Here is a 72089-nt window from a genome sequence, read left to right as displayed (position 1 = left end):
CCATCCACTGATACACATACAATAGTAATGCTAATCTACTCGGTCTCCTCCATTTGGCCACAGGTTCTCATCCACATCACATCTCATGTCATCTTGGGCAACACACCTAGGAAAGAATCTTCTGGCTGCCAGAATTGAAGGAGTTGAAAAATTGAAGGAGTAACACCTGTGTAGATGTTCATCTACAATGAGAATCAGCTGTGGCTGGTTAAACTGCATTTTTAGATTTAAAATATGTTTCAATAAAATATTGCTGTTGGATTTTGCTGTCTTTTTACAGTTTTTTCTGATTGCTTAAGCACATTTTTTGTAACTATTTGCTAATTTTGCAAAACTCTTCACACAAATAAGAAAACCTGTCACCCAATCATCAAAACATTGTAGTTCTCTTGCAAAAGCAAACACAGCTAGATTAACTCTTCACACCTTCGTAAAAATGGTGTTTCCGTATCAAACAGTACACACAAGCCATCATCTACTAAGCACACAATGCGCCAACTGCACACCGATGGTATGAATACAAAACACATCTGGCTTTTGCTTCCTCTGTGCACAAGGTAGGCTATGTCAGTTTGAGCTCATACTTCTGTCATAGATCCATAAGCATAGAGGGATCCAAACTTCAAGTACTGGTGTTTATTCAAACACATCAAAACAAACACAAGTGTTTATTTCCAAGTATAGGATTATTTGCAATCGCCATAATGACTATATGGGTTACTTGGTCTGCAGTGAACATGCTTCCTCTGCCCCCAGCATCTGGTCATCTAGCAATTCTGTAAAGTAACAATTTCAGTATTTCTACATCAATGGTATTGGTGTGTTTCTCATTGGCATATGGCAGTGCTACAAATCTTTGTGCGAAGTGACTGTACTAACCGATTCTCATTTCAAGATGTCCTTATGGTACTTGCTACAGTGTAGCGGCTCGAGTTAGGCTGGACCCGTTGGCCAGCTACCCTCAGGGTCATTCCACGGTTGATTACATGGTCCACTATTGTAGCTCTGATGTCATCAGCAATTCTATTTCTTACTCTTCCTACCCTTCCTCTCCCCCCTCCTCATCTTCCTCTCCCCCCTCCTCGTCTTCCTCTTGCTCCTCCTTGTCCTTGTCGTCCTCTTCATCCTACTTCTTCACCTCCACGTCCTCTTCCTCGGCCTCCTCTACTTCTCACACTTTCTGCTCCCTCCATTGTACTCCGCACACACAGCTTACCTGTATTATAGTGCTTAGGCAGATTGCAAAGTGAACTAATTATCTAAAGAAGTTTTCACATGTGAAAGTGTGCCAGACAGTTGGCAAATTAGTGTTAATGATAGCCATACATGTGTATACTTTTGCTAGGAGTGTGTTGGAAATTTGGTAATTGAGTGTTGTGCAGTGAATTGTGCCTACAGTTTTGCAAAGTGTGTGTTACAAAATTGCAAACTGAGTGCAAAGCAGTTTTTGTGCTTTTAGTTTTGCAAACTCAGTGAGTGGTTTTGCTATAAGTCTGAATAGTTTTAGAGATTGTGCTACAGGAATCACAGTTAGGGTTTAAGCATTCAGAAAAAACTGTAAGTTTTGCATTGTGTTATTGTTTTGGCCATAAGTTTAACAGTTTTGAAAACAGTATGTAAGCACATGCAAAATGTCCTGTATGTACAAAGGTTTTTGGCAGTTGTTGTGTCTGAGTGAGAAGATGATTCATGAAATTGGAGAGATGTAGTCATTGAATGCATTTTGTGCCAAAACAATGATAACTGGTCCTCAGTTTAGCCCACATAGACTTCTGTTGTGCTCACTGTGTGAGGAGTTTTGCAAACGTGACCTAAGTATTGAGAAATGTGTCCTAGCGTCTGTAAAAAACTGTAAAGGTGATTAAAGATCCTACTAAACCACTATAAGACACTCTCTCCTATCTGATCCAGACTGAAATGTAGGAATGAAAGAGCTTCAGCCACAAGAATTAAAGGCAGGAGGAACATGCACACACTTAGACACACACAAACAAACATGCACACACATCCCCTGTTACAGTTTTTTCTGAATGCTTAAACCCTAACTGTGATTCTTGTAGCACAATCTCTAAAACTATTCAGACTTATAGCAAAACCACTCACTGAGTTTGCAAAACTAAAAGCACAAAAACTGCTTTGCACTCAGTTTGCAATTTTGTAACACACACTTTGCAAAACTGTAGGCACAATTCACTGCACAACACTCAATTACCAAATTTCCAACACACTCCTAGCAAAAGCATACACATGTATGGCTATCATTAACACTAATTTGCCAACTGTCTGGCACACTTTCACATGTGAAAACTTTTTTAGATAATTCGTTCACTTTGCAATCAGCCTAAGCACTATAATACAGGTAAGCTGTGTGTGCGGAGTACAATGGAGGGAGCAGAAAGTGTGAGAAGAAGAGGAGGCCAAGGAAGAGGACGTGGAGGTGAAGAAGTAGGATGAAGAGGACGACAAGGACAAGGAGGAGCAAGAGGAAGATGAGGAGGGGGGAGAGGAAAATGAGGAGGGGGGAGAGGAAAATGAGGAGGGGGGAGAGGAAGGGTAGGAAGAGTAAGAAATAGAATTGCTGATGACATCAGAGCTACAATAGTGGACCATGTAATCAACCGTGGAATGACCCTGAGGGTAGCTGGCCAACGGGTCCAGCCTAACTCGAGCCGCTACACTGTAGCAAGCACCATAGGGACATCTTGAAATGAGAATCGGTTAGTACAGTCACTTCGCACAAAGACTTGTAGCACTGCCATATGCCAATGAGAAACACACCAATACCATTGATGTAAAAATACTGAAATTGTTACTTTACAGAATTGCTAGATGACCAGATGCTGGGGCAGAGGAAGCATGTTCACTGCAGACCACGTAACCCATATAGTCATTATGGCGATTGCAAATAATCCTATACTTGGAAATAAACACTTGTGTTTGTTTTGATGTGTTTGAATAAACACCAGTACTTGAAGTTTGGATCCCTCTATGCTTATGGATCTATGACAGAAGTATGAGCTCAAACTGACATAGCCTACCTTGTGCACAGAGAAAGCAAAAGCCAGATGTGTTTTGTATTCATACCATCAGTGTGCAGTTGGCGCATTGTGTGCTTAGTAGATGATGGCTTGTGTGTACTGTTTGATACGGAAACACCATTTTTACGAAGGTGTGAAGAGTTAATCTAGCTGTGTTTGCTTTTGCAAGAGAACTACAATGTTTTGATGATTGGGTGACAGGTTTTCTTATTTGTGTGAAGAGTTTTGCAAAATTAGCCAATAGTTACAAAAAATGTGCTTAAGCAATCAGAAAAAACTGTAAAATAACATTGCAGCAGCTGCTAAGGAGACTGGTCTCATTTAGCAAATAACAACACCTCTTAGACTCAAACCAACACCGTGTGTGTGTGTGTGTGTGTGTGTGTGTGTGTGTGTGTGTGTGTGTGTGTGTGTGTGTGTGTGTGTGTGTGTGTGTGTGTGTGTGTGTGTGTGTTTCTTCACACTGCAACAGAAGACTGGGGCTGTCTGGAGCAAACAAGGTCCAGTCTGTCTCACACGCCTTCCTTAGCTGCCAGCCACCAGTTGTGGCAGTTGACAGTTTGGCATTGGAGGTGTGTGTGTGTGTGTGTGTGTGTGTGTGTGTGTGTGTGTGTGTGTGTGTGTGTGTGTGTGTGTGTGTGTGTGTGTGTGTGTGTCATGGACGCAGGCATTTGTCCTGAAAGACATTTGTGTTGAACATTTGAGTGTCTGCACATCATCCTGATGTTCATGCATTTGTAAATGTACTTTAAGCTGCAGCACCTTTCAGTCTGGGTTGTTTTGTCCTTTAAAGAGACATTTGTCAGAGCTTCAAGGAGCTACCATTTGTATGACCACAGTTTACACAATAGCACAAGGGATGAAATGTCACCACTTCCTCCTGTGTGACAGAATTAACACCAAAATATCAGAGAATATTAGAGGGCAGACACAGTATCTGGCCCCGCCTACTGCCCGTCCCACTATAAGAGCCGAAATCAGATAAACTAACATGTATGTCATCCCATGTATATCTGCTAGCTGTCATGCTAGTTAGCAATATAACTACTTTTTCCACATGCTGGTTAGGCTTGCAGCTGCCTGAACTCTGGCTGAGACAGTTCTAGCTGAACCTTCAGCCAGCTGCAAAGAAGTGAGCTGAAGTCAAAACCAATGCATGGTGTGTTGTTGTAGCTTTCTTTCCTGCTTCTCTCATTACTGGTGAACTCTGCTGTGTGCATCATATTTATTTGATATTGATCCAGGTAAAAGCTTGTGGGGATAGGTTAATTGGATAATTCAAATTGCCACTAGGTGTGAATGTGCGAGTGAATCTGAGTATGAATGGTTGTCTGTCCCTATGTGTTAGCCCTGCGACAGACTGGCGACCTGTCCAGGGTGTACCCCGCCTCTCGCCCTATGACAGCTGGGATAGGCTCCAGCGCCCCCCGCGACCCTGAAAAGGATAAGCGGTAGCGAATGGATGGATGGATGATCCAGGTAAAAGTCTTATTGAGGTTAAAATCACCTTTTTAAAAAGAGAGGGCAGTAGAAATGACAAGGATAAGTATGAAAAAAAAAATAATTTCCCCCAGGGATCAATAAAGTATTCTGATTCTGATTCTGATGAGAACACATGTGGTCTACAGTCTCTCCAATTAGCAACATTCAGTTGCAGATTTTGTATTATTTAGACCTTTTTGTTTTACACAAATATTGCTATAAATTGATATAAAAATGCCACAGTCACATAATGCTTCTGGTACAATAACAATGTCAAGACCAAACTGTTTTTAATGCTTTACTTTACAATCAAAAACAGGCAACACTGCTAATCTAGATGAAGCACACTGTGGTCACGTTTGAGCCGCTCAGGGAGGACCAAGCGGCCTCTGAGGCTGAAGAATGAAACCAAGAAGTGTCACGAACTTGCAGTTCCTCTAACAGCCACTTGAGGCTGGCTCTAACAAAGACAACTATGTTTGTGTTGTTCGTGCCTTTTGAAGCATTTCGAATGAAATCATCTGACACATAAAAAGTTCCTATCTGCGCCAATCTTACAGTACGTACTTTCAAGAACCACCTTGAAAACCTCAAACTCCATCAGTTTTATCCTGGAGTTACATTAGGCTCTGTACTTTTTTATCAGGTTACCCTGAGGATAATATTACTGGCTAGTGCCCGTTTGTGCCTTTTATTTTTGGTATTGTTATGATGCAGCTGATGGAGCACTTTTAATTACTTTAAAAATACATTGCATCATCCTCACAGAACTAAACTTAAAGTAAAAAGGCATTATGTAGACCACAGCAGAAAGATAATGAATCGTATCAGTGCATCTCAAACATGGAAGATTACTGAATGTTTTAGAGACCATGTATAAATTCTGAATGTTTGTATTTAAAGTTTTATAAGATGACTTTTTAAAATAATAGCTTTGCTAAATAAATTACAAATAATTCAGAGCAGTAGAGATTTAAATGTGTTTTGAACAGGTCTTTGTCCAAAATGCTGACAACCTTTAAACCATGTGCTGAACACTGAGAGTCAGCATCAGTGTCGACATTAATCTTTTTATTATTGTCACAGGATAAATAGGATTCTGCAGATTCCCTGTCCGCATGTTTTTTAAAGCGATTTCAAAGCAATGCGATAAAATAATGTATGGATTATGTTCCCAGGGAGTCAATGAAAAGAAGTCTTTATTACCCAGCTGCCCCGAGGGCTTGCTGGTCACTCTGTTGTTGCATCATAGTGGGCAGCTGGCACCAAATGGGTCATCTGTGTGTGTGTGTGTGTGTGTGTGTGTGTGTGTGTGTGTGTGTGTGTGTGTGTGTGTGAGGGAGAGAGAGATGTTGCCAGATTCCAGGAAACAGGAAACTGACTGGCGGGAAAATTACAACAGCAGGGGGTCCACTCTTTTGTCACAGTATAATCCAGTGGACGCTCTTAACCCCCCCCCCTCCCCCACTCACTCTTTCTTTCTTTGGACATGACATTCTTCCAGGAAGCAGGACCAGCTGCTGCTTCACTCCTCAAGACTGAGCTGAAGAGGGGAAGTCGGGGATTCCTTGTTGGGGGAGAAAAGGAGAGTGAGATGAAAGCGGTGCTGTGATGCATTGGCTGTGTGTTTGTGTGTATGTGTGTGTGCAAGCATAGTGGGGATCAAGTGCAGTTAGTCAATTCAAAGGATTTAAGGAGCCATGTGGTCCAGTGGAGGATCAGAAGGAGGGAAAACGGCTGTGGCTGTGGACCTGATGACAATGACAGCCTGCAGAAAGAGAACATGAAGAGCCTTCAAGAGGAGAAACAGTGAACTGTACTCGATCAAAGAACCTATCAAACTGAGTTCTTGAAGTTATTTACATCAGTCACAATTGAACTGAACGATGACTCGGTTTTACTTCCTTCTAAAACACAAAAAATCCTACAGCCCTTAGCAGCAGTAAGATGAATTAATCATTTTCTGTATGACATTATCAGACTCTCACATCATTGTGGAATTTTTTGTCTCTAGTTCATTGAGGTTTGTGGGAATTCATTTATGCACAGCTACAGCATTTTGAATAGGCCACTAAACCACCTTGATTTTTATTTGCTTTTTGCTGCTGTGCTCGTCCTGTTTCCTGACCCATTTTCAGTCAAGCTCTTGATAACTGGACACATGTCTTGATGCATTCTCAATCATCCAGGTAAGTATGTGGCCAAAGGTTGATTCTGTTAATCTGGACGTAGCGTTTTCAGAGAGAGAAACATTCGCCATTCATCCAAGTGACTTCTTCAGTGTCAGCTGACTGCAGGCATTCAACCTTAAAACAGTACATTTACACAAAGACTTAAACCAGTCCACTGAATGAACAATGGGCTGTGAGGTCAGTTCCTTGATCATGTAGTCTGTTGCCCAATCCTTATACATCAGGAAAACCAAACAACCTCTGGCAAAGCAGATGGCACAACACAGAAGAGCTACCTCGTCAGGCCAAGACTCTGCAGTCTATTCACACAGGCCAGTGGACACTCTTTCAGTGATGAGGATGTACACATCCTGGACACCCTGGACATCCTGGACACACCCGCGCTTCACTCGGACTTTCTGACCACGTCATGATCCACCTGATCCCCGCGTACAGACAGAGGCTGAAGCTCTCCAAACCTGTCGTGAGGACTAAAAAACTGTGGAGCAACGAGGCTGTGGAGGAGCTTCGCACGTGTTTGGAGACCACAGACTGGGACACATTGAAGGCTGCTTCTAACAGCTTGGACGAGTTTACGGACACTGTCACCTCCTATATCCACTTCTGTGAGGACAGCATTGTGCCATCACGCACCAGGGTGAGTTATAACAATGACAAACCCTGGTTTACTCCTAAACTCAAAAAGCTGTGGCTGGAAAAGAGAAAGGCGTTCAGAAGCGGAGACAGGGACTGCTACAGAGAGGCCAAGTACAGGTTCACTAAAGAAGTGGACGTTGCTAAACATCAGCACTCTGAGAAGATGCAGCAGCAGATCTCAGAGAATGACTCGGCCTCTGTGTGGAAAGGTTTTAGGAATATCACCAACTACAAGCCTAAAACCCCCCACTCCACTGATGACTTGCTCTTGGCCAACACCCGACTTCTACTGCCGTTTTGACGAGCCATCAGGCAGCCTTCACACCTCCAACGGCCCCAACAATAGAGACACTTTGGACACTCATTCCCCCACCTCTCCCCCCTCCATGGAGCCATCACCACCTTCAAACCGTTCACCTACAACACCCCCCTCCTCACCCCACACAAAAGAGGATTTCACACCACCTCCTCCCACCACAACTCTTCATATTCATGAAACAGATGTGAGGAAACAGTTTAAGAACCTGAATGCTCGGAAAGCTCCCGGCCCAGACGGTGTGTCTCCTGCCACCCTCAGACACTGTGCAAACGAGCTGGCCCCAGTGTTTTCTGGCATTTTCAACTCCTCACTGCAGGCATGCCATGTGCCTGCCTGCTTCAAGTCCTCTACCATAATCCCTGTCCCCAAGAAACCTAGGATCACTGGACTAAATGACTACAGACCCGTGGCTCTGACATCTGTGGTCATGAAGTCTTTTGAGCACCTAGTTCTCTCCCATCTCAGGACCCTCACGGCTCCCCTCCTGGAACCCCTGCAGTTTGCATATAGAGCCAACAGGTCTGTAGACGACGCCATCAACATGGCCCTACACTTCATCCTGCAGCATCTGGACTCCCCAGGAACCTACGCCAGGATCCTGTTTGTGGACTTCAGCTTTGCCTTCAACACCATCCTTCCAGACCATCTCCGAGACAAGCTTTCCCAGATCCCATCTGCCGGTGGATCACTGACTTCCTGACGGAAAGGAAGCAGCATGTGAGGCTGGGAAAGAATGTCTCAGACTCCCGGACCATCAGCACCGGCTCCCCTCAGGGCTGTGTTCTTTCTCCTCTGCTCTTCTCCCTGTACACCAACTGCTGCACCTCCACCCACCAGTCTGTCAAGCTAATCAAGTTTGCAGATGACACCACCGTTATTGGACTCATCTCTGACGGGGATGAGTCTGCCTACAGGAGGGAGGTTGAACGTCTGGTGTCCTGGTGCAGCCACAACAACCTGGTGCTGAATGCCCAGAAGACAGTGGAGATTATTGTGGACTTCAGGAAGCACACAGCTCCACTCCCCCCCATCATCCTGACTGACACCCCCATCACCTCTGTGGACTCATTCCGCTTCCTGGGTACCACCATCACCCAGGACCTGAAGTGGGAGCCCACCATCACCTCCGTCATTAAGAAAGCCCAGCAGAGGATGTACTTCCTGAGGCAGCTGAAGAAATTCAACCTGCCAACACGGACGATGATGCAGTTCTACACTGCAATCATCGAGTCCATCCTCACCTCCTCCATCACCGTGTGGTACGCTGGAGCCACTATCAGGGACAAACAGAGACTGCAGCGTGCTGTGCGCTCTGCTGAGAAGGTGATTGGCTGCAGACTCCCATCTTTGCAGGACCTGTACACCTCCAGGACATTGCGGCGTGCAGCTCGGATCTCAGCTGACCCTTCTCACCCTGGACACAGTCTGTTTGACCTGCTCCCCTCAGGCAGGAGGCTCCGGTCCATTCGCACCAGAACCTCTCGCCATAAGAACAGTTTCTTCCCCTCTGCTGTTGGACACATGAACAATAACCATATGACTGTTCCCGCCACTAACACATGACCCTACGCTGTGTTCACTGCATCATTCCATGTTTGGCACTGATCACCACCTGCACTCATGTATATATCTTTCAACGTAGCACTCTTAATTCTTATTCTCATGTATATATCTCATGTATATCTCATGCACATATCTTTCCACGTAGCACTTTTAATTCTTATCCCTACTTTTATTTTTTTTCATGTCTATTTAAGTGCTATTTATGACACTATGTTTGCACTGAAGCACCGCAGCAATTTCCTAATGTTGTAAACCTGCTCAACATTTGGCAATAAACCCCATTCTGATTCTGATTCTGATTCTGATTCTGACAGGGAGGAACGCTGGTTTGAGGGCGGAGTCAAGGAGGCCATTTACGTGAAAAGGGAAAGACCATCTCTGAATCGAGGAGGGGGCCTAAGGGTACATCTGTCACCATCTTACAATGCTGTGATTGCAGCCATTCCCCAACTGACCTCACAGCCCATTGTTTATTCAGTGGGCTGGTTTCAGTTATTGTACAAATGTCCTGTTTATAAGGTTGGAAAGCTGCAGTCAGCTGAGACTCAAGAAGTCACCTGGATGATGATGAAACGTTTCTCCCACTGAAAACGCTACGTCCAGATGATGCCAGCTTCTGCAAAACAAGCCCAGTTTGTCACGTTTGAACAGTGTTTGTGCTGATATGTTTTCACCAAATGTGGCGCACTATATTATTGTCAAACATCTCTACTTTGTCTCTCTGTTCAGAGGAGATTGTTCAAGAAATCTTGTGGTTTATTTATACATAGCTTTTGCGAACACATCTCATGCTGCTATGATTTTCTTTAAAAGGCTTTTTGAATTTGTTAACGGGATGCTCCGCACTCTAAAAATTGAATAGCTAGATTAGCCTTTTTAGGGCTACAGAAAGTTTTTGGGGAAAGTCAACAGAAAACTGGGTCAAGACTTCATTTTCATACTTTAAGAATAAAGATACATTTTTTAAAAAGCAAATTTTAACAAAATAATAGCGTACAGCTGATTATTTCAACAACTGAAACAATTTCAATTATTTCAACTAGCATGTGACCTCATTTGTCTGCATCAGATTCGTTTACCTACAACCAAGGGTAGTTTGAATTTGATTTGGTCAGTAAGAGACTAAAAGCAGACAAGAGCTGGAAACACAGTCCTGGTTTACAGAGCGTCCACCTTTGCAGGTATGGGTAAGAAATGAAACAGAATGTGCATTCATAGATTCACAGGTACAGGTACCTGAAATGAAACAAAGACTGGGTTGGGATTCCCAACCTTGAAATGAATTGAATCTAAAGATGAATCTTCAGTTTTAATCAGTAGATTTAATGAAAATAAATGACCCTTTCAGTATCCCTTTGTCGTTTTTGTCTCTTAGTCCTTTTAAAATATAAACTTGTGCACCGGTTAGAGGTGAGTGACCACTATTATTTTAAATCCCAGAAGCAGTATTTACAGGACGGCAACCATCAATCTCCCTTTTACAGCCATTTTCCAAAGGCTGGGAGCACAATTAGAAGAGAGGAAACTTGCTGCGTAGATGGAACAAGGCCAAGACAAAGTGAAATATCCTCCTTTAGCAGCTTGTCCTAACACAGTTGTTGGTGTGACCTCACAAGAGTCAGGTCCCTGTATAGGGATTTATCCACCTCTGTATAAAAGCCACCAACATCCTTGGGTCACCATTTGTTTCTCAGCATCAACGACATGTTCATTTCTCAACTGTAGTCACCATTAATCTCAACAACTTTTCACTTTAATCGGCCGTTTAAAACTGTTTCACTCCTATCAGGGCTGGAAATATTTCCTGGCACCTTCGAAAAGGTCCCATAAATCACCAGCTTAAAAGCAGATAGAGTTGCTGTGTGCTTTATTATTGCTGACAGAGTCGTGTTTGTGTCGAGTTTATTCCCTGGGTACAAAAAGAACTCAATGGCTCCACCACAGAACGAATGATAAGGATATTATTAATACTAATTTTTCCACAGTTTCAGTTTTGAAAATGTCTCTTTAGTGCAGTCAGCTACTTTGTTATCTGTTGGTTCATGTGCAATTAAATAAAAAATGTTTTCTTTTTCAATTAATGAATTAATAGTTGTTTTTTAACATCTTGAGTACCTTTGAGCACTAATCCAAAATATTAAATCTACAGAAAATATTACTCCAAAAACAGACGATTCCCAAGTTCTCAAGTTTCAGCCAAAAAACAAAAACATTCATGGATAATTTTTGTCTTCATAACAAAGTCCAAAATCTGTGTCTGTTCTCCAGTTCATCTGATGTGTTGTTTCCATCAGCCTTGAAGCTAAGTGTATGTGCTACTTTTCCTTTGCTTCTCAATGCTTGATTTCTCATTTTTGCATAAAAAATAATGTTCTGAAAAAAGACAAAGGTGTCTAATCTCCTCCATCATATATGCACAACAAATGAATGAAATCCTGTACACCTTTTTATATCTATTACTATTGATACTGTAACAATTTAAGTTCATGTCCAAAAATGGTACTTTCATTAATAAAAGGATAAAGAGAAACTATGCTCATATTGGATCACATTAGACACGCCCATCAACATGTCGATGAGTTTATAAAGTAGTAATTACTACTCATAGGTGTGACCACACCCACCTTTAATGCTCTTTTTTTTTACCCTGCTTTTTATTTTAAATGCAAATATGAGTTCAAGACTGATCTATGAACATTTTTGACACTATCATGTTCAAATCTGTTCTTATCGTTGTCAAAGCATTACGTGTTACTTTGAGCTCGGTCGCTATGACACAAAAACACACACAGAGCGCACAAAATCTACGCTATCATGACCAGTGTTTGTACTTGTGCCAAAGGCCACAGGAGGAAAATCTTTTGCCACACAAAGTAGAAAACACTCGGTCCTCTGCAGTCACCAGTTTTGTCATACAGTTTGAAAAGGTTGTGAAAATGATCCGCGGTTAGCACTAACTATGAAACCTAATGATGTGTTAACGACAAACAACACAACAACTATATCCTTGTAAACAAGTCACATGATGACTATTCAGATCCACCCTGAAATGGAAATGACCTAAACGAGCCTACGTCCATGACAATGGAGGGCAGTGAGAGGGAGGATGGCAGGATGAATATCAAAACCATTAATTGTTTTTTTATTTTATTTAGGTAGTTAAAATCCCAGCGACTTTATGTGGAACACTGCTGCTCCAAAGAGGATGTGCTCTAAGCGTTTAAGAGTAGATTCAAAGAAGTCTGACAATAGTGTCTCGTTTACCACCTGATAACCCCCAGGATGCTCACAGGTAGTCTGAATAATCTTTGTTCTTTTAGCACACAACTGACTCTGAATGCACAGGAAGATTTTAAGAATTGCAACTAAAAAAATTACACCTTTGTTTAGCAACCCATAAAGAACCCTGATGTGTAACTTGACCCCTTGTTGTCGTACACCAGGGTTATTTGTCTGCATCCACAAGTGCCCAATGGTCCGCTGCGGTCAGAAGGCATTTGTGAGTCTAATTTAGTAAACGTGGTTATTCAATTTAAACAGCATGAGTTTCTGTAAGAAACGACGTCCCTCTACCCAACAGAGCTGCATGAAAAAATACAAAAACTCCCAGACTGATTTTATGTAAAAACTCATTCCAATCTTGAAAATAAAATAACGAGTACGCTAAAAATGATGCTTATGTTAGAATGTATTCTTTGTTAGATTCATTCATATGGACTAATTCACCAAGAGTGTTGGAGTCTAAGTCATGACATTAACCCCCTGAGCTCAAAGTACTCATAGATGTTGAGCAGGAACCCCCAACACTATCAAAATATTTGATTTCCAAATTTGTATTTATTTTTTCATCCAAAGTCTCAAGGGTGCAAAATAAAATAGACATCTAAAGAGGTCAAAAATTTAAAACACACGATTAGGATTACTTATGGCTGAAGGTGGAGAGACCTTGGTCATCTAAAAGTACATAAACCTGTGTTATCATCAAATAGCCAACTTTCACTATTGCCGGGACCAGCTTCAGTGATCAGTTGTTCAACCATTTGCAGTTCACTGCAGTACAGCCACGTGAGGCTTCTGGTGAGCTCTTGTCCTGGCTTAAGCCTCAGAGGACAGTTTGATCAGATCCTGTGTGCCGGTATTGTCCATAAAGCTTCACTGAGATGAATATGGGAACATATGGAGAAGCCTCGGGACAATGGGGCTCTTGTCCCGCTGGCTTCGACAAAGAGGCCAAGACAGGCTCAGACAGGGGGCTGAAAACCATGCTGGGTCTGTGTGTGCAAGAGAGAGAGAGGCAGCGTCACTGTGTGTGTGAATGTGACAAAGCAAAAACTAATCTACATTGCGTGCGTGTTCACTCGGAGTTATTCTAGCACTGCGTACAGCTTGTATTTTCAGAGCACACACCAGCGGGCTGTCAAAGTATCAGCAGTGTTGACTGACACATGTCACGTCCCATGTTTGTGTTGGCTGTCAGCATAATGAAAACATACGACCTAACCACCAACCTCTGTTTTACTGTTTTTGCCAGCCTCTGTAAACCTGCCCCTCCCTCATCTCCACCCAAACTACTGCTAACTGACTCGGCCAGCAGAGCGTAACCCACCACCATGACTGTGGGAACATACCCCTGATAGTAGTTCCTAACACATGTATAAGTCCACTCAAAGCTCTATATCAGTTCATAAGGTAATTTTTTAGATGCATTTTCTGCATCTTTGGGGCAGGGATAGCTCAGTAGGTAGAGTGGTGGCCCCATGATTGGAAGGTCGGGGGTTCGACTCCACTGAACGGCTACCCTGAGGTACCCCTGAGCAAGGTACTGTCCCTACACACTGCTTCCCGGGCGCTGCATTGGTGGCTGCCCACTGGGTGAATGGGTTAAATGCAGAGGAACTATTTCCCTATGGGGACGTACACTTTACACTCATCTGTAACTAATTATCCTCCCAACACACCAAATGAAAATCCCACTGCTGCTGGCCCATTCTGAATCAAATTACATGTCATTTGAAAGCACAAAGATTCGCAATTACAATGTAAACCATTTTAGGATCATAATTTCACAGCAGAAAAAAATAAATAAGTGCTGCAGCATTTTGTGGGCAGAGTGAATACACTGCAGAAAGAGCAGAAAAGCTCTTTTCTGTTATCTACAGAGGAAGATATCATGCGCTGCACACTAACACTTTGACTTTGGTCAAATGCTCACTTTGAATATTGCATCTATAATGGGTCTTTTTATGTTAAAATAAAAAAATAAAATAAATAATTTTAATAAAAAGATTAAAAGTAGTTTTTTTGTTTTTACAAGCGTTCCATTAATTCATGCATTATGGTATTTAAACAGAACAACAGCTAAATATATGAATAAATGAGTGAATATAAACTGGTGCACTCTGTCTCAGTAATGCGGGTCACCCTGCATGCTGGATGGTGGTGTAGTTTGGAAATCCCCTCCTCACACACCTTTTTTGGATTCAGGAAGTCTGCGACAACCATTAGCTCTAACCAAAACGGATAATGCAGCTTTCACACCCACTTCACACCGGTTGTGCAGAGCTGAGAGTTCTCCACTTTGTAGCATTTTATGCACACAACCCAACACAACATTATCAGTTGTGCGTTCTTTTCTAACAGTAATTCGACTTAACGTTTTCCACAGAACTACCTCTGCCCTGGTTTAACACCGACAGCCGGCTTTAAGATGAATCCACTCTGTGGGTACAATTATTTGCAATGAAGATATTCACCTCTGCACTCGTGTTGTGGGTGTTTAACCACCATTTTGTAACAGCAAAAATACACAAGGAAACAGCCACTAAAGCAGACACACATACACACACCCACAGACAGTTACACTGGTTATGTAAGAATAGATTCAGTTGCTGTGTCACTCAGAAGGCCCGACCACAGCAACGGAGGGAGAGAGAGGAAAATAAGGAGAGGCAACAGATTCATGTACTGATCTGAAAAAATGGGGGCGAGGGGGGTGTAAGGGGGGAAAGGCATAACGAAAGTCTTACCTAACCTGATGACCACAGGGAGGAAACCACACTGAATTACAGTTTTACTCCTGAACACACACGCACACACACACACACGCACACACACGCTTGCTACAGTAACGTACTGTATCGGCGAGGTGTTGTGATAAGACGTGTTTTCTTTACAGTTTGTGTTTGTAACTGTCACTCAGATCTAAAAGCCACAAACAACAACAAAGCTTAAGAAAATGCACTTTTTTTCATTTATGTTCTAAACTTTCTTTTGTCTGTTTTCATTTCACATTTATTTCCATTAATTTCACAATCAGGATTTTACCTGTTTCTGTTCGGTCATAGCATTAGTCTAGTTGATTTTTTGATTACTTGTTTATTTTACAGTTAACTAATTTTTTTAATGACCTTGAACTATCCTTTCTAAATCTCACCTTTAACTTATCAATGGAAAGAGCTGTAATCAGTTTCAAATTCGTTCCATGTCAGACACAAACAGTTACATTGTTCATTTCAGTTTATAGATTTTCATACATTTTCATTTGATTTTGGCTACCTGGGATTATTTTGAGTTTTTGTTTTTTGTTTGTTTTGAAACACAGAGTATGTTTAAGTAACAAGTTTCCTCAGGAAACTGTCTACTGCAGACATCTTCACAGTTCTGGGTACTTATCACTACTGATGGTAACAGCACGGTCCTCGCTGTGTTGTCTGTGTTGAACATGAACAGTGACATCACCACATCTCCGCCCCATTTACCCCAGCGCTAAGAGTGCAAGTGCTTACTGCAGTATTCTCCTGAACCTGGTGTCGCCACTCAGACATCAGTGCTTTTACAGGAGGAGAAAAAGTTACAAATGGAGGCAAAAAATATCAAGTCTTTTTTGTTGCATCTCAGTTGTGACATTGTTGGTCCTTCAGCTTAGCTCCTCCCACACATAAGAAGTGACTGTAGTGGACAGTTTGTTTTGTGTAATGATTTCCATCTGTGCTTCTCATTATTTCTTGGGGTTTCTTCCCTTTTGTGGTGAACTCACTGTCCTGTTCAAGTCAAGTTTTTAATCAGTCAGCATTTTACCTGCCATGTTGCCAACACCCTCAGGTCATACACTGCTGGCTTTCTTTTGAGAAATGCTTGTAGTTATGTATGCGTATGTTACCCACAACCTCTCAATCCGCAGACCCACACAAACTGACCATAATTTCCACTTCTGAGCAATAAAGACTATAAATGCATTGGTCCTTATATTCTGAAAATCCAATCAAGGATGTATCCTAGGATTTCAAAGCACAGTCTTTACCTGACTCACATGTATGGCCAAGCAAATGGAAGTTTCTTACTTTAATGCACTTTGGTAATTGTAGTTCTTTTTTCTTAAGCCATTTTTATATGTGAGCTTTGGTGTTCCAGTAAAATCAAGTGGGGATACTTTTCACAGTTGTCTTTAAACAGAAGTGGAAAACAGAGGAAATAATCTGGTTCAGATGCATTTGCATAACTGAAAATATTCTTTGTGATTGAGGCGACAGAGCTGCCTGGAAAGACTCTACAGGAGGCAACACGTGTGATGATTACTAGTTAGCGATTACTGCATATAGAAAAAAGGTTCCAAACAGGCTAATGTGAGCTCCAGAGGACATTTGCATTTTCATGCAGCAAATAGCACAATCGTCAAACTCACCATTCAGGTATTTCACTCAGTCTTTAAGCTATTTTTATGGCCTGAACACTGACCTGCCTTTTCATCTGTGCCTCAGTCATCTACAGCCCTTTTCAAGCTGTAAACATGAATAGGCCTGTAGATGAATAATTCCCCCAAACAATTGTTTAAAAATCTGCACCATTATCACCCATTTGAAATTCTGTCACACCCTTCCTGCGTGGCTTTCAAACCCTTTGCACTCTACAACCACGCAGGCCGACAACGACACTAACGCTGCCTGAAATGTGCCTGCAGTGTCCACAGTGCTACAGTGCAGCAGCACAGCAACAGTATCTGTGAAGATGAAAACTCACCACTGACCCAGATGTAAGGACGACTTCTTATCTCTCATAAATGTGAGGCCACAGACGTAACAGTAACTGACAGAGTACATTTTGGCAGTTGAAACTGATGAAAAGCTCAGTGATGGTGGCAACATTTGGTCCAATCAATTTCTTTTGTTTTATTTTGTTCTTTCTTTTTTTTTCTGGAAAAACCTGAAATGACTGAGCAGTAACACCTCTGGGATATCTTTGAACAACTTAAACTACTCACAAAACTGGGTGTGGTTCACAAGGGACTGGCTGTTTTGTTTTTCTGACATCTTCAAACTCAGTTTACACCTGTGGGTATTTTGGATTCAACATAAATGAAATTTAGACTCAGAGACAGACGAAAGGGACATATGGGAGACATCCAGACCCCACACACAAAGGCCATGAAACAGAAGCTAATGTGAGATCGCTCAACTCAGTTTTACCTGAATGTTCTTCTTAAGTATAAAGGGAATATAGCATACTTCAAGCATACCAGTCAAGAAAGGTGCTTTACGAGATCAAATCTAAACCAGAAAGGAAAAATTAAAAAAATAAAATAAAATAAAATAAAATAAAATAATGAAAATTACTAAGAGGTCTTATAGGCTTAAATCAGACTCATAAAAAAATCCCAGGCCATTATTAATGTTTTATTGTGACAGAACATTTATTCATGGACAACCTGCTAATGTGAAAGTAACTATGATTCATTTTTTAACAATGTTTTTTAATCTATTGTCAACTTAGACCCAGAATCCATATGAATTTTTATTTTAATGCAGTAGCTAAACAATAAATAAAATTTGAAATTATCAAATAAATTGTATCATCATTTCGGAAGAACGGATGTATAAAAACTTCTTGGATAAATAAACAGCATTGCTTATTTTCAGGCTGATTGCCTCTGTCGGGGGGAATACAGATATACTTTTTTCATATTTTCCCCTTATGACAATAAGTTGTTTATCATTAACTCCTCAGCTGTATTGATCCTAAATAAAATGAGAGCCTGCCCCCCCCCCCCCCCCAAAAAAAAAATCCTCTTTTAAGGATTTGGTAATGAATGGGTACAAAAGTAGCTTCATTCAGCTCCCTCCTCCTCTCGCCGAGCCCTCCCTGCCCATTACAATTCAGGACCCCCTCCCCCCAAACACACACACACATTAACGCACATTAACACACACACACCCCTCCCTGCCCGCCCCCTGAAGCACACAGGCAGGAGGTGGGTGGGTTTCCCCAACTATTTAAGGAGATTCCAACAGATGGTTGAGTGACTTTCCTCCTGGGGACACTTTGCTCTTTTCCCAAACTTCTTGTCTCCTTCACAACAGACTGGGCTACTTTTGTTTTTCCTTTTCCTTCCCCCAAAATATTTTTTTTAATTTTACTCCTGAGCTTTTTCAGAATTTTTTTTTCCCTTCTCTTTGGACCCCAAAAACTTCTGTGCTTAATATCCTTGTGAGATCAGACAACAGCTCATTGACTCGGTGAGGACGGTGGAGCTAACCATGCCCTCCGACTTTCTAACACCTTTCCTGGAACTAGATGAGGAGTTCTGCAAGGTGAGAGAGACCGATCAAAAACCTTTATATATGTGTACCAGCATGCCTGAAACACGATCAGCTTGTGCCTATACGAGCTGAATTAGGAGTAAATTATTAAGCTCATTTATTTGTGTTAAAAACATAAAGTGATGAAATGCTACAAATTTATTGTCTAATTTAAAGCATGAGTGTGGTTTAAACTTTAATATTTTGTAGAAAATTCAGATTCAGATGGTGTTAAAAGCTGTTCAATCTTTAGTTGTGTTATGTTGTAACTTTACAGTGTCACGTGTTAACTTTTTCAGATTTTGGGGGCTTCATTTAATATTTTTTTTTGCAATTTTTAAATGTTATTTAATGAAACAGTGACAGGAAAACAGGCTGTTTGCTGTTTCTTTTAAATTATGTGTTATTTTTAAATTGGTTTTTTTTTTGTGCAACTTTAGAGATGTTTGAGCAAATCCAATTTATAAGACCTCTGGCTTTAGCTGCAACTCTAAAATCTCCTTTCAGCTCGCCTTGGCCCTGCAAGCCCCGCTCCAGAGCTCCAGGAATGCACGGCACTCATCTATTCTTCTCCTCTCTCCTTTTGTGCAACAGAATTTCCGCAGCCTGGAGGTGACAGATGGCTCGTCTACCAGCTCCCAGCAGCAACGGCAGCAGCACAGTCAAAGGGTGCTCGGCTTCCAGCGACGTCACTCTCTCTGCCCTGTGACCCTCCCAAACTCCAAGTTCAACAGCAGCAGTTGTGAGATGACCGAGTCAGCCTGTTGGGGCCTAAATGTGACCTCCAACCAGCAGTGGAGCAGGGAGGGTCAGCTTCCCCGCTCCTCGCTCAGCCACATCCCCTTCAGAGTTGACCGCTCAGTCAGCATGATCGAGGGCAACAGTTTGGGAGGGAGAGAGGACAAAGCAGCCAACTTGTCCCCACCACTGCTACTCCCCCCACCTGGCCTATGCATCAGTAACACCTCCATCTCCTCAGCTGCTTCCTCCAGACCCACGCTGCCTCCACCACCACCACCACACATCTCCACTCGATACAAGACGGAACTGTGCCGCACATATGAGGAAAGCGGGGCCTGCAAGTACGGTGCCAAGTGCCAGTTTGCTCACGGCATGGACGAGCTGAGAGGCCTCAACCGTCATCCCAAATATAAGACAGAGCCCTGCCGCACGTTCCACACCATAGGCTTCTGTCCGTACGGTGCCCGCTGCCACTTCATTCACAACGCGGATGAGCTCAATGCCGGCAATGCTGCTGCGTCTCCACAGAAGCAGAAGCTCAGGCCTCCTCTGCTGCGCCACAGCCTCAGCTTCGCAGGCTTCTCCTCCTCTCCGCAGACCTTCCAGCCAGTAAAGGAGTCACAGCCTTGCTCCTTCCTTTTCACCAGGGCCTCCTCTGTCTCTCCTCCTCCGTCCTCTGTAGGAAGCCCTGAGCTCCTTTCCCCTCTCTTTCCCGAACCCGGCCCACTGAAGCATTACCCCTTCCCCTTCTCTGGCATCGGTGACCTGGCTGGTGACAGCGGTGATTCAGCTCTGCGCTTCTTCGCCGTGACCGATTCTGTCAGCGCCCGGTGTCCCACCTCAACTTTCACACCCAAAAGCCTCCCTTACCTCCTCCCCCAACAGCCTCCAGCCTCCCTGAATGCCTGTCCCAGCCTTCAGCGCTGCTCCTCAGCTGACTCCCTCTCTGAAGAGGGCTACACATCCTCCTGCTCCCTCAGCTCTTCCTCCAGTGGCACAGAGTCACCGAGCTTCGAGGGCCGACGACTACCCATCTTCAGCCGCCTTTCTGTTTCAGATGAGTAGGGAAGGGTTTTACTGTAGGGCTGAATTTAATCAGGGATATATAGTCTAATAGTTTTAACTCTATGTGGCCAGTATATGATGTTGGTCTTTTCACAAAGAATTAAGACATTGGGTTTTCTGTTCCCTCTTAAATCCAGCAGAGTACCTATCTTTGTGCATATTGCATTTTTCATCCAAGCAGTTGTAGCACTGCTCAGTGTTTGTCCAGTTTAAGCTGACTTTTCCTTTTTTTAAGCTTGTTTTTCATGCCGTTGTTACTGCTGTATACTGTTGTATACCCATTTTTAGGGACTACTCTGAGGGTTCTTCACTCAGCTCAGCAGTCATCCGTGTGCTGTTCCTGCTCAGAGGGGAGTTCTGTGTGAGAATTCCCTGTACCCTTATTTATAAAGGAATTTAACATTAGTGCTGTTCGCTCTGTACTGTTGGGTTTATTTGCAGGTCAGTTTCAACAATGCAAGCCTACAGCACTTCTCCAGTCATATTTTGGGCAGTTTAACTGTAATTCTTTCCAGCTTCTTGTCCAAGACGGTTGAATAACTGTATGCTGCCACTGACTGATCAATTGATTGTATGTCAGCTACTTTAAATGCTTTAGCAACAAAATCTAGCCCAGGTGTAGGCATCCCACTGACTCTAGTTACCAAAGTTAGAGTTCTCCTAACCTACTAGTACTGCTAGCCACGGCAGGTGATACACAGTGTTATAATTATTACTATAGCCTAACACTTTTTTTTAGCCATATTTATTGCTTTGTGTAAGATTTATTGTTCATGTCATGTTTGCTTTGTGATTGTGTTTATGCATTCTTAATAATGCCTGAGAAATTATGCTTTACTTATGCATTCATTTTGTCCATCTGCTTGGTTTTACACTTTCCAGTAGCTTTAAGAAGGCTTGCGGAGAGGAGAGGGAAGGAGGACGTGAAACATTTTGGCATTCTGTATTTATGTTGCCTTACTGGCTTATAGGCCTGACAGAAATCAAGACTCGCTGAGCTTTCACGCCACAAGCAGTGCAGTGCCTTCTCCAGCATCCTCTGCCATTTGGTGTCGGTGTGAGCGCACAGCGAGTCTACTCTCCTCTCCATTAAGCCTCACGTCCTGATCCACGTAACATTTTCTTCAACTGATAAATCCTGTTAAACATAAAGCAAAACAAGACTTTGATGTGAGCCAGCAGTGGCAACTAAAAATGTCGGTACTTTATGAGATACACCAAAACCACCAAGAGAACGAAAACATCTTTTGTAATGTGTGAAAAGTGCGGTGATGTCCTGCACATGAGGACCGTTGTGTCTCGTGGTCAAAATTTTTTATAGTTTGTTTTATAGTTGACTTTAATCTATCCAAGTTGGTTTAATGACAATGTGTTTGGTCGACCTCTGTTGCACGCTAGCTTGCCAAGTCTCTGAGCGGCAGGTGAAATCACGCGAGTTCAAATAAAATTTAGGCCAGATTGAAATTTTTTTTTTGTTCATGAAAATTCTCTGACCTGTCCTGACGAATCCAGAGAGGCTTCTTGTTGCTGTAGCTTGTTGCTGGCTTGACAGCGAGCTGTGTTTGTAACTTTTAACTTAAAGTCTTATTTATTTTGATTTTCAAAGCAGAACCTATATTGTGTTGTTGGATAATGCGTGTTTTGATTTACATAATTTAAGTGCGTCTATTGTTTACATTCCATGGGTTATGTTGATATGCTAGCTCTTTATCTTAATATATATGTCCACCTTTATTTCAAAATAAAAGTCCTTGAAAAAATAAGAATTCTATCTTGAATTTCATTATACTTGTTTCCTTTTGTTACCATACCTTCTTAAGGTCAGAATCTAAGAATTAGGTCAATTATTTAATATGTAAACTATGATTACAAAAAGCAAAAAGTAGCCCATTAACCTTTCTCCCACATAAACACGTAAACTCTTACTTCACTTCACCAACATTTCCAGTAGAATTCTCACATCCATACATCAATCACAACAAAAAAACTTTAGTTTTTTAATCCCTTTTCCCATCTTTATATTCAAACATAAAAACAGGTGATGCAAATATTAAAGAGCTTTAGTGCTGAATAACACTCAGAAGAAGCAACTGGAAAAAGGCTTACACCTTCAGTGTTTGTTTTTCTGCATAAAATTTGAACAACTGAGGAGAAATTCCTCCTGAGTTAAAGGCAATGGCAAAAATAAAAGCACATGTTGAGCAGGAAATCAATAACTCAAATGTTCGTTTTTGGGCAAAGCTTTCCCACGAGCATCACTTTAAGATCCTGCCACTGTTTTTAGAGCTTTTACAATCATCTGTGTTTCATTCACAAACAAAAGGAACAAAGATTAACTCTTTCTCCTACTTGTGTTTAGGGAATCTCCCAGCCCTCCCCTCTGTGTGCGTGTTTATGTGTGGGAGTGTGTTCTGTGGGAAGGGGAGTGAGTTTTGTTGCAACTCGTCTGAACAGACCAATTTAGAGTGAGTGACACTGGGGAGAATGTTTGGGCAACAGATGCTCGAACAAAGACTTCCCAGAACACAATGGGGCACTGAGATACTTGTGACTGATTTCCATCTATTCACACAAAGTGGAGCAGAAGTTGAGGTCCTCCCCTCTCTCTCTTTCTCTCTCCGTCTCTCACTCTGTATATATGTGTGTGTATTAAACTATTACTGTAGGGAAAAAATGCCTGAATTCAAAACAATAAAGCAAAATATACAGAAAAAAATCAATACTGATCCATTTTTAATGAGATGATTACATACTTCTTTTTTCCCTGCACAACATTGTGCTGCCCCGGACCTCATATGTTCTTCATACAAGCTGTTATTATAACCTATGGTTAATATTAAAGGCACAAATGGCCACATTTTGATGATTAAAAAAAAATAATAATAATATTTTTTTTTTTTTTTAACAATCCCATATTTTAATGATCACTGTAGACAGGGTTGAACTTTTCATGCACAATATGGCGAATTTTGTAAAATGTCTATCCGGTGTTTCGTAACACTAACCAAGTAGTTTTGATAGTAAAAGTTACCAAACAGTGAATGAAACACAAGTGCTGATGACACATGGCACTCGAATGATCCTAAATAGAAATCAGTGACAGAATTGATGGAAGTTATCTAAACTTCCTCTAATTCTAAGAGTTAAATAGTGATCACATTGACACTCTGGACTGAGATGCTAATGAGGCTAGAAGTGTGAAACTTTGTGTATGTAACGTACAAATACAGCAGTTTTATTTATCTTTTTGGGCATTTAAAAAAGCTGTCTCACAGACATTGTCTGCATGGCTCCAGAGTGGCAGAAGTAGTTTATAGAAGAACTTTGTTCCAGATAAAACTTTGCATATGCACTGCAGCTCCAGCGCTTACTTTACATTTTCCAGCTGAGCCCTATGTAAGAGCATAACTGTAACTGTGTGATACTGAGCATTCAAAGGGTATTAGCCTGCCAGATCACACAAATTTAGTGTGATGATAGATGGAGCCCATTTGAGAATAGAGATCATAACTGTCCAGAAAACTGGGCATCGTGTGTCCTGCAACCTACAAATACTTCCAGAAATGAAAACACACCTGACGGGCTCAACAGGGCCTGATTTGTGATTGTGTTCATATTTGAAAAGCACGGTGTGTTGGTGATACTTCATTTCCACATAGTTATCGTTGTCATCTTTTAAGTGGAAACACTCAACTCTGTCCTTTCAGACAGACTTGAGTCATTCTGGTGCATTATTGCAGCTTAAACCACAGAACCTGCTGCTACACCTGAATCACCTGGTAGAATTAAACAACTAGAATTAAACATGCAATCTCAGTCCAAGTTTTAAAAAATTGGTTTTTCTTTTCATTATTCCCGCTCACATTCCCAGCCTAGTCACATTCACATGTGGGACATTGGCAGGGTAAAAAATAATCGTATATTGGATATTTTCTTATGTTTCTGTCCTTTAAAATTATATGAGGGAGCTGGGGATTTCTCTCTCTCTCTGCATGTGTGTGTGTGTGTGTGTGTGTGTGTGTGTGTGTGTGTGTGTGTGTGTGTGTGTGTGTGTGTGTGTGTGTGTGTGTGTGTGTGTGTGTGTGCATTCAGCAGTGGGCTGGCTGAGGATTTCCCTCTGGTAAATGAATAACAGCAAAGTGAGGCAGGAGCAGGCTCCCACAACCCCCAGGGCTACTTACCATTCAATACCCGTGGCTGTGTGTGTGTGTGTGTGTGTGTGTGTGTGTGTGTGTGTGTGTGTGTGTATCTGCAAGACCTTAAAAAGGCCAAGGGCCATCCCTGTGCAGCCCCTCAATCCCTCCCGCCCCTCCTGGCCACGAAGCCCCTTTGTGTGTCCCTGCTTTCCGTTTTCAGTCTAACATCTGTATGCTAATGCAGCTGAATGGGAATAAACTGGAATCAGCCTGGGAGCGAGGGTGAGGGGTGGCTTCCCTGTGTGTGGACAGATATGGGTGGATAAAGTGATTTGGGAGAATTCAGCAGCAGGGAAGGGTTTGTGCTGAGCTTAGAGAGAAAAAGAAGAATTATTGGTTAACGGGGGAGCTTAGGAGGGAATGGATGGGCTTGGGCTGTTTCAAGGAGGTGTCCTAATAAGCAGATGGCTCTCATCAAATATCCTGAAATGCTCACAAAAATTAAACAGCAAACTTAGATAACTTAGAAGCATAAATACATTTCACCTGTGATGCTGAGGCACAACTGTGTATTTTTAAGTTAAGAATGTTATTTGGCTGCTGGAACTGGACTGTGATTTCAGAGGAACTGAGGCTCTCATTAAGCAAACAAATGGCTCAAGTCAAAAATCCATGTGGGAGGTAGATTTGCTCAAGTCATGTTGCTTCAGTTGCTTGAGACCTGACATTTAAACACCAGTTACTAAAGTGCTTTCATAACACTGAGAAATGTATGTTGACGATGGTTCTCGGTATTTACTTAGACTGCACATGTAGTAGTAGTAGTAACCCTGTTAAGCTGTGACAAATGCAATTCTGCAGGCTTTCCTTACATTTTCACTCTCTTTAGAAGCTACGGGCACATTGTCATTAAAGATGTTTGTCTGTCCACTATTTATCTTCTAAAACGGGAAAGTTTCCTTGAACTCATAAAACTGGATTTAATATAACTTCTATATGATAAAATCCAAAGTGATATAGTAAAAAGATACAATTAACACTGTATTTCATGTGGCATAAAACAAGTCTGTAAAAAGCTGTTGCTAAACTGGCCACTGGAAGACTTCCTGGTGTCTTTAATGAGTATTCTTTTTCCATTCATAAGTTGTAGGCTGTTAGATATTTAGAATAATCAACTATTTCATCCATTTGTGTTATGATAATTTTTATCATCACAAACTGCAGTCAGGGCTGGACTGGACAAAAAAAATCAGTCCTTGTGACCCATCATTACCCCTCTCTCTCTCTTTCTCTCTCTCTCTGTCTTGATTACCAGTCCAGCCCTGGTAGCATGACATCAAAGCCCATTATCTTGACTCCTCTCCTTCCTACCTCATCCATGGGGGAGTGGCAAATACATGTGGAGAGGAGATGAGGAAAGGAACTGAGGATGTACAATCTGAGAAATAAGAAGAGCACACATGGTCTCTCCTCCTGGCTCCAAGCCCACTCACCTGCCTCCCATCATCTCAGCTTATGCAATATACTCTGTCTTTTGAACCAGCTCTCACCAGACTCTTCTTTTCTGTTACAAAAGATTGCAGACTACAAACTTAACACACATCAATTCCAGTTCCAATTTTTCACCCCCAGAGTCCCTATATTTCAAAGCCTCTTCAGAATCAGAATCAAAATACTTTATTAATCCCTAAAGAAATGATGACAACCGGCATGCAGCCTGTTTCAGTTGCCCTGCCTTGATTCCATCTGATTCGTACCTCTGTAACAAAAGATCCTTAAGTAATAGTATTTAAGATGCAAAACCTCTGAGGAACATTTCTAGCTATTAGCTTTTGACTCCCTTTGTTGGTATTTAATAAACACAACAAAAAGTGTTTTTATAGCATTTGTTACTTTTCAGTATATTAAACAAAAGTTTCCCTAAAAGTTCGACCAAAACATGCTGAAGTCCACGGCACTGAAAATAAGAAGGCCAAATAAAAGGTCACTGCTTTAGTGTCCACGTTCCTTTATAACTCCAAGCATGTCAAAGTTCATAGTCATTTGTTCTCAGAGCCATCAGACTCTGGAACTCAAACGGAGAAATCGATCCTCTAGTGTTCCTGTTTCTGTTTGTGTTATACCTCCTCACACATGACCTCCACAGAGAAGAAGCAAAGTTTTACTGCTTACTTAGAAATGCTTGAATGCTGGCCCCGGGTTATCCGTTAGACCTGGCACACTCTGGTCAGTGGGCCAACAGCTTTAAGTGGCCCCAAGATTCAGAGTTACAGGACTGTCCAGTTTTTACTAAGTTGCACATTGGAAACTTTGGAACAGCCTCCTCAAGTACTCAATAGTTTAAATGCATCACAAACAACATCTTTAGTCGGATTCTATTAATTTTAGCTGTATGTGCCTAATAAATGACGACTAAGTGAACATGTTCGAAGCAAGTACTCATTTCTACCCGTAGACATAAACTCAACACACAACATTAAGCTAGAAGAGTGTTTTGGCAGCTCCCTCTACAGGTCCTCTTGCTTTTTTCAAGATGTTAGGAGGTTAAGAAATGCCTTCAGTTTTTACTACTGCACTTTTCATTGCATTATCTAAATTTTTATTTCGATTTTTTTTCTAATCCCTGCTGCCAGTATCTGTAGGCATTACTAACCAGTACAGATATTTTGGTGAATGCATTTTAATACAAATCGTTTTAGCCAACAAATATCAAACCTGTACCTATACTGTGGTAAACATACTGAGCTTGAAATCGGGAATTAGGATTCATTTACTATTCTTAAACTCAAAGCTACAACAGCATTCACGAGACAAAAAAAATGTCCTGAATTACAAATCATATATCTCAAGGTTTCCATGGTTATCTTTGTTGGTAGCGTTTTAAAATGAAGAAAGGGCAGCTGTCAGCAGATACTTAATTTCCACATTCAAGTCTGCAAAAGTGAAATGGAGAGACTTACTGGATGAGATGTAGGGAGGCAGTGCCATCTAGTGTACGCTTTAGTGAGGTACAAAATTATATGAGGGAGTTGGGGATCCTCTGTGTGCGTCATAAAAACGCAATCATTCATCTTCCAACTGTATCTTTCTGTTCTGGCTTTAGAATCATAGGTTGTTTACTGATCTGTACTTTGGGAGTCATGCTGTTGTGATACTGGGGAGAAAAGGGTAAGGTTTGATAGACTAAACCCTTACACACAAAACTTGAAAAACCTAAAGAGTGTGTGAGACTAGCTGTGTTGTTCAGCAATAAACTCATCTACAAATGTGTTAGTAAAGAGTGACTTGTACTTCTGTCCCATTAAGCAACAGTTTAACAAATTTCACTGCAAACTATAAAAGGAATCTGGATTTAAATAGAACATAGCAGTGATGGATTAAGTGCAGGAAACACTAGTATAAGGTGTCTATGGAACAAATCTCCTTCAACGTTCAAAATGACCAAAGTGAGGACTACAGGCGTTTCTCTCAGTTGGTTGTGTTCAGGGAAAAAGCAGCTAAATACACTGAGACTGCTCCACATTGTTAGTGAGTTAACTCTGGATATCTGTAGGTTTTGTCAAACTTGGAGTGAACAAATGCAGAAAAAACAGTAAAAGATGCAGACAGTGAAAGTCTGGTTTATTTCATGAACACAGTGAAACATTTTACAGTCCACAGAGCAAAGTAGCATACATGATAAATAGATACACATAACACGGACGGTGAGAAGTAAAACTCGTCGTCTTACCACATGTTATATTCTGTAAACTTAAAATAAACCACAGAAATTAGAGTTTAGTGTTTTAAAGTCATCTATTAAAAACATGAGTCAACATTACTGAAGTGACACTTTAATGATGCTTCATATCACAGTCTTTATGATGATAAAACTTGTTTTCTCATTAGCAGATGTCTGCGCTGTCACTTGTCATGAAATGTCCTGAGCCAGGGTTCAAGCTTCCTCTTCAATTACCATTGATCATTAATAGGACACACAAAAGATTTGTCGCATTATCCCCATAAATAAAATGCTTTTATAGAAATCATTGTGACACAAATATTTAGATTCTTGATTCACAATGTGCCTGAACTCAAAATCTTTAGAGTTTCATAATTTTAAAGTACCGCAAAGAATACATTTATACCATTGTATGAGCTACACTTCTTGTAAAAAATAAACTGATGCGTTTGAGAAAAGCTCCTGCTGTGACCTTCCTTCTGTGTGGCACACATACTCACACTCACACACACTCACACACACACACACACACACACACACACACACACACACACACACACACACACACACACACACACACACAGAGGGGGGAGATCATTAATACAAAGGATTGGAGGCGTTTTTTTGGATTTTCACTTGTTGGCTTTAATATGAACAGTCACATAAAATTCATTCCAATTTTTTGCCTTTGCTTCAATTAAGATGTTTCTTTAAATCTACAACACCTTCCTTTTCAAAAGGTTTACTGACATAGTAAAGAAGTAGCTAGGGAACTCAGTAAGTATGAGCAGCAATAGCTTAGGGACACTTTCTCCAATAAAGAGGAATTAATCATCTGCTGTTCATCAAAAAGTGCCATTAAAAACAATTCAGCAGACCCTCAAAAAAAGTGCCATTATATTACTACTCCTGGGGATCCCGCAGGCAAATGGGAACCATGAAGAGGTCACTAGAAAAGCTGCAACCGCCAAGTACCTGCAGAGGGTCAGGCAAGTCCTGAGAAGTCAGCTGAACGGTAAGAACAAGATCCGGGCCATCAACACCTACGCCCTGCCCGTGATCAGGTACCCAGCTGGGGTAATAAGCTGGTCAAAGGAGGAGATAGAAGCCACTGACATAAAGACTCCTGGCCATGCATGGAGGGTTTCACCCCAAGTCCAGCACCCTGAGGCTGATCGCTAAGCGGAAGGAAGGAGGCCGGGGAGTGGTGAGTGTCAGCACCACGGTTCAGGATGAGACAACAGACATGCATGAATACATGAGGAAGATGGCCCCAACCAACCGTGTGCTCAGATAATACCGCAGGAAGCAGAAACCCAAGAATGAGGAGGAAGAGGAGGCACCATCATGGAAGGCCCCCTAGGGTGGTGGAGAATGACCGAGCTAAGATCCTGTGGGACATCCAGATAAAGAAGGACAAAATGGTGATGGCTAACCAACCGGACATAGTGGTGATAGACAAACAGAAGAAGACGGCCGTAGGGATAGATGTAGTGGTTCTGAATGACAGCAATATCAGGAAGAAGGAACATGAGTAGCTCAAGAAATACCAAGGGCTCAGAGAAGAGCTCGAGAAAATGTGGAGGGTGACGGTAAGAGTGGTAATCGGAGCACTAGGTGCAGTGACTCAGGAACAACATCAGAGATCTCTGTTCAGAAGAGCGCAGTCCTAGAAAAAGCTAAGATCAAGGGCTGGATCGCAGGGGCAGCAGCCCAAGCAGAGAAGCTCAGACTTCCCTCTCCCCGGCCACCTCCTCCAGCTTTTCCGGGGGAACACCAAGGTGTTCCAAGGCCAGCTGAGAGATATCTCCTCCAGCATGTCCTGGGTCTGCCCTTGGGCCTCCTCCCAGTGGGACATGCCCGGAACACCTCACCCAGGATGCGCCCAGGAGGCATCCTTGTCAGATGAGGAGTTAAGAAGGAAGGAGTTGGCATGATGCTCCCACAACAAGCTGATGTGGGTATTTACGTTCATTCACAAATGGAAAACTCATAGATACCACAACTGTCTTATCCAGTCTCATAAAATATGTATGTGGGCTAATCAGGTTGTTAGCTTTTACTTGTTGCAAATCTGCAACGGTTACAGGCACTTATTTTCACTGTAACTCATTAAATGTACTTCTTCATATCCTTAAATGTATATTTCTATACGATTACAACCTAATACACCATTTGCTCAAAAATTCGTAATTCGTAAATTAATCTGTGCTTAGTACACAACAGCATTAGTACAAATAATGTTAAATATTCTTTCATTCTTGTCAACTCAAAAACTGTACTAAAATAAAAAAATAAATAATGACAGCATGCAACTCGTCATAAAACTAAACATCTAATACATGAACAAAATAACTCACAAACATTCAACATTTTTATTTCCTTGAAATCAGGTTACCCTGATAAATTCACTCAAGTGGCTCCAAAGTGTTTGCTTCAAACAGGACACCTGATAAATGGCCTGTATTTATATAGCGCTTTACTAGTCCCTAAGGACCCCAAAGTGCTTTACACATCCAGTCATCCACACATTCACACACAGGTGATGGCAGCTACATTGTAGCCACAGCCACCCTGGGGCGCACTGACAGAGGCGAGGCTGCCGGACACTGGCGCCACAAGTCCCTCTGACCACCACCAGTAGGCAACGGGTGAAGTGTCTCGCCCAAGGACACAACGACCGAGACTGTCCGGGGCTCGAACCGGCAACCTTCCGATTACAAGGCGAACTCCCAACTCTTGAGCCACGATCGCCCCACAATATAAATGAAAAATGTTAACGATATGTTCACAGTTAATAATATCCAGAGTACCTTCAAGTTCGAATCACTGCCTTGTGGTTGTTTTACCTCAGCCAAACAGTTAAGGTGTGGTTTACATCCATGTCTGTCCACTTATGATACAGTATACACATGTAGTCCGTTAAAGCCACTCACCTTTGATTACTGAATTGCATTTACTTCATCAATGAAGTGAATGCAATTCACATTTGTGCGAACATTTGTCCTTACAATATAACAGACATTGAGTCAGGATTTGTTGACTGTTTAAGTGGTGCTACATGAATGAAACTGAACAGACCTAAAGAAGGTGTTCCTGAAATTCAGGTTTATCATAGTTCAAAATCCTCAGTGCACAGCTTTTTTTCCTGCTGTGTCTAAATGCTCTTAGCTGTTAAAATAGAGGAAAAAGTTTGACATATATCTGTCACGGTTCTGGGTCGGTTCGACCCAGCATTTTAAGGTTTTTTTGGGGGGGGCGGTTTATTTTTGCATTATAGAGTGTTTTGGGGTTCTCTGGTGTTTTGATTATTTACAGAATCAGAATCAGAATCAGTTTATTGCCAAATGTTGAGCAGGTTTACAACATTAGGAAATTGCTGCGGTGCTTCAGTGCAAACATAGTGTCATAAATTGCGATTAAATAGACATGAAAAAAATAAAAGTAGGAATAAGAATTAAAAGTGCTGCATAGAAAGATATATACATGAGTGCAGGTGGTGATCAGTGCCAAACATGTAATGATGCAGTGACACAGCGTAGGGTCATGTGTTAGTGGCGGGGACAGTCATATGGTTATTGTTCATGTGTCCAACAGCAGAGGGGAAGAAACTGTTCTTATGGCGAGAGGTTCTGGTGCGAATGGACCGGAGCCTCCTGCCTGAGGGGAGCAGGTCAAACAGACTGTGTCCAGGGTGAGAAGGGTCAGCTGAGATCCGAGCTGCACGCCGCAATGTCCTGGAGGTGTACAGGTCCTGCAGAGATGGGAGTCTGCAGCCAATCACCTTCTCAGCAGAGCGCACAACACGCTGCAGTCTCTGTTTGTCCCTGATGGTGGCTCCAGCGTACCACACGGTGATGGAGGAGGTGAGGATGGACTCGATGATTGCAGTGTAGAACTGCATCATCGTCCGTGTTGGCAGGTTGAATTTCTTCAGCTGCCTCAGCTACAATAGATTATATTACTGTGGTTCTGGTTTAGGGTTTTGTTCACAGGGTTTGTGTTCTCATGTTTTGTGAGGGTTTAGTTCTGTGTCTGGGCCCTGTTTCAGGAAGCCGGTTTAGTGGAAAAACTGAGTAAGTATACCCTGAGTTAACGAAAACTCTGGGTTTTCGGTTTCACAAAGCGAGTTCAGCTGCAGCCTGAGTGAGTCACCATGACGACACACTCCGTGAAGCTAACCTGCCCCCTAGCAGGTTTACTACAACTAACCCTGACTGTCTCCGCCCCTTTGTCGGAAACCTGACAGTAGGAAGTGTCGGACATGGCGTGTCCCTTCCTTGAAGAGCCAGTAGATCGTGAAGCCCAAATTCTCCGCAGAGCTCTCCGCCGGGAGAGAGTGATTAGAGCGCGTTTGGACATTTTATCATTTCCTGATGATTTTCTGTGCGAACGTTACCGTTTGTCAGCACAATCTATAAGTTATTTGAATAACATCCTCAGGCCATATATTACGCATGTGACACATCGCGGACATGCTCTCAGTTCTGTACATATTATTTGTATTGCACTTCGGTTTTTTGCAAACGGGAGCTTTCTGTATAATATTGGTGACGCTGAGCACGTTTCCAAGGCTACCGTCTGTCGGGCAGTCAGGAATGTTACAGTTGCACTGAAACGTCTCCTGTACTCGTTTGTGGTGTTCCCCGGTCACAGACCCACAAGATTTATCAAAGAGGGATGCCACAAAATTGCAGGTATCAGGATGACCAAAACTTAATTTATGGTGTGGTGATACTTGGACTACTACTTAAATTTCACATTTATTTTCAGGGTTCCCAGGCGTGATTGGCTGTATAGATGGCACTCACATTCCAATCATTGCTCCTCCAGTAAATGAAGGAGACTATGTGAACAGGAAGTCTTTCCACAGCATTAATGTGCAGGTACATAGTTCCCTGTAGCATTTCAAACTAACAAATTATTTCATTATAGTAATGGATGCTAATTTGTGTTCTCTGCACTGTGAAGATCATATGTGATGCTGCCAACATTATCACAAATGTGGAAGCCAAGTGGCCAGGCTCTGTCCATGACTCACAAATATTCCGTGAATGTACACTGAGCACAAAATTTGGACATGGTGAGTTGAGAATACTTTAAAATATATAAAGACCAATTGCTTCAGGGACATTTGAACTGAAGTGTATCCTTCTGTCTTAGGAGAGTTCACTGGCTACTTGCTTGGTGATAGGGGGTATCCATGTTTACCCTATTTGCTTACCCCTTACCCTGACCCTGAACCGGGCCCACAGCAGCGATATAATCTGGCTAATTGCAGGACAAGAGCCAGAGTTGAAATGACTATCGGAATGCTTAAGGCCCGGTTCCAGTGCCTGCAAAGACTCAGGGTCACCCCAGAAAGGGCATGTGACATTATTGTGGCATGTGTGATTCTTCACAACATTGCCACAATTAGAGGAGAACACTGTCCTTCTGAACCAGACATCAGCAGTGATCCAAACCATGAACATCCTGACCCTCCCACGGACATACAAGATGGAAGCGCAGTCAGAGACACCATATGTCACAATCATTTCTTTTGACCCATCACCTCAACATGTTGAAAGAAGAATAAACAGATTTTTTGTTCAACTGGCTTTATTGGTCACCTGTGTTTCCTGTACACAAAGTATTAAAAGATGTAAACCTCATAATGTGTCTCTGTTGCTTCCTCCTCTGTAACAGCTGTCAATGTTTCTTCATTATTTTCCTGTGGAGTATTACTCACAACTGCATGTTGGTCTGGCTCAACAGGAGGCTGCACCAGATGCAGTACACCACCACCATCAACTGATAGAATATGAGGTTTATACAGGTCACTTATAACTTACAAGGGACCAAATGGCAATTAACAAACATACCAATCACCTTACACTTCATTGTCATTATGCTCTCAAAGACAACCAAGACTGAGGGAAGGCAAAATCAGTAGGAAAATAACTTCACTACAAAATAATCCATTATGGTAAAGAGTTTATCAAATGAATGAGTAGCACTGCAAAGGTGACTGTGAAGAAAGGATGTATGCACATCATGTATTATTTAGAATTTACCCCCTATGTAGGCACTTGTGTCTTGCGGGGTTATTGACTCAGAGGATGTCCCCGCAGAGATGCCTTCAGCCACAGGGCGCCCACTGTTTTGGCTGAGGGCCAACTGCTCAGCCTCTGTGAGTGGTGGTGGTGGAGGACCCCCACCTGTTTTTCGGGCCTCTGCTTTTTTTCTGTTGGCTATAACGGGCCACATTTGAGCATACAGAGTAAGCAAATATGTACTTGTAATGTGCTCAGATAATTTCAATAAGTGCTTACAGAAAGAAAATTAATGTAGCCTCTAACTGCAATTGATTTACATCGGACAAACAGACCAAGCACTATGGCTCATAATACAATTACACCTCACCTGTTTGGACTATATTTTTATATTTCATTTTTACTTGCTGCCAGGAACGTTTGGGGCCTGTTGGGTTGCACCTGCGCTCACATCACATCACAAAATAAAATGTATAAAATAACAAATAAAATAACATATGATAAAATAACGTGTTAATTGGGTGGAAATCCCTAGATCAATGTTTAAATTAACACTCACGCATTGACTCTGTCGGCTATGTTTTGCCATGCATGCTCCCTTTCTTTTGCAGCTGTGGCTGTGTTACTTTTTTCCGCGGAATTTGCACGTTATCGGCATATGCTGCCATCAGAATTTCGGTCTCAAGCGCTGTAAAATACATTGACCACGCCTTCTTTCCCTCCGTCTCCATGGTGACTCGCTTAATCTGTGCTCCGCTTATCAGGGCTTTATGTATCCTCGTCCGCGCGCTTCACTTGGGGTTAAAGCAACTCCGCGTTGATTGAACTACTTGTTATCAGCCTTTCTGAAACCGAATATTCCGAGTTGGACAGTTCGGGGTTACTCAACCCTGAGTATCATTTTTCACTCTGAGTTTTCTAAACCGGCTTCCTGAAACAGGGCCCTGGTCTGCGTCTTTGTGTAGTGATGTCTTGTTCCTGTTTTATTGTGAAGGTCTGCGTCTCATGTGGGTGTGTTCAGTTTACTTTGTGTTTAATAAACCACCTTTACGAGTGCCTGCGTTTGGATCCTCCTGTATTACTTCCACACGGCTCATCTCACTCGCCATGACAATTGTGTGATAAACAACTAACAGCTTCCTCTTTCTGTAAGAATATACAGAATTAGAAAAAGGGGAACCTCAACTCAAAGTTCTTAGAATAACTCTGTTTTATTTGTACACACACACACACACACACACACACAGAGAAAAGTATAAATAAAGCACGCAGACAGTGATGAGATGCAGGTCGTGCGTCCATGACTGCCCTCGCGAGTGAAATACAACTGCAGTGTTTGTGTTTTCTAACTCAGGTGTCTCAAGCTGAAGAACTGTGGGGTGATTCTTAGAAATCCCCTTTCACAATACAAAGGTCACAAGGAGTTAAGAAGGAAGGAGTTGGCATGATGCTCCCACAACAAGCTGATGTGAGTATTTACGTTCATTCACAAATGGAAAACTCATAGATACCACAACTGTCTTATCCAGTCTCATAAAATATGTATGTGGGCTAATCAGGTTGTTAGCTTTTACTTGCAACGGTTATAGGCACTTATTTTCACTGTAACTCATTAAATGTACTTCTTCATATCCTTAAACGTATATTTCTATACGATTACAACCTAATACACCATTTGCTCAAAAATTCGTAATTCGTAAATTAATCTGTGCTTAGTACACAACAGCATTAGTACAAATAATGTTAAATATTCTTTCATTCTTGTCAACTCAAAAACTGTACTAAAATAAAATAATAAATAATGACAGCATGCATCTCGTCATAAAACTAAACATCTAATACATGAACAAAATAACTCACAAACATTCAAATTTTCAGCATTTTTATTTCCTTGAAATCAGGTTACCCTGATGTTTATATACATTCACTCAAGTGGCTCCAAAGTGTTTTCTTCAAACAGGACACCTGATAAATGGTAAATGGCCTGTATTTGTATAGCACTTTACTAGTCCCTAAGGACCCCAAAGCGCTTGACATATCCAGTCATCCACCCATTCACACACACATTCACACACTGGTGATGGCAGCTACATTGTAGCCACAGCCACCCTGGGGCGCACTGACAGAGGCGAGGCTGCCAGACACTGGCGCCACCGGGCCCTCTGACATCACCAGTAGGCAACGGGTGAAGTGTCTTGCCCAAGGACACAACGACCGAGACTGTCCGAGCCGGGGCTCGGCAACCGGCAACCTTCCGATTACAAGGCGAACTCCCAACTCTTGAGCCACGATCGCCCCACAATATAAATGAAAAATGTTAACGATATGTTCACAGTTAATAATATCCAGAGTACCTTCAAGTTCGAATCACTGCCTTGTGGTTGTTTTACCTCAGCCAAACAGTTAAGGTGTGGTTTACATCCATGTCTGTCCACTTATGATACAGTATACACATGTAGTCCGTTAAAGCCACTCACCTTTGATTACTGAATTGCATTTACTTCATCAATGAAGTGAATGCAATTCACATTTGTGCGAACATTTGTCCTTACAATATCACAGACATTGAGTCTTGATTTGTTGACTGTTTAAGTGGTGCTACATGAATGAAACTGAACAGACCTAAAGAAGGTGTTCCTGAAATTCAGGTTTATCATAGTTCAAAATCCTCAGTGCACAGCTTTTTTTCCTGCTGTGTCTAAATGCTCTTAGCTGTTAAAATAGAGGAAAAAGTTTGACATATATCTGTCACGGTTCTGGGTCGGTTCGACCCAGCATTTTAAGGTTTTTTTGGGGGGGGCGGTTTATTTTTGCATTATAGAGTGTTTTGGGGTTCTCTGGTGTTTTGATTATTTACAGAATCAGAATCAGAATCAGTTTATTGCCAAATGTTGAGCAGGTTTACAACATTAGGAAATTGCTGCGGTGCTTCAGTGCAAACATAGTGTCATAAATTACGCTTAAATAGACATGAAATAAAAATAAGAATAAGAATTAAAAGTGCTAAGTAGATAGATAGATATATACATGATATATACATGAGTGCAGGTGGTGATCAGTGCCAAACATGTAATGATGCAGTGACACAGCGTAGGGTCATGTGTTAGTGGCGGGGACAGTCATATGGTTATTGTTCATGTGTCCAACAGCAGAGGGGAAGAAACTGTTCTTATGGCGAGAGGTTCTGGTGCGAATGGACCGGAGCCTCCTGCCTGAGGGGAGCAGGTCAAACAGACTGTGTCCAGGGTGAGAAGGGTCAGCTGAGATCCGAGCTGCACGCCCCAGTGTCCTGGAGGTGTACAGGTCCTGCAGAGATGGGAGTCTGCAGCCAATCACCTTCTCAGCAGAGCGCACAACACGCTGCAGTCTCTGTTTGTCCCTGATAGTGGCTCCAGCGTACCACACAGTGATGGAGGAGGTGAGGATGGACTCGATGATTGCAGTGTAGAACTGCATCATCGTCCATGTTGGCAGGTTGAATTTCTTCAGCTGCCTCAGCTACAATAGATTATATTACTGTGGTTCTGGTTTAGGGTTTTGTTCACAGGGTTTGTGTTCTCATGTTTTGTGTGGGTTTAGTTCTGTGTCTGGTCTGCGTCTTTGTGTAGTGATGTCTTGTTCCTGTTTTATTGTGAAGGTCTGCGTCTCATGTGGGTGTGTTCAGTTTACCTCCCTTGTCTCGTCTCGTTAATTACTCCCAGCTGTGTCCCCCACCTGTGTGTAATCTCCCTGTGTTTCTCTGAGTGTATTTAAGTCGTGTCTTCAGCTGTAGTAGTTGCTGGTCCGTCTGTGTTTCTACCATGTTCCATTCGTGTGTTCTCCCTGCTGTCACCATCATATGCCATCGTCTATCTTCCTTCATGTTCAGGTTCGTGTTCAGTAGTTAGTTGTTCCCAGTATAGTTTAGTTCATTCTCCGTTTTCCGGTCTATTTATATTTTGTGTTTAATAAACCACCTTTACGAGTGCCTGCGTTTGGATCCTCCTTTATTACTTCCACACGGCTCATCTCACTCGCCGTGACAATATCACAGCCATTAAATATTAGAGAAGCCTCTGAAAACAAGATCACTTCCCAAGCAAAAAGAAATCTGCCTGTTCGCACAGACCCTAAATCACAACACATAAGACAATAATAAGACAAATGACTACAAAGCGACACAGAGGCTAGAGGAAGAGCAAGCACAAAGTGACACGTTGTGTGTGCACACTTTCTCATTACCACTCTTCATATACCAGTTTGATAAAGTCCTGAATGCAGCCTGCATGTTAGTCCATCAAGTCCCATCTGAGCTTTGAATAAAATACACTCAGCTTTTCCTCTGAGTTGTTCAGTTCATACAGGAACTTCAGCAGTCGAGGTTAACACGTCGCTGTTTTGCTCCTCCATCTCAACCATTGAACTTAGTCAGAATTTATTCTGAGGAAAAAAAGAGGAACAAAAAGACATTTTAAAAAGTTGGTTTTTTGTTGCTGTTGTTTATGTTTAAGGTAGAAAAATGAATAAAAACAAAAAGAATTAGGGCTGTGCAATATGACGATATATATATCGGATGATGATATGAAAACATCTATCATTTCATATTATACACTATTGTTTGTTTCGTGGTGTCGCAAAATACACTGTTTGCAGAAATATTTCTTAATCGTTTTGATGGTCACTGTAGTGCCTATAGTAATTTATTAAAGTTCTCACTTTCTCTTATGTTTAAAATAACCACACTATGGACGGACTGTTTTTACCAGTTGCCGTTAGCAACAACAACAGTAAAACCATCATGTGGCTCCACCATCCCTTTGCTTATTTTCCACACAAACCTTTCACAATGAAGCTCAAGATCTTGTTGAGACTTTTCAGAATAAACTGAAATGATACACATTACTCTCAAACATCAGACCAGGAAACTGAACAATGCAAATTTCCTGTTAAGGCTGCCTGAAGGAAAAAATGTCCATCCCGGTTTTCCCTCCAAGGCACGAGCGATAAGCAGAGTTCTGTCCTTTCCTTCTAAGATTCCTAATTATTTAAAGTAACACTCAGATATGCCATTCAGCGTGTTAGTACGAGCTCGGGAGCAGCTTGGGAGAACAAGAAAACAGAGACTGCTTTAGGTTGCCTTCCCAATCGACTCAAAGGTTTATTTAGTACATAACAGCTTATATAGAGGAAAAAAAGGTTCGTGTGTCAGCAAGTTCTCAGTTCAAACCGGTACAGACCAAATAAGGAAACGTCTTCCTGCCTTGTGAGCAAAGAAGTATCCTGTGTGTAGTTTATCAGTTCAGCTACAATTTATGATCATCCCAGCAAAATACACTCCTAGACATAGAATACAGAGTTCTTTCATTAGTGAATTCTGAAACAAACCACCTGGCCTTTAACGAGCCTTTTTCTAAGAGATAAAGAAAAAGGGAGGATGGGAGTAAGGAAGTGGTCTCGTCTCTGTGGTATTTTCGACCTTGGGGTACCAGCTTGTGAGTCTTACACATTAATTCTTGGGTCACAGAGAAAGAGAAAAACAACTAGTAGATGGACCTTATTGAGTAACAGTTTTCCTGTATAAAACAATATCCTGTAAATGCTAACCGTGGTATCAAAATATCACAACACTGCCGACCTATTGCACAGTGGGACATGGGAGCGGCATGTTGTGGCAATACTGGTTGGCACAACTGGTTCAGTGAGTTTTAAACCTTCAGTTACATATCTTCACAGATCAGTAAACAAATGTTTCGTATATTTTTCTTGTCTTTTAGAGCACTGCACCACAGATGAACTTTTATTTCTTTTTATAAACTAATAGCAATAATTTAGAGTCAGACAACATGATGAAATAACAATAAAGTTAACTTTGTATTGTTCTAAATTTAGGGTAAATAATTTCTAAATTAGCTTATACCGTGAGCGTGGGTTGCTGTCCAGAAGCAAGAATTGGTGTTTTCGCCCACCACAGCATGTCCAGCTCTAACATCTCAAAAAATTGTAAGTTATAAATCAGCAGCAGCAGCTTTGACGCAGACTATAATCTGAATGTACCATTGTTTGAGACTTTTGACTGGTTATTCATGCTTCACCAGCAGAACTGGAAAATTTTATCATGTTTTTTTAAGTAACGTCTTCATTCTTTCTTTGATGAATATCATCCCTAGAAAAAAAAAAAAGAATCTTTTTCCAGGAAGATTCTTTTCCTTCGTGTAATTGGGTGTGTCTTGACAAAGGGTTTTTTCAAAGTTTATCAGAACAACTGAATAATCTTCAGTTGATTATTGAGGAAATGCCAGTTCTGTTCATTTCAAGGTTTCAGTGACATTTCTGCGCAGATCAGACAAAATGTCTCTTGAGGCCAAATTTATTGAGTTCTGCTAATCTATAAATCACATTCATCCTTCTAATGAAAAATGTGTGTCCTAACAATAAAGCTGAACCTGTTGACCGAGTAACTGCCTCTGAGAGTCCGGGTTGCTGTGAAAGTGGGCGTAGCCCAGTGCCTCTGACATACGTTATAAATGTTTGTCAGAGCGACATACTGCCATTTTGCTTCTCCACTGCTCTTTGGAAATCTTATGCGGCTCTGAATGTCAGATGCTTTTGCAGTTTTACTTTTGACATATCTATGCTTCCCCAGCAGAACAAGAAGATTTTTTTCTTCTGGTTCTAAATAAGTACAAAAAATAATTGCATTACAAATGTAAGTAACATGTTCATTCTTTGATTAATGGATATCATTATTATTAGTGCTCATATTTTCATGTAGCTTTCAGTATACTCTTTAGAATAATTGAGGTAATAACCATCTGATTAAAATTGCAACTTCACAGTGATGCTTGTCATGACATATTCCTCTCCTGGCGCAGTCCTCATGTGAGCCAGTTTCACTGTTGAGCTTCATGGTTTTTGAGACTTCACTTGTGGACACATTCAAAGTTTTAGCAATTTTTCTTGACTGCCTGACCTTCAGTTCTTAAAGTAATGATTAGGGGTGGGTTTTTATAATCGATTAAAATCGATTCTGGCTTGGATAATGTAAAATCGATTCATTAAAATCCTGAATCGATTTTTTAATATAAATTTATTTTGCCCGAAATGCCAGAATCTCTGGTGACATCTCACAAAATTTCAAGAACCACCAAACAGTTAAGACAGTAAATGAGAGCAGGTACAGGGATTCTGCACATAGACTTAAATACACAGCGCGACCCGCAGATCAGAATCAGTTAGATGTCGCCTTTCTCACAGTCGGGGCTGAAAGCCGACAGCTCGCTGATTCTGATCTGTCGGCGGGTCGGCGCTTTGTGTTCACGCCCTTTATGCGCCGATTCTAAAGCTGTTAGTTTGATGTCTCTCCAAACAATGTTGACCGAACCAGCAGCAAAAGAAGATCCAAACTACGCTTCACATAAACATCGTCATGAATTCTATCTGACTTTTACTGTTTTGCTTCCACCACGATGCACAGCTCTCTCTTTCTCTCTCTCTCTCTCTCTCTCGAACAGTTTCGCTTTCTTCATTATTCGCTTGCTTGTTACGCACAAGTCTACCGTTGTTTACAGGCTGTCGGCCGCTGTTTTTTTCCCTTTTACATTCTTCCGAAAAGAAAACCTCATTTCTGCTGTTCAATACTGAACAAATTTAAACTTTTTAAAATTATTCAAAATCTAAAACTCTAATAAAACCGCTGTAACGTCAGAGGTAATGTTCATATGTTGATTAATGGTTTTCTTTCGTTTTTGATGTACTGCAGAATATTTTTATAAAATCCCAGGCCAGGAAAATCACCTTCATGTTTTTCTGTGTTTTATCCTCAGCTACTTTGACACAAAGGCATCTGCTGTGATGCTCACACCTTTGATAAAGTCTTGCGTGTGTCAGCTTCCTTTTTATTGATACAAAAATATGTAAATGTACTGATCTGAATTATATTTCTGACTGTCAAAATTTCCCAGATTTAAATCGAATCGTGGATCGAATCGATTTGGGACCTTGTGAATCGGAATTGAATCGATTCTAGAAATCAGTGACGATACCCAGCCCTAGTAATGATGGACTGCCGTTTAGTGGTGGAAGGATCAATCCAAATATCGATTGTATCGATAACAAGTCAGCATCGGTATCGGATTGATACTAGCCTGGAGAGATAGGTTGTTAAGTTGTTTACATATTGTTTATATTTTTCACCAGTTGTTGTTTTTGTTGTTGAGGATTTTAATTGTAATTTTTGAATCATAGTTTCTCAACAGTAATTATTCGTTTTAATTCGTTTACTGGTTTGCGTGCACTTTTTAGCTGATTGGTTCTAACCATAATATTAATGCTAACATTATAAAATAGGGCTTTCAGCTGTGTACCAACCTAACTTCTGCACAACACAACTGTGATGGTCCGAACCCCATTAAGAAGGCAAGAAATTCCATCAATGAGTTACATCAGATTTTACTTGTCATTCTTGCTTTTCCTGTCATGCATTGTGCTTTCATCTTTATAAGGTACAAAATGTTCACGTGACATTTGTATGTGATTTGAATTTTTTGGTCTTGTTCTTTCTTTATGGAGTTATTTTTATATTATATTGATAGCCATGGCCCTTCATTGAGTTTTGTTCCCTTTCATGGCCTGTTTATTTTAGTCTGCTCTCTGTTGTCTCTCTGTGTTCCCTGTGTTTAATCAGTCTGCATCTCAGTGTGTGTTTCTCATTTATTTTGGATTTATTTGTATAGTCAATGTGTGTGTTAAATGCCTTAAATGCTTATTCCTTCAACATTTTTTCTAGAAATGCTGTTATTTGTCTTCGTTTGCTCTGTGTGCAGCACCTTCCTGTATGAGTTAAAGCAGAAGTTGATAAAAGATAAAAAATCATTCATTGTCTTTTGCTTGTTCAGGTTTCACCAGACTCCAGACTGAAAAGAAGCATCTAAGCTAAAGCAAATAATATCTCTGCGATGGGCCACAATCCAAAGATCAAACAGTTTATGTGGATCATTTATGTCATTACCGTCATCTATCTAATATATTACACCTACAGGTGAGTGAAATTACAGGAGTCAGCAGGAGTTGCAGCAGTGTTTGGTTGTAATCAGATCTATATTCATCCATTTAAAAACTGATAACAATTGAAAAAGCAGTGCCACCTTAATGTGTAGTAGCACACAAAACACATTAAAACCCTGTGAAGTTTAAAGTACTTTTATCTGTTTGTGATTTGACTGGTTTCCTTGCGTAAAAGTGTTGTCATGAATCGCTGCGCGGCAGGCAGGAGTTGGACCCAAAATGCAGGACTCACAGACTCAGGGGCTGAACTCAAAATCACAGCTTTATTTGCTGGCAGGGAAAAAACATACAAACTAATCTAAACTGGGAAACAACACACTAAAACTCACAGGGAGGTCCACACAGCATGAGGGACGACACAACACTGACTCAGAGAAACACAGGGTTTAAATACAATGGAAAGTAACGAGGGGAAAGAGACACAGAAGGAGAGCACAGCTGGGAGAAATCAGAACTGACGAGACAAGGGAGTAGTAAACTGAGCACACTCACATAAGACACAGACCTTCACAATAAAACAGGAAACTCAGACACAGGGAACCAGACAAGACGCTGAACTAAACAGACAGATTCACAAACAGACGGGGTGACACCATAGACAGACAGAGATACAGACGCAGACTCAGAGGCAGACAGAAGAGAACTCAAACAATAATAATCATCATAATAAACTAGAAAATGATAATAATAAACTTAAAGCGCTGGGTCACCGACCCAGGACCATGACAAGTGTTATGACAAAAAATCTCCTTCTCACCCCCACTCATGTTATCTACCAGAGGCCTGAGAGTTTGAAGGTCCTGTGCAGTATCTGTAGTTGTTCCTAATACTGCACAGACAGACAGCTCTGTGCAGAAACCCTAGAATCTACTGGAGCCACTCTTACAGTTTTAGGTTTACAAATGCTAATGCTTCCATTACGATGGAGAGACACATTTGAATTTATACACTTCAGATTCTCAGAGAGGCTAGAGCTTGGCTTGTCTATATAAACACACAAGTTGTGGACATCCTTCACTAAACAAAAGAACATGTTGGATTTGCTTAATTCAATAGTGGACATTAGTTGCACACAAATGTTTTGCTTTGGCAGCATCTTAAATAACTGAGTTAAATCAACACAATTTATTCATATTCAATAAATCTGTGCATTTTGTGTTGATAAAACATGATTGAAACATTTTTAGATGGAGTAAGTTGAGCTCTTGAAATATTTCAGTCCTTCACAATTTTCTTTAATTCACTGTATTCCAATATTATTCAATAACCTTCACCCCAACACTTAAATACCACATGTTGTCTTCATATTACATAATGTTCAACAAAGTCTAGATTCTGGTTAACATAAAATTTCAATGGAGTTACAACAACTTCCACTCCATCCATCCTCTTATCTTTATCAGGGTTGTTGTGGCCTATACCTATGGAACGCCAGGACTGCCATAATGAATTAATTAAATACACCATTAAATAATTAATTAAATGTGGCAATAATTAATTAAAATTGGAATTAATTAATTAAATAAATAGTTATGACACATGTAATTAATTAATTATTGACACATTTAATTAATTATTTATGTATTTCACATTTTAATTAATTATTGACACATGTAATTAATTAATTATTGACACATTTAATTAATTATTTATGTATTTCACATTTTAATTAATTATTGACACATTTCATTAATTATTGACTCTGGTGATTTTCCTGTGGTTTAAAATCTTGTGTGGTCTGGTGAATTTCATGAGTGCAGGCAACTAACCACTCTTACTAGATTGTATCATGTCATCTCAACAAGAACAAATTAAGTTGTTGAATTTCATACAGATACTACATGATTTACTTACGTTCACCATAGAAACATGAAAATATTTTGTAAAAAGTACAAGTTGGACTTTCAATTTCATTTTTTGAGTGTTCAATCATTTTGGACGTGGGACAAAAAGTTGTATAAATAGATCTCCATTAACAAAACGATCCTACCTTAGCAGTTATAGTTATTTAGCCTTGAACTTTTTAATGCACTTTAACAATGGGGAAAAATGTTTTTGTAGAAAAACAGGTTTCAAAAGCAGACCCTGCAGACAGACAGTATAAAGTACTATATAACATTAAAGTACTTAAAACAACACTGTGGTAGCTGCTGCTATTCTGGATGTCTTCATTACCCTGTCATTTTTTACCTCTGTAGCACAGGACTATTCTACCATTGGATGCTTTGGAAGTACAATGGAACAGTCCCAACAATTCTAGATGAGCTAAATATGACTCACAACAGTAGTCCAGAACATGCTGGTAAGCTTACTGTTATTGAATACTTCTCAATGTAAAAGATTTTACATTGCATTTTATATTTTTACATTATTTTAAGATATTTGTCTTGCCTTGTCTTGTATGTTCTTAAGAAATCTTTCCTCTTCCTGCTCACTCACTAAATCATCATTTCATCTTTCTACAGCAATTCTGTTGTTTTGATTTTTATTTAACCCTCTATTGTGACATTTTAAATTTTAAGTGTCTTTTTAGAATGGTTTTCTTTTTTAAAATATAAAACAATGTTTTTTTTTACTTGTTAGATATTGCTATCAATTATTATAATGTTTTTACTTATTTGTTCTTGTTTCAAATCTCACTATAATTCATGTTTTGTTTGATATATTTGATTTTTGGTACAAAATGTAATTGGTCCCACTCGTATTACTGATCATTCTTTAGATTCCTATTATCAGTGTTTTGGATGTAGTTCAGTCCAATCATTGGTGTGTTTTAGTAGATTGGCTGATCAGGCCAATCACCACAAACTATTAAAAGAGTTACGTCAGTGAGGAAACCTCAACTGTGGTGGCCGTTGCTCAGGAGATATAAACTGAAAGTTTTCTGCACATAAATGAAGAAGAAGCATCAAAAGACTAATTATGACACTTTAAAAAATTGTGTCATAATTATTAACTCAATTTCAATAAATCTATTTGAAATCTATTCATTTGCATAAAAATACAATGCAATGCATGGTGATACAAAACTAAAATAAATAAAGATTACCTCGGTGAAAATACAGAACTGCTATGAAATATATATGACTATACATGCATTAAAATATGACTGCCAAAAGTTATATAGTTATAGTAAAAGATACTGGAAGTTATTTTAGTTAGTTTTGACCTTTACTGTAACCTAAAATTTGTAATTTAAGTTGGTGGGGGTCTACCAGTGTTACGGTTTGGAGGAGGACTCAAGCGCAGGACTCCGGTTCTGATGCTCACAAGAAGGATTTATTTACAATTCACCAGGTGTATATACAAGAAGGTGCGGGGGGTGCTATATACAGCTGAGTGAGTTAAGAAGGGGTCTCCAGGGAAGTCCAGGGGGAAAGCACGCGTTCTTCAGATCATCCACACACACAATCACAGGCTCACACTCCGACACTGCCACACAGGAATCACACGGGGGAAAATCCAGGAAGCTCTGTAGACAGGGAGACAGGGTTAAGTACAACGCACAAAGGAAAATACTATTAACTAGACTTGCTGTAGCTTGACTTCACTAACGCGTGGTAGACAACGATCCAGCGATGAACAGCAGTCGCCTCCTGGTTTAAATGCTGATCGTCTTAATGAGACCCAGGTGTCTCATCTGTCGAGGGTGTGAACCCACAATGAGTTCTGCCCTGGCGAGAGAGAGTGAGAGAGCTGATCAGCGTGCAGCTGATCCGCCTGGCCGTGACAACCAGAGATCTCTATGGAGAAAAGCCTATGTTCAATTTTAAGTCTACAGCTTTGCAGCTGCCATTGACAATGCTCCTAATAAAGCTGTTAATATGATGACTTTGGATGTGCAGCATCTAGACCAAACATCCCTATGTGCCAAAGTTATGATATTATTATTAAACAATTTGTAATAACCTTTTTTTTTTCCACCAATGAGGTTCCCAGGGACCATACACTCAGAGACCATACGCATTTCTTGCAGCAGTTAAAGGGACAAAGACCGTTCTGATATCAGCTTATCTGGAACATCGCACAGACAAAAAGGAGGTCAGTGAAAAGATAAATGTTGCATTATTTAAACCGCTCTGTTGGTTACAATACTAAATGTAAATCTGAGAGTCAATAAAATTCAGAAAATGCTAGGATTTAACAGCAAATTGACAATAATTGGGCGATCATGGCTCAAGAGTTGGCAGTTTGTCTTGTAATCAGAAGGTTGCCGGTTCGGGCCCCAGCTCCGGACAGTCTCAGTCGTTGTGTCACTTCACCCGTTGCCTACTGGTGGTAGTCAGAGGGCCCGGTGGCGCCAGTGTCCGGCAGCCTCGCCTCTGTCAGTGCGTCCCAGGGTGGCTGTGGCTACAATGTAGCTGCCATCACCGGTGTGTGAATGGGTGGATGACTGGTGGTGTAAAGCGCTTTGGGGTCCTTAGGGACTAGTAAAGCGCTATACAAATACAGGCCATTTACTAGTGATGGTCCGCTTGAAGCTGAAGCTCCGGTGCGTGTGTCAAAAAAATCAACACACTGCTTCAGAAGCACTGTGTCGAAGCTTGATTCGTTTGGCCATAGTCACGTGATCAGTGACGTCCGAAGCTTCATTTAGAACCTAACTGCTTCGGTATCTGATTCAATGGTTTATAAGGAAGCGAATCATTCGCAGAGTGTGAGTAATGTGAATGTCTAAGTTGTGAGATAAAATTGAGGCACAAGAAGCCAGAAGGGGACAGAGGGGGGGATGCCTCCCCTGCACCCTGGTGACACACCTTTACCCCAAGGCCCTGCATGTGTGGGTGATTGTGGTGGAGCGGGAAGAGGGAGGCAGCTGGAGATGGAGCTCCCCCTACTGCAGATTGAGTTCCTGTACAGAGGAGAGCTCCTGCAAGGTGTAACAACCTCCCCCACCAGTTGAAGAGCCCCCCAGGTGGCTTGATGCACTGGCGGCACCCTGCGCCAGGGCCGGGCCCCCATACACCCACCCGCCCACAACCCCAGCAACATACCAACCAGGACCCAAGCCCCCGAGGCCCAGCCAGGGCCCCAGCCCAGAGACAGAGCGCCCCCAGAACCTCACGCCCGTCCCGGACCCACCCAGGGGCAGCCAGGCTACCAGGTCAGTAACCCACGTCCGTCAGCACAGACCCTCCCCTAGCCCCGCTGCACGCAGCCACGAGGAAACAGTCACCTAAGAGCCAACAGAGCCCCTAATAGGCCATGACCGCTACCCCGGGTTGAGCCCCCCCAAGAAAGATGCTCCTGGGGAACCCCCCGACGCTCTAAGCCTGTCCCTACCCCCACACCAATCACAACAGCGAAGGCGGGACCAAACTATGACCCCCCCACCCCCACTAGGTGATGGAGCTAATCAAAGGAGCCCAGAGCAATTGATCTGATGTGGTGGCAGAGGCTGTATCAAGACTAATGTAATCTAATAGATAATTTCTATATTGGTTAGAATTAAGATTATTTTTATTTTTCCAGTTCATGAGGACTGTTTTCTTGGCTATGCATAGGGCAGTAAAAACCATATGGACTATATTCTTTTCTGTAGTGACATTATCTAAGCTGCCCAACAAACACACTAAAGGGGAAGTTGGAACGTTACAGTTCAGACACTTTGATAAGTCTTCACATATCTCGCGCCAAAACTTCTGCACTGGTGGACAGCACCAAAGAGCGTGGATATAATTGTCCGGTGTATTGGTTTGACAGTGTGAGCAGTTGTTGGTAGACGTAAAGCCCATCTTGAACATCCGATGACCTGTATAGTGCACTCTATGTAATATTTTGTATTGAATTAATTGAAGACTGGGATTTCTAATTAGATGAAAGGTTTTTAAGCAAATCTGAGACCAGAAGTTTTGGTCTAAGTTAACTGATAAATCCGCTTCCCATTTTGCAATAGGAAGTGATATTGATTCATCTATTTTAGAAAGCATTCTGTATATTTTGGATAGTAATTTGGGGGTTTTAAGAGTAAGAAATTGAACCACACTTGGTGGTGTTTGTAGTTCAACTTGACCCGGTTTAAATTTCTTTTTTACTATGGATTTAATTTGTTGATATTCTAAAAATCTTTTCTTGTTGATCCCATATTGTGTAACTAGTCTGTCAAATGAAATAAATTCTGTTCCTTCTAGTATATGTTCTAAATATTTGATTCCTTTACCACTCCAATCTGAAAAGTTTATCATATTATTGTTTTGTAATATGTCAGGGTTGTTCCAGATAGGTGTACGTTTGCATGGGATTGATGAAGACTCCGTCAATTTTAGAAACTCCCACCATGCTGTCAGAGAAGAGCTGATGCTGATGCTTTTGAAGCATTCATGTCGTTGGATGTTTGAGCTGATAGATCTGAAATCTCTAGATTATTGCAAAGTGCTTGTTCTAGATCTAGCCAAGGTTCATCTAAGAGGGTATGTTTTAGCCATCCTGAGATAAACTGAAGCCTGTTGGCTAAGAAGTAGTGCTGAAAGTTAGGTAGTTCTAATCCTCCTCTATCCTTGGTCTTTTGTAGTGTTTTTAAGCTTATACGTGGGGGTTTATTTTTGCAAAGGAGCTTGGACATACATGAATCTAGAGATCTGAACCAATCTTGTGGCGGTTTAGTTGGGATCATTGAGAATAACTAATTTATTTTTGGTAAGACCATCATTTTTATAGCGGCAACCCTTCCCATGAGTGATATGGGTAGACATTTCCACCTAGCCAGATCGCCTTCTACCTTCTTTAAAAGTGGGATATGGTTTAATTTAGTTAGATCTGCAAGCTTGGGAGAAACATTAATACCTCAATATTTTATATTTCCCGATTGCAGTGGTGTAGAAGAGGAATTATGGAGGGAGCAATTAATCGGAAGGACTGTAGATTTTTACCAGTTAATTGAGTAATCTGATATTCTTGCAAAAGAGTTTATCAATTCAATCATCCCAGAGATATTGGTTTGTGAATTTTGGAGAAAGAGTAACACATCATCTGCATAAAGGCTGATTTTATGTTCCACGTTCTTGCATTTTATGCCCTTAATTACTGAATTCTGTCTAAATGCTGCTGCTAGTGGTTCAATAAAAATTGCAAACAGTGAAGGGGAGAGTGGGCATCCCTGCCTGGTGCCCCTCAAGAGACAGAAGCTGGAGGATGTCTGGTCATTTGTTCTGACACAAGCTGTTGGGGAATTATATAATATTTTTAACCAGTTAATGAAAGAGGATCCAAAACCAAATTTGTGTAAAGTTGCAAATAGAAATTTCCAGTTAACTCTGTCAAATGCTTTTTCTGCGTCTAAAGAGAATATTGTAGTTTCTAGGTTTTTACTTTATCAGTAGTCTATCAAATTAAGTAATCTACGTGTATTTGTTGATGAGTGCCTACCTTTTATGAAACCAGTTTGGTCAGGATGAATTAAGAGGGGGGTTATTTTCTCCAGTCTCTTTGAGAGAGCTTTGCAGATTATTTTAAGGTCTACATTTATAAGGGATATTGGACGATAGCTTGAGGGATATACAGGGTCTTTGCCTGGTTTTAGCAGGAGATTAATGTTTGCAGAATTCATATTTGATGGAAGTCTGCCCTTTTCTTTGATTTCCAACAACGTTCTGTAAAAAACTGGTGCTAGAATCGACCAGAATTCTTTGTAGAATTCTGCAGGAAAGCCGTCTGGACCTGGAGCCTTATTATTGGGCATACTTATCAGGGCTTCCTGGAGTTCGCCTGGTGTCAGTGGTGAATCCAGTGCCATTGCTTGAGTGTCTAATAATTTTGGAAGAGTTATGTTGTCCAAAAACTGATCAATTTCTTTTTTAGATGGGTTTATTTGTGGTGAATACAACGTTTTATAGAAATCCCTGAAAATGTTGTTTATTTGTATCGGTTCATATATTGTGTTCCCAGATGAATCTTGAACAGCACATATAGTTGTTTTTTCTTTCTTTATTTTTAGCTGGTTTGCTAGAAATTGACCGGATTTATTACCATGTTCATAATTTTGTAAGCATAGTCTTTGTACTAAGAATTTTGTTTTTTTTTATCAATTATCTCATTTAATTCTAGTTTTGTTTTGCGTATTTTGTTCAATGTTTCCTGATCTTGGTGGTACACGTAGGCTTCTTCTAGTGATTTGATGTTTTTTTCTAATTCGTGAATATTTTTGTTTTCTTTTTTCTTTTTATGTGATGAGAAAGAAATTATTTTACCTCTCATCACAGCTTTCCCTGCTTCCCATAGAACAGAAGCTGATGTTTCGGGAGTGTCATTATAGTCCAAATATGAAGTCCACTCTTTTTTAAAATATTTAATAAAGTCTTCATCTTTAAGTAGTGATATATTAAATCTCCAGTTTTTACTTGGCGTAGTATTATTCTTGTGCATTGGTGTTAAAGATACAGGACGGTCATGTATCGGTGTGTGGCAGGCAGGAAACAGGACCCAAACGCAAACTCACGGGAAAACAGAACTGAACTCAAAATGCAGCTTTATTGCTGACAGGTGACAAACGATAGCAGTGATACAAAAGCAATACAGAACTAAACTGGGAAGAGCTAATTGTAACACATACCAGAAGACACGGGGAGACTCACACACAGCATGAGGGACGACACGACACTGACTCAGAGAAACACAGGGTTTAAATACACTGGGGAGTAACGAGGGGAATGAGACACAGAAGGAGGGCACAGCTGGGAGAAATCAGGACTGACGGGACAAGCAAAGCAGGACGCATTCACATAAGACACGGACCATCAAAGTAAAACAGGAAGTATCACACAGAGACGCGAACTTGACACAGTGGAGACAGCAACTAAGAAACACAGAGACATAAACCATAAGGCAGAGGTCTAAGAACCAAAATACACAGGGAAATACTCAGCTGGGAACACAAGAGACTAGACTAGAGGGAGTAACAAAAGACCAACCATGAGAACATAATGCACAATGCAGCGTGACAGAAAACAAGAAACTCAAACATGCAAAGACACCCAATTACACAGAACAGAGGGGACACAGAGAGACATGAAGGGCAAGGGATCAAAACTAGAAACCATAGAATAAATCGCAAACAAGTACAATAATACAAAAATCCCACAGAACTAAAAACGCTGGGTCAGGAGACCCAGGACCGTGACACAGGACCATGATCGCTGACAGCTATAGGATGAATCTCAGTGTCTGAAATGTCGTTCAGCAGTGAGCTGCTGACCAAAAAATAATCCAGATGAGAGTAAGAGTGATGGACATGTGAGGAAAAAAGTATATTTCTTACTGGTGGGGTGAAGGGAGCGCCATGCATCGCAAAGACCAAAGTCGCTCATATACTGTTTGATTATATTTGTGGACTGCCAGTTACGCTGAGTTCCCGCTGTATTGAGCCTATCCATTTCTTTATTTAGTCCAAGGTTGAGGTCGCCTCCAAGAACAAGTGTGCCATCTAAGTGTTCAGAGAGTGCACTGAAAAAACGTGAAAGAATGAGGGATCATCAACATTTGGACCATATACACTTGCAATACATAGCTTTTTATCAAGTATAGATAGTTTAATGATTAAGAATCTGCCCTCTGGATCTATAACTGTATCGAGTACTGTGAAATTAATATTTTTATGTATTAAAATTGCTACTCCCCTTTGTCTAGAATTATAACAAGCTGAGAACACATTAGGAAACTCAGGTGTTTTAAGTTCATTCGAACCTCTAAGAGGTCTGTGGGTCTCTTGAAAAAGGACAACATCTGCCTGTAGTTTTTTGAGTTGGTTAAATATTTTTAACCTCTTTTCTCTGGAGCCAGCTCCATTTATATTCCATGTAACGAACCTCAGTGCACCCATAGATGTTTGTGTATAACTAGAGATGTATGCTGTGTGCGTCGCTTAGACAGGTGGAGAGAATACATCACTTTTTCATAAATAAAGAGAAGGAGAGAGAGAAAAAATGTGTGGCGAGATGCTCCCTGAGTCTGACTATATGTGTGCATATTTACTAATCTGAGTAGGCTTGGCTTAAGTGTGTGTATCCTATACGACTGTGTGCGCTGTCTGACTGAAGTAAATGTGCTGCCGTTGAGCGCATGGTGCGTATGTGTCGAAATAAAGGATGTTTGTGGATGAGTGTCGAAGCAGGTGATCGAGGCAGTGAAAGAAAGGTGGGCAGCATAAAAACAAGAGGGGGAAAAGAGAGAGAAAAAAACGAGAAGAAAAAAAAAAGTAAACATTCCAATTAGATCACTGACGGAGAGTGACGGTGTTAATTCTGCTATGAAATCACACTTTAAGATGCGATTTGATACCGGTAAGTTAAACAGATGTTAATGCAAGTTAGTGTGAGTGGATAGGGAAAGGGTGTAGCTGATTCTTATCTGGTGTGAGGTTAATACAGCCACGGAGTAATGTTGGGGTCGCGGTGGAGCTGTCCGTCCACGTACAGCCGGTCCACAGCGATGACAGCGCGGGAGCCCTTCTGGATGAAGCCGCGTCGGATTGGGAAGAGGACCCTGCGTCGTTCCAAGATGTCTTTGGGGAACTGGTCGTTCACGCTGAAGTCCGTTCCTTTTAATTCCCTGCCGCGGCTTTTCACATGTTGCTTTTGTTTCAAGTGGCCGAATTTGGCCACGATAGGACGTGGTCTCCCGGCCGTAGTCCGAATGGGGCCGAGGCGATGCACCCGATCGAAGACGATGTTCTTCACCGTGTCCTCCGGCAGCTTCAGGTGGGTTTTGATGAAGCTTTTTACCGTGGTCTCCGCGTCCTCTCCAGCGGCTTCTGGAATACCAGAAAATACCAGATTATCACGCATGCTACGAGCTTGTAGATCAATAACTGTTTCTTTATTTTTTTTATTTTCTCTATTGAGCTGGGTAACATTTTCTGTGAGACATTTCACCGACTCCCTTAGCGTGGCATTTTCAGCAGCAAGCGTTTCCACCTGCTGCTGGCTGAACTCCAGGGATTCTCGCAAGCATTTAAATTCCCGGTGAAGAATCTCCACCAAGGACAGCCTTGTGTCGAAACTGGACAATCACTTGTCGATTGACTCCAGTATGTCAGCAATATCTTTGCCGGCTGGCGATGTTGAGCCGGGGGAATCTGCCGGGCGTTGTCTTTTCGACGACGGCGTCTCAGATTTGGCCGGGGAAGCTGCACACTGGGCCTTCTTCATCACGAGATCCTGAAAGCACTGATCGATGTAATCTTGGAGAGTCTCTAAACTCTCCCCGTTGTTCTCCAGGGTGTTGGAGATTATTTAGACAAATATTGTTAGTTATAAGACAATTGATAAGTGTATTTGGTAATACTGAAGCTTAAATGAATTTGTTCAAATCTAAACTATCATTTGCTTTAATTTTCCGCCAAAATCTCCGGCGTCTGATGTCAGTTACAACATGAGTCGCTTACCTTGTCCGTCACTTCCGTCACTTACCTGTCCTTCCATCACATTTGCCTTATTTTAGATTAAACCAAGAAAAAAAAGCACTTACCAACATATTCACTTACAGGAACAAGGATATTTTCTGTCATGCACATCTACTATGCAGATGAGTAACACAACATGATTGGCTTGTATGAGTCCAATAAGGCTGTTGATTAGCACTTTGGTGGCAGTGGTTAAACATAATGCTTGTCCTGTAATTTCTCTTATATTAAACCCTCCTTCCTGCCTTTTTCTTGTTCCAGGTTTGTGCCATTGCAATGGTGCTGCGGAGTGAGAAGGTGGCCTATCGCTGTGTCTTTCGTTGCCAGGAAAAGCAGCTTCTCTCTAATGGTGTGGCCGACATCCACACTGATCACTTTGGTTTTGCCTATGGGACAGCAAACATCATGTGCCCCCTCCCCTCAGGCTGTGAGACACCATCTTCTATTGCCGTGACCTCCGCTGATGCCAACTCTACAAGTACAAGTACAATGTTAACCTTGCTGTGGGGCATGTTAATGTAAATGCCAGTCTGTTTGTCAATTTGGTGCTTGCTTTAAGTTGAAATATCTCAGCAATTAATGAATGGATTTCAAAAATACATCTAGTCCCAGTTCATGGTGTGCATGAGATCAATTAAATACCAAAATATTGATGTAAAAAGTAAATAAATAATAAGGTAAATAATTACTTAATTTTTTAAAGGTTCTACAATAATTTTTCTAAACTTTACATTCTAAGTGAACTATTTGATGACCATTCAGGTTTACATTATGTTGACATTAGTGATTTTCTCATTTTGCCTCCTATGTCACCACCAGGTTTAGACTCCCACTCATTTTGTGAAATATCAATATCTACTCTATAGCCTGTCAGTAAAACAAAGCTTCAGGGAGTAACTGATACCTGAAACATTTTTATATGTCAGTTTGACTTTAAGATTGTTTGACCCAAAAAGTATTACTAATTGGAGTTCAGTTACAAAAATAAGATGGTAAAAGTGTATGTTTGTGTGGTCTCTTAAGATGATCCCAACCAAGAGTTTTTAGAGGTGAAGAACCAGCAGGAGAAGACAGAATCTTTTCCTTACAACTTCACCGTCTGCATCTCCACCATGTTTGATTTTACCAACGTGCTGCAGGTACAGTGACATTTGCTTTCTTGCTTTCAGAAGACAGAAAAAATAGATTTTTGAAACTCATTCTCTAAAGTATGCAGACTAAGACAGGAAGAAATAAAACCAGAAAAGGTATATTTTTCCCAGTATTCCTTACAGTTATAATAATAAAGAAACAAGACATTTCTGCCATCCTTGCATATTAACACTTGTTGTTCAAATGTGTTGGATTGTAGCTGGTACAGAGTCTTGAGATGCTGCAGTTACTGGGAGTGAACAGAGTGGTTGTCTATAAAACCAGCTGCAGTCCTGAAACGCAACGAATACTGGACTACTACACACAAAAAGGTGGGGTATGGTATAATTTTCTGTCTGAGTGTGTCTTTCCTTATGACCTCACATCACCAGCTAAAGGCATTTTCCCACAGTGAACACTGAGTGAAGTTGCCAAACACCCTGAACTTCCTTCCTTCAGCTAATCACAACTAATGTTTTGTGATCAAAACATACACTAGTTTACTACAGTTTCCTCTATAAATCACTCCAGTTTGTACTGGATTTGGACTTCTCCAGGCAACTTCAGGATTAGCCTGGAGTTTTCAGTACTATGATAATGGTTCGTGTTTAAACAAGGAATATCAATATGGCATCATAGACAGAAAACCTAACCTTCTCAGGGGCAGATCATTTTTAGGATAAGAGATCAACAAGAGGTTAAGTGTGAAATCATTACTGACCAATCAATTCTTTTGAAAATGACATCATATTAAACATGTTAACCTGGGTCGTTTGGCTCTTGGCAGAGGTGGTCGCGTCTTTCTCCCTCATCTTTCCTGCTTGGCTTCTCTTGTCCTTGTCTAGTCTTGTCTAACTCAAAGAGACTCTCTCTGTCTTGTTCTCTAACCAAGAAATTACGGATTTGATCAATTGGTCTCTTGATGCAATTGACATCCTCTTCTCAATGAGAAGCCTGGGCTTGGGGCAGGCTGAATGGAGGGCGTTGAAGACATCTACCTATTCGGAACCATGATAACGGGGTTCTTGCTGATTGGAGCTGGCACGGCCCTGGTTTACTGACGACTAATGGAAACGGTTACAGCTGCTCAAAATCCCATAAGGCCGGCTGGATTGATGCCGTGGGTAGAGCCACAAGTACTCAGACAGTGTTTATTGAACGCAATATGGATAAAATCATAGAGAAGCTTGCGACTCCGCAACGGGAAATTGATAGATCTGTGAACCAATGATGGAACTGGAATGCAGAAACCAAACCCGAACAACCACTATCTTTATGTGGCCTCCCCTAACCAGCTGGAAGCTCCAGGGCCAAAGCTGGAACAACAAATTCTCCCAGATAACAAGACGGTGTATGACTCTCTGCCCTTTCCTCCTACTTCTTCAAGATCACCTGCGTCGGCTTGGGGATTGTCGACTTTTGTTTAAAACTGGTGAAAGGGCACTCTCTCGAGTTGGACACACACACATGCACATGCACTCAGACACAGATATACAAATTCCCCCCATCTAAAGTTTTGGTCTTTGTCTGACACACATCAATAGAAGCAGCTGTATCACCTGATGTTTATTTTATTTTATTTATGTATTTATTTATTTATTTATCTAATGCTGGCTATAAACATTTTCATAACAATTGTATTGTTTTATAAAACTTGATATATAATTCTAAAACAGGATACAAATTTGTACTTATAGATCTATCAAATTTGCAAGTTTGTATTGTTTATGTGCTCTCAGACCATCAAACACCATCAGGGCTGCAGCTGAAATGAGTGAAAGTTAAAACTGTCTTACACATTTTGTCAGATTCTCCCGTGTCTTTATGTTCATGTTTCCACGTTTCCAGATTTCCACTGTTTATGCAAGTGAGTCATCTTGACTTGCTGTGTATTACAGAGACCTGGAACTGTTTGGTGGTCTCAGTATTGAGACTGCATGAGCTCTCACAGGATCCTTCCGTGGCCATGCTCACAAACTGGATTTATACTTAATATTGGTTTCTCTAATGTTTAATGGAAACATTAAAAATGACTAAAACTAAGTACCTAAAAGAACTGATAGTTCTCTGTGGATTTATGTATTTTTTATTTTTATTTTTTTTTGTTTCACACATGGTACAGCAGTAATTCATTTCCTATACACAACCTTCCTTTCAATTAACAACAGAGCCTTTCACTTAGTCACACAGACCAGTTCTAATATTGGAAACCTTTATGAAAACTAGCATTCATTCTTGGATCATGTTTGAGAGCAACAGATGAGAGTCTGTTTTGTCTGTTTTTAGTGCAGCCAAAACCTTAGGTTGTTTTAATGAGATCATTAAGTTTTTGCGTTGGGTTGTTTCTTAGCCATGTCACTGCTGCTGCTCCAGGTTGTTTATTACTCTAGTCTTATTCACTGAGACAAAAAAAAAAACAGGTAATGTTTTGTTTTCATGTGTCTGCTTCACCATAAAGATCCAGAATGCATTTCACCAGTTCAATGATTTCAGTTTGAGGTTGGAGTTGCAGTAATTGTAATGTCTAGTTTTAATTACTGACATTGAACTGCTTCCAATGTTTTTTTCTCAGGTTTACTGGAGGTGATTCCTTGGTCTCTGTCCAGATATGTGAACGTGTCTCGTGGCTGGCTGCCTGAACATGGTCCCGGTGAACTTCACTACTTTGGTCAGATTCCTGCTCTCAATGACTGCCTTTACAGATACATGTACCAGTCCAGATATGTGGCTCTACATGATATAGATGAGCTCATACTGCCCCAGAAAGTCGTCAGGTATGTGTGTGTATTTTCATGGTTTATTATGAAGATGGAAAATATGTGCAGTGATATACTAAAACATGTGCTGCAAACATACATGGAAATACAAAATATAAGACAAAACAAGAACAGTTTGTATGATTAGAGAGGTCAATGAGGTTGAAAGTCAATATTTATAATGTTTTAGTAGTCTTTAGTAATAGTTCTCCAGGCTTCTTGAAGGACATTCAAAGCTCTTCTTTGGATGTTTGCTGCCTTTCGTTTTGTCCTCTGTCAAGATAATCCCCTAACCCTGGTGGTCCCCGTTTCATAGCGTCGTCACGTTTTTGACTCAGTGCACGTTCTATTACATCTGGGGTTCCGGGCCTTTGTTAAATTGGTCAGCTTCAAGTTTGTTTGGCCAGGCCTTCGCAGGTCTGTTAGTGAATGGACTGCAGCGTGCGTTCCATGCCAGCATGCAAAGGTCCATAGGCACACCAAGGCACCCTTTGAACCATTTCTCATCCCTGGCAAATGTTTTTGATCATGTGCATGTTGATCTGGTGGTTCCTCTACCGCAGTCACAGGGTTTCACATACCTTTTGTCCATGGTTGATGGGACCACCCGGTGAACAGAGGTGGTCCCCCTGATATCCACAACTGCGGCGGTGCTTCCGTATTTCCCTGTCTCAGGTTTTTATGTTTCATGTTCCAGGTTTCTAGTCACAGGCTTTTTGTTCCTTTATATCAGGGGTAGGCAACTACAGGCCTCGAGTGCCGGTGTCCTGGAGGTTTTAGATGTGTCCATGATTGGGGGCCCATCCCCGGCGCATGGTGCCGCCGGTGTGTCGAGCCACCTGGGGGGCTCTTCAACTGGTGGGGGAGATTGTCACACCTTGCAGGAGCTTTCCTCTCCTCAGGAACTCTCTGCAGGAGGGGGAGATACAGGAGAGGTGGAGGAAGATCTCAGCCTGGGCGTCTATCGTCTCATGTAATCTGGAAGATGAGTGGATGGTGGGGTGGGTGCAGTTTTCTCTGTGGTGGGGTTGGCTGGACTGTCCCGGGCTCTGTGGGGCCGGGGGGCGCTGCTGCGCTGGGCCCCGGTCTGGATGGGCCTGGGCCCCCTTTCCCTGGCGGGTCGCGGAGTATGGGAGTGCCTACTGGGGTCAGCGGGGGAGCTGGCCCCAGGGAGGGGTCACCTGCCCCTCCCTTCCTTCCCTCCCCATCTCCAGCTGCCTCCCTCTTCCCGCTCCACCACAACCACCCACACATGCAGGGCCTTGGAGTAGGGGTATGTCACCAGGGTGCAGAGGAGGCTACCCCCCCCTCTGTCCCCTTCTGGCTGCCTCTGCCTCAATTTTATCCCACAACTTAGACATTCACATTACTCACACCCTCATTACACATACATATAGGATCTTGGGGGTGGGCACGATACACGGAGTCCAAGTTACCATCAGGGTGTACACCTCACCCCTGGCATCGTTGCCCACCTCTCAATTTTAAATACACGTAGACATTGAGGGCTAGCAGGAGGGACTATGCGCTTACCTGCTGCTCTCTGGCAGGTAGCTCCATGCCCTCCTGGGTTTTAATTGCACCTTAGAACACACATGCATCAACACTACAATGAGCGGGTGGAGGGAGGTTTGGAGTCTTCTCTCACCCCCATTCTCTGCGGCCTGCTGGAGCGGGGGGGCTAGGAGGAGTTGGCCGTCCGACTGCGGTCTGGGGTGTGGGGCCTCCCTGCTGCTGCGGAGTCGGGGCGGTCTGCCTCTCCCCACCGCAGGGAAAAGGGTAACACCACCTGGGTCTGGGTGCAGTTCCCCCCTCCAGGGGCAAGGGTACCTAGACCCGGTTGGTAGAGTACGCTTGGGGAGTGTGATCGTGTATACAGCGTCTCTTTATGTCTGTCTCCACGTCGGTTGAGTGTGGTGTAAGTGCATATGAGAGCATGAGGGTGGGAATGGATGTTTGTGTCTGTGTGTGCCTGTATGTCTGTGTCTATATGTCAGGTTGGGTATCAGACGCCACCTCTCTGGGGACATCTCAGGCCTCCAAACCTTGGAGGGCCTATCTCCACCCACCACCACTTCCCCTGCCGGTGGCGGACTCCCTCAGGTGTTGGTGCGTTGGTGGTTCTTTGTGTCTGGGGGTGGGCGTCCGGGTACACACCGGCTCACTCCTTGGCAGCCGCTTATTGGGGCTCGCTCGGGCCATTTCGGAGGTGGGGTGCCCCCGGCCTCTCGGCCTGGGGCTCGGTCACTCAGGCACAGCTGGCTGCCGGCGGAGCTCACGGGCGTGTCACTGCAACTCCCCCTGGCTTCTGCTCCGCGGCTGCTGAATGAGCCCTCATCTGGGACTCTCCTCAGCTCTTACTGGGACAGTGGCGCGGCTGCCCCTCTGTGTGTCTTCCTTGGTCTCTTGTGTTCTGGGGGCCTCTGGATGTCTGGAGTTTTGATCTCCTCCATACCTGCTTCATACCATAGAGGACAGGGCTGTGGCTCCCCACACTCCCTAGCAGATCATTACATGGAGAAACCTTTGGAATACAAGCATGCTGATCCACACAGGTATGCACACAGGTGTACACATGGGTGTTCACAGACGCGGACTACAGCTTTCTTGGCTGCTGCCTCAAAGCACATTGTGCGCTGTCTATCTTGCGTGCTGCACAATATCGTTTATTATTTAGTAACTATTGATATCTACTGCTAGCTAGTTTATTGTGATGGTGCTTTTTTTTTCTTATTATGTTGCTCTTTGTTGTTTGCTTTCTCTTCTGTTTTTTTTTTTCTCCATACAGGTGACCCAGGTGTTTTGTTTTTTTTGTTTGTTTGTTTGTTTTTTTTCTCTCTTCCCCCCCTTCTCACCGTCTCTTCTCCCCTTTGGTTTTCTTTCTCTCCCTCTCTTTCTTTCATTCTTTCCCCCTGTCCTATCCCCCAGTCATGTCTGTCCCGTTTGTAGCAACCGAAAATAAAATAAATTCATAATTATAATAAAGGTCAATCAAATGGACCAATATGGCAAGGCCATGATGATCCACTTGGTAAAATAAATCCGCTTGGCATCTTTCTTGGCCTTAAGACAACAATTCTGATGGCTATAGATCCAAACGGGACAAAAAAAAAAAAAAAAAGATGTGTCTATGATCCATCACAGCTGATTTAAAGGGCTAAATGACTCCTCAGCATTTCTTGAAGTTCTCCAGAGGCCTGGTAATGAACTAATCATTGGATTCAGGTGTGTTAACCCAGGGTGCGATCTAAAACCTGCAGGATACCGGCACTCGAGGCCTGGAGTTGCCTACCCCTGCTTTATATTATTATTTTGTACCTGCTCCCATCATTAACTGATCATTAACTAATAAAACATTCTTATTGAACGATTTTATGTATTGAAAAAAAATTCGGAAACCTGACGATCTGGCTTTGACTTTTTATGCCTCATCAAGCTTTGCCTTAATCGTCAATTCTTTATCAGTCAGCATCAGACATCCAGTCATCTCAAAACCAGTTCTCTTGTTGTTCAGTCAATGTTGAACATTTTTCTTCATTTGAACTTCAGCTTATTAAAGTTAGGAATAAGTGATTTTTATTTTGAAAGTACAATAAATAAATAAAATGTGTTCTCTTATATTTCTTTTATACAACACTTTGATCAGCTATTTATCTTTTTTTTCTTTGATAGGAATGACAAATATCTTGCTTTATAAATTTGAAGTCTGCAGTATGTATATACGATGTAGAAAGGAGTAAAAACAAAGAAAAACCATTAAATAAGAAGGTGTGTCCTGTTGGTGTGTATTGATGACAATGTCAGCCAAAATTTGGATTCATGACACCAATAGTAAGTTAGTAGACTTGCCTAAACGATTCCCAGGTTAGTGAAATAACAAACAAACAAACATTAAAAGTAGAAGGTCAAGTCCAAGGTTTGGTCCTGAAATATGGGAAAATCCAAAGAAAAACTTTGAGAGATCACTTAAGATCACTTAGAGATCACTTAAAACACATTATTGAAATTGTTTTCAACTTTCCTGCTGTGGTTAGTCATCTTTTAATTGCTTGTGTGCTGTTCAAGTGGTTTTACATGTTATAACTATCTTGTTATTCTGTTGCCAGCTGGGTAGAGTTGTTGCCGCTGCTGGAGAACAAATATGGTGCCAACAAGTGCTACATGTTTGAAAATAACGTGTTCCCCATCAATATCATGTTGGCTCCTCCAGCATCCCAAAGTCTGCCACCACAGACTGACTGGAAGAATGTCACTGGTGTGAACATTTTGGCTCACCTGTACCAAGAACCAATCATTGAGGAGACTCATTACAATAACTTCAAGATCATTGTCAACCCTCGAGCAGTGTTTTCCACAACTGTTCATGGGGTTCTGAAGTCACAGCATGGCTGCTCCTGGATTGACAGGAACATAGCACGGATGTACCACACAAGGTAAATTAGTTAAACAATTCCTCATCATTAGTTGCTACAAAAACCAGCAAAAATTGTGCTCAATCCCATGATAGTCTGTTTCCCTTTTAATGCTATTCTGCTGTGCTTCACTGGATAAACCCATTATTAAATCTGTTTGTTTACCACACTAATATTTCTTTCACCTTCCTCTCTTTATCAACAGATTCATGTTTTTGTTCCTGAGCAGTGACTTTTAATTTATTAAACGCTTAGTTCCTTTTGTTCTGAATATTGTGGATATTATTTATACATTTTACAGATTTCACCCTTGTGCATTAAGATCTATTGTTTCTTTAGACTTTCTGGGGTCAGAAAGAATTTATAATGGTAGCCAAACAAGGACACTCACCGAGTTCCAGGAGGATTTGATGAAAATTGTAAAGAATGTATTTACAGTCAAATCTGATTACAAACAACTTGGAAATTTTTCTTTATACAAAACAATTGTCTAAATAAAGATTACTTATTTATCACTGTGTTTTTACCTGTAAGATATACTTCCAACAGCATCTTTGCTAGCACGTAATTTTTAGATATTTTTATTCTGAATCTTTTGTCTCTCTTATAATGTATTAAGCACATACAAACCTGTTTCATACAATTTTTTTTGCAGATTTCCGAGACAACCCAACCTGGCAGAAGACAAGCTGATTTATGATGGCAGACTGCTGAGCTACAGCGCCCACTTCACACCAGCTGTGAACAAAGTGCTCAGAGAGACTGGATTCCTACCAGAGCACAGCACACAATAGGCTTGGTGCATAGCTAACTCCCTTTGAGAAACAGAAAATAAACAAACAAAAAAAAAACAGGGGAAGTTTTAGGAGTGACGGCGAGAGAGAGAGAGAGAGAGAGCGAGTTTTGAGATGTGAGAGATTCGTGACGTTTAGCGTGTTTGGAGTGTGTAGTTAATGTTGTGTCTTGTGTAGTTAGTGTGTAGTGTTGTGGATAGTTTTGTGTTGTGTGTGAGAACAATGAGGCGACTGCTGTCTCCAGGTAGAAACAGGAGTGATACACCTGCTGCTGTCAGACCTGCAGGTATCAGGCTGTGATGTTCTTCTTTATAGTGGACAGAAATTATTTCTTTTGGAGTGGCACAAATAATGTGTGTGGCATCTTATTGAATGCAGAACAGCTGATTGTTCTGTAAATAGTTTGAAATGGTTATTTAAAAAATCAAGGTAAAAGGTAAATGGATGCAAATAACTTTGTTGTTTGCAAAACTTGTGCATATGATTTTAAAATTGACAATTTATATTTACATTTAAAGTTATGAAATATGATTCATTAAACATGTTTGTGGTTGTTACAGTAAAAAACTTTTTCTACTCTGATTTTTATGTTTTTTGTCTGATTTTAGATCAATTGTGTTAATACAGTCCGTAAAAATGAAAACAAAACTGTAAATTCAGACACGTGAGGTTGTGCTGAAAAGGATGATACCAAACGAGGCAAATAAATAGTTTTTAAAGGTAAAATGTGGAGGAAACATCAAAAGTAGTTAAAAATGGCCGATTATACCCTGGACCCCAGAGGGTTAAATGTTTTTTTTTTTAAAGTAACGCAATAGTTACTTCAAGTAATTAATTACTTTTAGAATCTTGTAACTCAGTTACTAACTCAGTTACTTTTTTGAAAAAGTAACTAGTAACTATAATTAATTACTTTTTCAAAGTAACTTGCTTTGAACACTGCTGTTCACCGGGACAGTTTTGCTTGCAGAGCTATGGACTCCTCCTCCTTCCTTTGAGTCACGGCTTCTTAAAGTTGGTTCATCAGATATGTTTTATTGTGTTTTAATTTACTGCCCTCCCGGCCCCGCTGGTGTTTTTATTCAAGATTTTACAGACTTTTTAGAATAATAATTATAATGTGTACTTTATCGATCCCCGTGGGGAAATTACTCTTTCTGCATTAGTCTTTTCCCATTTACTTAGTGAAGCAGTGGGCAGCCACAAATCAGGCACCCAGGGAGCAGTGTGTAGGGACGGTACCTTGCTCAGGGATACCTCAGGGTAGTGGATTCGAACCCCTGACCTTCCAATCATGGGGCGACCACACTACCTACTGAGCTTGCATTATTAAACTAGAGAAGGTCTTAATGATTGGGGATTTCAACCTGCACGTGGATGATCTTAGCTGTAGCATGGCCTCTGACTTTCTATCCATTACAGACTCTTTTAATTTTATTCAGCATGTCTCTGGACCCACCCATGTTAAAGGCCACACCTTGGACCTTGTGTTTTCTCTTGGCTTAGACAAAACTAATGTCTGTGTTAAGGACACAGGTGAGTGACCATTCCTGTGTTATTTTTAATCTTAGCTTCCCTCTGTACACACCACCTTCTAATCTCATGTTCCATAAGCGGTTCATGAATCAGGATGTTGCTTTGAAGTTTTCTAATTTGTTGGACCGTTATGTGATCAGTGGCTGCACTGATGCTGATGTTGCTACTCAGTGTTTTAACAATCACTGCTTGGAGATTTTAAATTCAGTGGCACCTATGAAATCTGTCATTGCTGCCCCAAAAAGAGCTCATCCATGGATAAATGATGACATAAGGAAGGTCAAAATAATCTGTAGGAAAGTAGAACGCCTTTGGAAATCAACTAAACTCGAAGTTCACAGGCTCCACCTTAGGGAACTTTGGGTTTCCCTACATGAAACCATAAAAACAGCCAGATCAGGATAGTTTTCTCAGTTAATCTCATCAAGCAAGAGAAATTTCAAGGTACTGTTTAACTCCATAAACTCTATTGTTTCCCCCGTGGTCCACCCAGTACCCGTGACCTCCATATCTGAGAGTGATGACTTTCTGAATTTCTTTGTGGATAAAGTTGATAATGTCCGTATGAGCATTGGTTCTTCAATACTGTCTGTTTGTGTCTCTGGGCCACCTCCCCCTCATTTAATGTCAGTGTTTAACCCAATGACCATACATGACCTTTCACTCCTGCTGGATAAAATGAAAATTACCACTTGTGCAAATGACATTCTACCTGCTGGGCTGTTTAAAAATGCTCTCTCTGTCATTGTAGAGATATGCAATGCCTCTCTTTCAACAGGTGTGGTCCATAGGTTCTGTAAGCATGCTGTTGTTGAGCTGATATTAAAAAAGAGCAGTTTGGATCCAACTCAGCTTAAGAATTATAGGCCTATCTCTAAGCTCCCGTTACTGTCGAAAATTCTGGAAAAAGTATTTGCAGATCAACTTACTTCTATTTTAGAAAAACATGAAATCTATGACAAATTTCAGTCAGGTTTCTGTAAAAGTCACTCAACAGAAACCACATTACTTAAAGTCTCTAGTGACATTATCATGTTAGCTGACTCCGGAGCATCCTCAGTCATGGTTTTGTTGGACTTGACATCTGCCTTTGACACCATTGATATCTCTAATCAAACAGCATCTTGGTTCTCTTGGCTCATCTGTTCACCTGAGCATCAGGTACCTTGGTGTGATCTTTGATTCTGCCATGTCCCGAGAACAATACTCTCGACAGTTAATTAGGAACTGCCTTTTTCAGCTAAGAAACATCTCCAAACTTCGAACTTTGCTGTCTAAATCTGCGTTAGAAATGGTTATTCATGCTTTTATATCATCTCGCTTAGATTATTGTAACAGCCTTTTCTTTGTTTAAGCAAAAGGAATCTGGACCGTCTCCAGTCAGTCCAGAATGCTGCTGCAAGGCTTTTAACTTAGACACGAAAAAGAGAGCACATTACACCAGTTTTACATTCATTACACTGGCTTCCAGTACATTTTAGAATTCATTTTAAAATCTTGGTACTGACTTTTAAAGCTTTGAATTGTGATGCCCCTGCCTACATTTAGAACCCCACGCTCCCTCTCGCAGCCTGAGATCATCTAATCAAAGGCTCTTGGTAATCCCCCAAATACGTTTTAAAACCAGAGGAGATAGATCTTTTAGAGCGGTGGACCCCAGGTTGTGGAATGCTCTCCCTCCATCATTACGTTGCCTTGATTGTATTTATTCTTTTAAAAAGCAGCTTAAGACTAATTTATTTAGATTGGCTTTTAATTAGATTTGTGCTGTATGTTTGGTTGTGCTGGGGGGGGGGGGGGGGGGGGGGGTTGATTGTTTGTTTGTTGTTTGTTTGTTTTTTATGCATTTCTTTTTTTATATTACTGTGAACTACTTTGTGGCTTTTATCCTGTGAAGAGTGCTATATAGATGAATTGAATTGAATTGAATTGAATTGAATTGAATAGAATAAAGATTTACCTAGCATTGCTAGGATTGATTGATTGATTGATTGATTGAATCTTTATTTTGAATATGTTGAAGAAGTTAAACAACATGAAAATAAAAAGAGACAAACGAACAAAGCAAAACAGAAGGAAAACGAGCACCCACAACTACGAATAACTTTCATGTTCAAAAAGGAGCAGGAGGAAGCATGCGCTTATTCAATCCCACCCCCTTTCCACTATCTAGTAATCAATATGTTTTTTAATGTATTAATTATATGTGTATCTATCTATATACATATACATATGTACATACACATATACATACATATACAGTGGGGCAAAAAAGTATTTAGTCAGCCACCGATTGCGCAAGTTCCCCCACTTACAATGATGACAGAGGTCAGTAATTTGCACCAGAGGTACACGTCAACTGTGAGAGACAGAATGTGAAAAAAAATCCATGAATTCACATGGTAGGATTTGTAAAGAATTTATCCGTAAATCAGGGTGGCAAATAAGTATTTGGTCACCTCAAACATGGAAAATCTCTGGCTCTCACAGACCTGTAACGTCTTCTGTAAGACGCTTTTCTGTCCCCCACTCGTTACCTGTATGAATGGCACCTGTTTGAACTCATCATCTGTATAAAAGACACCTGTCCACAGCCTCAAACAGTCAGACTCCAAACTCCGCCATGGCCAAGACCAAAGAGCTCTCGAAGGACACCAGGAAAAGTATTGTAGACCTGCACCAGACTGGGAAGAGTGAATCTACAATAGGCAAGCAGCTTGGTGTGAAGAAATCAACTGTGGGAGCAATCATCAGAAAATGGAAGACATACAAGACCACTGATAATCTCCCTCGATCTGGGGCTCCACGCAAGATCTCATCCCGTGGGGTCAAAATGATCATGAGAACGGTGAGCAAAGATCCCAGAACCACACGGGGGGACCTGGTGAATGACCTGCAGAGAGCTGGGACCAAAGTAACAAAGGTCACCATCAGTAACACACTACAACGGCAGGGAATCAAATCCCGCAGTGCCAGACGTGTTCCGCTGCTGAAGCCAGTGCATGTCCAGGCCCGTCTGAAGTTTGCCAGAGAGCACATGGATGATACAGCAGAGGATTGGGAGAATGTCATGTGGTCAGATGAAACCAAAGTAGAACTTTTTGGTATAAACTCAACTCGTCGTGTTTGGAGGAAGAAGAATACTGAGTTGCATCCCAAGAACACCATACCTACTGTGAAGCATGGGGGTGGAAACATCATGCTATGGGGCTGTTTTTCTGCCAAGGGGACAGGACGACTGATCCGTGTTAAGGACAGAATGAATGGGGCCATGTATCGTGAGATTTTGAGCCAAAACCTCCTTCCATCAGTGAGAACTTTGAAGATGAAACGAGGCTGGGTCTTCCAACATGACAATGATCCAAAACACACCGCCCGGGCAACAAAGGAGTGGCTCCGTAAGAAGCATTTGAAAGTCCTGGAGTGGCCTAGCCAGTCTCCAGACCTCAACCCCATAGAAAATCTGTGGCGGGAGTTGAAAGTCCGTGTTGCTCGGCGACAGCCCCAAAACATCACTGCTCTCGAGAAGATCTGCATGGAGGAATGGGCCAAAATACCAGCTACTGTGTGTGCAAACCTGGTAAAGACCTATAGTAAACGTTTGACCTCTGTTATTGCCAACAAAGGTTATGTTACAAAGTATTGAGTTGTATTTTTGTTATTGACCAAATACTTATTTGCCACCCTGATTTACGAATAAATTCTTTACAAATCCTACCATGTGGATTCATGGATTTTTTTTCACATTCTGTCTCTCACAGTTGACGTGTACCTCTGGTGCAAATTACTGACCTCTGTCATCATTTTAGGTGGGGGAACTTGCACAATCGGTGGCTGACTAAATACTTTTTTGCCCCACTGTATCTGCAAGACCTTAAAAAGGCCAAGGGCCATCCCTGTGCAGCCCCTCAATCCCTCCCGCCCCTCCTGGTCACGAAGCCCCTTTGTGTGTCCCTGCTTTCCGTTTTCAGTCTAACATCTGTATGCTAATGCAGCTGAATGGGAATAAACTGGAATCCGCCTGGGAGCGAGGGTGAGGGGTGGCTTCCCTGTGTGTGGACAGATATGGGTGGATAAAGTGATTTGGGAGAATTCAGCAGCAGGGAAGGGTTTGTGCTGAGCTTAGAGAGAAAAAGAAGAATTATTGGTTAACGGGGGAGCTTAGGAGGGAATGGATGGGCTTGGGCTGTTTCAAGGAGGTGTCCTAATAAGCAGATGGCTCTCATCAAATATCCTGAAATGCTCACAAAAATTAAACAGCAAACTTAGATAACTTAGAAGCATAAATACGTTTCACCTGTGATGCTGAGGCACAACTGTGTATTTTTAAGTTAAGAATGTTATTTGGCTGCTGGAACTGGACTGTGAGTTCAGAGGAACTGAGGCTCTCATTAAGCAAAAAAATGGCTCAAGTCAAAAATCCATGTGGGAGGTAGATTTGCTTAAGTCATGTTGCTTCAGTTGCTTGAGACCTGACATTTAAACACCAGTTACTAAAGTGCTTTCATAACACTGAGAAATGTATGTTGACGATGGTTCTCGGTATTTACTTAGACTGCACATGTAGTAGTAGTAGTAACCCTGTTAAGCTGTGACAAATGCAATTCTGCAGACTTTCCTTACATTTTCACTCTCTTTAGAAGCTACGGGCACATTGTCATTAAAGATGTTTGTCTGTCCACTATTTATCTTCTAAAACGGGAAAGTTTCCTTGAACTCATAAAAACTGGATTTAATATAACTTCTATATGATAAAATCCAAAGTGATATAGTAAAAAGATACAATTAACACTGTATTTCATGTGGCATAAAACAAGTCTGTAAAAAGCTGTTGCTAAACTGGCCACTGGAAGACTTCCTGGTGTCTTTAATGAGTATTCTTTTTCCATTCATAAGTTGTAGGCTGTTAGATATTTAGAATAATCAACTATTTCATCCATTTGTGTTATGATAATTTTTTCATCACAAAATGCAGTCAGGGCTGGACTGGACAAAAAATCATCTATTTTTTATCCTTGTGACCCATCATTACCCCTCTCTGTCTCTCTCTCTCTTGATTACCAGTCCAGCCCTGTAGCAGTGGACTGGAATAAAACAATGTCCATGACATCAAAGCGAGAATGTCTTTTGGCGTCCACGCCCATTATCTTGACTCCTCTCCTTCCTATCTCATCCATTTGTATCCAATGGGGGAGTGGCAAATACATGTGGAGAGGAGATGAGGAAAGGAACTGAGGATGTACAATCTGAGAAATAAGAAGAGCACACATGGTCTCTCCTCCTGGCTCCAAGCCCACTCACCTGCCTCCCATCATCTCAGCTTATGCAATATACTCTGTCTTTTGAACCAGCTCTCACCAGACTCTTCTTTTCTGTTACAAAAGATTGCAGACTACAAACTTAACACACATCAATTCCAGTTCCAATTTTTCACCCCCAGAGTCCCTATATTTCAAAGCCTCTTCAGAATCAGAATCAAAATACTTTATTAATCCCTAAAGAAATGATGACAACCGGCATGCAGCCTGTTTCAGTTGCCCTGCCTTGATTCCATCTGATTCGTACCTCTGTAACAAAAGATCCTTAAGTAATAGTATTTAAGATGCAAAACCTCTGAGGAACATTTCTAGCTATTAGCTTTTGACTCCCTTTGTTGGTATTTAATAAACACAACAAAAAGTGTTTTTATAGCATTTGTTACTTTTCAGTATATTAAACAAAAGTTTCCCTAAAAGTTCGACCAAAACATGCTGAAGTCCACGGCACTGAAAATAAGAAGGCCAAATAAAAGGTCACTGCTTTAGTGTCCACGTTCCTTTATAACTCCAAGCATGTCAAAGTTCATAGTCATTTGTTCTCAGAGCCATCAGACTCTGGAGCTCAAACGGAGAAATCGATCCTCTAGTGTTCCTGTTTCTGTTTGTGTTATACCTCCTCACACATGACCTCCACAGAGAAGAAGCAAAGTTTTACTGCTTACTTAGAAATGCTTGAATGCTGGCCCCGGGTTATCCGTTAGACCTGGCACACTCTGGTCAGTGGGCCAACAGCTTTAAGTGGCCCCAAGATTCAGAGTTACAGGACTGTCCAGTTTTTACTAAGTTGCACATTGGAAACTTTGGAACAGCCTCCTCAAGTAGTCAATAGTTTAAATGCATCACAAACAACATCTTTAGTCGGATTCTATTAATTTTAGCTGTATGTGCCTAATAAATGACGACTAAGTGAACATGTTCGAAGCAAGTACTCATTTCTACCCGTAGACATAAACTCAACACTCACAACATTAAGCTAGAAGAGTGTTTTGGCAGCTCCCTCTACAGGTCCTCTTGCATTTTTCAAGATGTTAGGAGGTTAAGAAATGCCTTCAGTTTTTACTACTGCACTTTTCATTACATTATCTAAATTTTTATTTCGATTTTTTTTCTAATCCCTGCTGCCAGTATCTGTAGGCATTACTAACCAGTACAGATATTTTGGTGAATGCATTTTAATACAAATCGTTTTAGCCAACAAATATCAA

General features: G+C 41.4%; 2 protein-coding genes across 3 annotated transcripts; both read left to right on the top strand.

Annotated features, from left to right (window-relative positions):
• The first annotated feature begins 18518 nt into the window (after positions 1-18518).
• Positions 18519-22374, top strand: LOC146654724 (mRNA decay activator protein ZFP36L1). Its single transcript, XM_085380489.1, has 2 exons — positions 18519-18814; positions 19397-22374. The coding sequence occupies exons 1-2, from the start codon at positions 18761-18763 to the stop codon at positions 20606-20608; spliced, it is 1266 nt and encodes a 421-aa protein (XP_085236615.1). The 5' UTR covers positions 18519-18760; the 3' UTR covers positions 20609-22374.
• A 20976-nt stretch (positions 22375-43350) lies between these two features.
• LOC146654723 (uncharacterized) lies at positions 43351-67350 on the top strand. 2 transcript variants are annotated; one of them, XM_085379805.1, is made up of 9 exons: positions 43351-43516; positions 45741-45844; positions 47474-47583; positions 55199-55421; positions 55961-56076; positions 56289-56400; positions 58641-58842; positions 62931-63257; positions 63892-67350. In XM_085379805.1, exons 1-9 carry the CDS (start codon positions 43434-43436, stop codon positions 64028-64030), a joined length of 1416 nt encoding a protein of 471 aa, XP_085235931.1. In that variant the 5' UTR covers positions 43351-43433; the 3' UTR covers positions 64031-67350. The 2 variants fall into 2 exon arrangements, with proteins under 2 accessions (XP_085235931.1, XP_085235932.1); XM_085379806.1 differs by having other exon boundaries at positions 43355-43516; positions 55199-55415; positions 63892-67349.
• Positions 67351-72089: the final 4739 nt, after the last annotated feature.

The sequence above is a fragment of the Rhamphochromis longiceps genome, linkage group LG14, assembly GCF_057381845.1.
Source record: "Rhamphochromis longiceps isolate RC_006_pf linkage group LG14, R_longiceps_female_GT1.1, whole genome shotgun sequence".
NCBI classification, from domain to species: domain Eukaryota; kingdom Metazoa; phylum Chordata; class Actinopteri; order Cichliformes; family Cichlidae; genus Rhamphochromis; species Rhamphochromis longiceps.
The sequence above is the reverse complement of the archived record's forward strand: the minus strand, read 5'-3'. Positions and strand labels throughout refer to the sequence as shown.

Bases quoted from the DNA above. Each gene is read 5' to 3' on its own strand.
- LOC146654724 (XM_085380489.1), top strand. From the start codon at position 18,761: ATGCCCTCCGACTTTCTAACACCTTTCCTGGAACTAGATGAGGAGTTC. The intron at 18,815-19,396 runs GTGAGAGAGACC...TTTGTGCAACAG, and splicing joins TAGATGAGGAGTTCTGCAAG to AATTTCCGCAGCCTGGAGGT.
- LOC146654723 (XM_085379805.1), top strand. From the start codon at position 43,434: ATGGGCCACAATCCAAAGATCAAACAGTTTATGTGGATCATTTATGTC. The intron at 45,845-47,473 runs GTAAGCTTACTG...TCCACCAATGAG, and splicing joins CAGTAGTCCAGAACATGCTG to GTTCCCAGGGACCATACACT. The intron at 56,401-58,640 runs GTGGGGTATGGT...TTTTTTTCTCAG, and splicing joins GGACTACTACACACAAAAAG to GTTTACTGGAGGTGATTCCT.